General features: G+C 37.9%; 1 non-coding gene and 3 pseudogenes across 2 annotated transcripts; 2 read left to right on the top strand and 2 right to left on the bottom strand.

The window, feature by feature from the left end:
• Positions 1-13,624: 13,624 nt before the first annotated feature.
• LOC120070944 (uncharacterized) lies at positions 13,625-20,854 on the top strand (annotated as a pseudogene). Its single transcript, XR_005480083.2, has 6 exons — positions 13,625-14,052; positions 14,894-14,962; positions 17,090-17,171; positions 19,441-19,768; positions 19,859-20,471; positions 20,559-20,854. The product of XR_005480083.2 is annotated as an uncharacterized LOC120070944 (transcript).
• Positions 20,855-21,105: 251 nt separating this feature from the next.
• Positions 21,106-22,001, top strand: LOC150038117 (uncharacterized; annotated as a pseudogene).
• A 14,529-nt stretch (positions 22,002-36,530) lies between these two features.
• On the bottom strand, positions 36,531-36,628 carry LOC120072375 (small nucleolar RNA R71; annotated as a pseudogene).
• Positions 36,629-66,716: 30,088 nt separating this feature from the next.
• On the bottom strand, positions 66,717-66,823 carry LOC120072384 (small nucleolar RNA R71). Its single transcript, XR_005480446.1, has one exon. It is a non-coding gene; the product is annotated as a small nucleolar RNA R71 (small nucleolar RNA).
• Positions 66,824-72,089: the final 5,266 nt, after the last annotated feature.

Raw genomic sequence — 72,089 nt, 5'->3', positions numbered from 1 at the left:
CTATTATGGTTATTATTCTGTAGCTACAATCTCTCTGCGATGACCGCATTCGCTTGATAGCCACAACTTTTATGCGATGGACACATGCAGTTGATGGCCGCAACATCCATGCGTCGAATGTATGTGTTCACCTCTATGATGGAGAGATTCCCCACATGCGATCGTCTTTGCGATAGCCTGGCTTCCGCGTATGCGACCGCTTCCTGCGTTAGCTACAAAGATAGACAATTGAATGCATAAAAACGCATAAAAGTGAGTTAGCTGAGATTCTTAATGCCGATCGACGCAAGCTCATTTTCTCATGAATTCTTAATATAATCGCCACATCTTCTACTTAACAACCCTCATAGTTCTAAATAAAAGGCCTATAATAACGTGCATTTCTGCCCGTCATCAATAGACATAATAAACTTCAGTCTCTATCAATGATAGACTTTTATTAGTTTCTATCATTTATAGACACTGATAGACTTCTATCAGCATCTATCAGTGATAGACTTGTATCAGTTTCTATCACTGACAGTGTCAATGATAGACTTCTCTTAGTGTCTCTTCTATTTAAGAATATTAAATTTTGCTATTTTGTATAAATAGTTTCCCTTATTTTTCTATTTTTGAAAATCTTCTTTTTTTCAATAAACCTTCTTGTTTAAGGGGATTTTTTTAGATCAAAAGGGGAAAAAAGTTTGTTGGTTATTTATTTATTTTTTTTTTATAAAACCTCCCGCTCCCATGAAAGTCTTTTTTTTCTCATTATATTTGATTTAAATTATCTATAATAATCATTTGATATATGTGCCTTAAATTCTAACTAATACAATACGGAAGTAAATAAAATTATAAGATATTCTATTTCACTAGTTTAAGAAAGTTTTAAAATATTTGTAAATGTATGTCGCTTTTTACATATTTGTAAATGTATGTCATGTGAAACAAATATAAGAAAATTTATATTATTGAATGAGAAAGAGAGGAAGAATGAAACAACCACTAGATCACAATAGAAATTTGAAAAAGGAAAAATGAAATATAACAAATTAAACAAAAGTGCATAAATATTCAGAGTTGAAATAACGACATTACCGATATACGGAGAAAAATAAATTAATGAATTTAGTTGCCAGTTGACTTTCTAATAAAATAAATCTCCATTTAAATAAAATCGAACCAAAAATAATTTTAATGGTTAGGAATAAGAAAAATTGATACAAAAGAAAGAATTAACAAAAAAAAAAAAAATTACGGTTGAAACATTAACATTAGATAAATTAAAGAGGCTCCTTGGATGTTTTCTCCTTTCAAAATTACCAAAATACCCTTCATTTTCTTTTCTCTTGCTTTTGGCAAATTACCATTTCTGGAACTAAATTTAAAACTCACGAATATGGAGAAGTTACCCTTTTTCTTTTCTTTTCTTGTTTTTAATTTTATTTGGAACTGAATTTTATTCTTATCATAAAATGCAAGTCAAATAATACTACCAAATGGTCCGTTTCTATTTTCTCATTTTGTAGGTCGACAACGTCGTTCTTTTGGCAAGTGATTTTCTCGTGTTCGTAAATGGAAGTATCAAATTGAATTCTGGAATACGAGACGTTACATGAAATATTGAAACTATTGTAACCGTTCATTTTCTTTCTCAAATTTAGTGTATTTTGTGTCTTGTCTGTGAATGATTTCATTTAGACATTGTCTAATCACAATTTATATGTGTTTACCAAAGTTTAATGCTATAAATTTGAAATTTGGGCCAACATGAAGACATATCAACTAGTTAAGACATATCTAGATTCGAATGTGAGAGGTTTGAATTCTCAAAAAAAAAAAAAAAAAAAAGTACATGGTGACTTCTTTACATCTCTTATGAAGGGGAGCATTTCATTGTCATATAGTGTGATAGTAGCTTTTGAGATTAAAACTATCCCCAAAGATTTAGAGTTTTCTTAGGGTACAACAAGTAGATATGGAGATGTGAACCTATGGCCTTGAAGGATGAAACATATATATCAATTCATGTTGAAATATGCTCCCCTTTTGCCTTAAAATTTAGAATTTTATTTCAATGTGTTTTTTTATACGACAATTAGAAATATAAAGATTTGAACGTACAACTTTAAAGAAAAATGTAAATTCTAACTAAAGGTGAGTTGCTCACTCACTAATATGATTTATTCTTACAAAACTACGACTAAGTTATGTTTATTGTTGAGTTATGTTCACTCTGATTTATTCTTATATAAATGTTTTTATTCTTTTCTTAACCAATAACATCTTAGTTTAAGTTATATAATCTTTAATAAATTTTTACTGGAAAGGAAAATGCGTCTACATGTAAATTCATTTGAAATTATAGTGAAAACGTCGTGTTTTTGGCAAGCGAGTTTTTCGTGTTCGAAAATGCAAGAATCATTGAATTCTGTAAGACGAGACGTTACATGAAATACTGGAACTGGTATAACCTTTCATTTTCTTTCTCGAATTTAGAGTAGTATTTGTCTTGTCTGTGAATAGTTTCATTTAAACATTGTCTAGTCACAATTTGTATGTGCTACCAAAGTTTGAGAATATACATTTGAAATTTAGACCAACTTGAAGATATATCAATTAGCTTAGACTTTATAATCTCAATATGGTAGGTTTGAATTTTCAAAAAAAAAAAAAAAAAAAGAAAAGAAAAAAAAAGAAAAATACATGGTAACTTCCTTATATCTCTTGTGAAGAGGAACATTTCATCGTGGGATAGTAGCTTTTGAAATTGAAGCTATGCCCAAAGATTCATGGCTTTCTTAGGGTACAATAAGTAGATACGGAGATTTGAACCTATGACCTTGAAAGATGAAGCATATATAAATTAATGTTGAAATATGCTCATTTTTTTTTGCCTTAAAAATTATAATTTCGTTTCAATATATTTTTTCTTTATACAAAAAATAGAAATATGAAGGTTTGAACCTTCAACTTTAAAGAAAGAAGTATATTCTAATGAAAGGTGAGTTGCTCACTCATTAATATGATTTATTCTTACAAAACTACAACTGAGTTATGTTCTTACAGAAATATTATTGATTTATATTTACTATTCTAACTAAACATTGAATTGCTCACTTATTAATATGATTTATACTTTCAAAACTCATTAAGTTATGTTCTTACAAAATTATCGTTGAGTTATGTTCATTTCGATTTATTCATACATAAATGTTTTTATTTTCTTTTCTTGTCCAATAACATATTAGTTTAAGATATACCATCTTTAATAATTCTTATCGAAAAGGAAAATGTATATACATGTTAATTCATTTGAAATTATAGTGAAAACGTCATTTTTTGTGCAAATTAGTTTGTCGTGTTCGTAAATGGAAGAATCAAATTGAATTTTGTAAGATGAGACATTAATGCATTAATGAAACTGTTGTAACCATTCATTTTCTTTCTCGAATTTAGTGTATTGCTTGTCTTGCCTGTGAATAATTTTATTTAAACAATGTCTAATCACAATTTGTATGTGCTTATCAAAGTTTGGGAATATAAATTTGCAAATTGGGTCAACTTGAGGATATATCAACTAGCTAAGACATTATAATCTCAATCCAAATGTGAGCGGTTTGAATTTTTTTAAAAAAAGAGTACATGATGACTTCCTTACATCTCTTGTGAAGGGGATCATTTCATTGTTATATAGTTCAATAGTAGTTTTTGAGATTGAAACTATTCCTAAAGATTTAGGGTTTTCTTAGGGTACAACAAGTAGACACGAAGATTTGAATCTATGGCCTCGAAGGATGAAACATATATCAATTAATGTAGAAATATCTTCACTTTGGACCTCAAAATTTAGAATTTCATTTCAATATTTTTTTTATATGACAAGTAGAGATATGAAGAATTTGAACCTTAAACTTTAAAAAACGAAGTATATTCCAACTAAACATTGAGTTGCTCACTCATTAATACGATTTATTCTTTCAAAACTCATCGAGTTATGTTCTTACAAAATTATCGTTGAGTTATGTTCACTTCGATTTATTCTTACATAAATGTTTTTATTTTCTTTTCTTGTCCAATAACATATTAGTTTAAATTATACAATATTTAGTAAATTCTTATTGAAAAGGAAAATGTATATACATGTTAATTCATTTGAAATTACAGTGAAAACGTCGTTTTTTACAAGTTAGTTTTTCGTGTTCATAAATGGAAGAATCAAATTGAATTTTGTAAGATGAGACATTACATGCATTACTGAAACTGTTGCAACTGTTCATTTTCTTTCTCGTGTTTAGTGTATTGCACGTTTTGTCTATGAATAATTTCATTTAAACATTGTATAATCACAATTTATATGTGCTTACCAAAGTTTGGGAATATAAATTTGCAAATTGGGTCAACTTGAGAATATATCAACTAGCTAAGACATTATAATCTCAATCCGAATGTGAGTGGTTTGATTTTTTTTTTTCAAAAAGAGTACATGATGAGTTCTTTACATCTCTTGTGAAGGGGATCATTTCATAGTTATATAATGCAATATTAGCTTTTGAGATTGAAACTATTCATAAAGATTTAGGGTTTTCTTAGGTACAACAAGTAGACACGAAGATTTGAACCTATGGCTTCGAAGGATAAAGCATGTATCAATTAATGTTGAAATACGTTCATTTTGGGCCTTAAAATTTAGAATTTCATGGCAAGTGAGTTTGTCTTGTTCTTAAATGGAAGCATCAAATTGAATTCTTTAAGATGAGACGGTACATGAAATACTAAAATTGTTGTAACCATTCATTTTGTTTCTCGAATTTAGTGTATTGCGTGTCTTATATGTGAACAATTTCATGTAAACATGATCTAATCAAAATTTGTATGTGCTTGCCAAAGTTTGAGAACATTCATTTGAAATTTAGACCAACTTAGGATATATCAACTAGTTAAGACATTATAATCTCGATTCAAATGTGAGAGGTTTGATTTTTTTTTTTAAAAAAAGTACATGGTGACTTCCTTACATCTCCTGTGAAGGGTAACATTTCATTGTTATATAGTGTGATAGTAGCTTTCGAGACTGAAACTATCCCCAAAGATTTAGGGTTTTCTTAGGGTACAACAAGTAGATGCGGAGTTTGAACTTATGGCCTTGAAGGATGAAGCACATATCAGTTGATGCTGAAATATGCTAACTTTTGGCCTTAAAATTTACAATTTCATTTCAATATGTTTTTTTATACGATAAGTAAAAATATGAAGATTTGAATCTTCGACTTTAAATCACTCATTAATATGATTTATGCTTACAAAACTACCGTTGAATTAGTTGCTATATAACTATCATTTAGTTTCATTTACTCTGATTTATTCTTATATGACTGTTTTTATTTTCTTTTCTTGTCCAATAACATATTAATTTAAGTTATACAATTTGTAACAACCCAAAGTTTGAGGTAATTTTTAATTTAATTATTTTAAATTATTTAGGTGTTATTTTAAGTTTTGAGGCTAAAATTCAATTTACTTCAATTTAGAGAAGATTTGAAATTTTGGATATACTTGAGGTGGATCAAGTGATTTGGAGATAATTCAATTTAAATTGTATGAGTGTTATTTTGTTAATAACTGTTGAAACCGAATTTGGAAATGTTGAAATTTATTTGAAGGAAATTTGATAAATGAATGCGGAGTTTGAGATTTAATTAATTTGCTAAATTAATTCCAATTTAATTTGAATTAATTAGGATGCAATTGGTTTGTGTTTGAAATTAGATTATTATTAAAAGATAATTTAATTTTATTAAGTGGAATTTTGAGGAAAAAATAAGAGTGTTATTTTCAACCAAAATTTAGTTTCTTCAAGTTCCAAATATCACAAACATCACAAAGTAATAACTAACAACTATTACAAAACCTTAGAAGTTCTTTCTTAGATTTCATTAAAGGCAACAACAACCATTAACATTGAAACTGAAGGACTAGATGTATATCAATTTGAGATAAAGAATCAATAGATCCAAAACCAATGAGGCTTTTCATCGTATCACACACTAAAGATTTATTTCAAAACCTATCTAACACTTTAAAGGTATCACACACAAAGTTTAGTCTGCATATTTGATCTCTTTGTGAGATGGAAAATGATATGTAATACACGAAACTACAACTGCAATAGAATTTTGAAGCGTATGGCTCCAGAAAAGAAACGAGTTAATCAAAATGTTTTATTTACTAGGGTTAGAGCCAAAGATTAAACAAAAGAAAAAAGAGTGTCATTTAGCTCCATGTGATTATAATGTTAAATAAATAAGGAAATCTCATGTAATCTAAGCATATGAAATTCAAATGAGCTTGAATGAGTTTAAAATGACTTACGAGTATTGTTTTTTTGTGAAAAATCTTTCCTATAAACACTTCTAAGAAAAAGTACCAATTAAGATTCTCCAAAAATACCTTAACATGCGTTGAGTAGTCTAGAATTCTACTTACCTAAAAAGCGCTTCTAAAATAATCGAAAGGCTCCTGAAATAATAAAACCAAAGTCCTAATGTTAAAAATTAGTTTGAAACCTAATTCAGAGACTCAAGAAGTATTCGGAATGGGTAATCTTACCCAAAAAAACCTTAGACCTCAATTCATACACTCTGAACCAAGTCTAAATTATAACTAAAGCATATTCATAAGTGTTACAGAAAGACTCGAAATCAAGAAAGAATAATGCAACTGGTAGTTGAACGGTTGTCGTCTTCTTTCTGTTAGATGTTGTAACCACCAGAGCTCATCATCGTTGACCGAATCGCATGCACATATATAAATGAAATCAATCAAGAGATTAATGTAAGAGTGAATTTTAATTGAGAGAGAAAGGCATTTCGTTCTGTAATACTTTGAAGAGTAATAAAAGAGAACCTCCCAATTTGCACAGTGGATGTAGGCCTTTGGCTGAACTACTTAAACTCCTGTGTTTTTTCATCTTTCTCTATGATCGTTTAGATTTTGCTAAGGTATTGTTTACACGATCGTATAGTCCCTATCGCATCGTGTACACGATAATTTAGCTCCGCGCATAATAGTCTATACGAACGTTTAGCTCTTCAGCTGTCGTCTGAACGATCGTCTAGCTTCAGTCAATTGTCGTCTACATGATCCTTTAACGTTTTTTCCTATCGTTTACTTAATTGACCTATTGTTTAGTTATTGGTGCATCGTCTACACGATTGTGCAGACTTTTGGTAAACGACAGAAGGATTTTCGAGCATGTACATTCTATTTCCCCTGACTCTTGAATTGTTATCAACCGTTAAAACTTAGTGTATTGTGATTATTAACTTGAAAATCAAGTTATCTGGGACAACAAGTGGTATCAGAGCTCAGTGAACAGTTCAGGACAAAAGATTTGAATTCTTTATTTAGAGTAATCAATCTTGAAGACAAAGAATGGTAACTACCAGATATGAGATTGAGAAATTCGACGGTAATACATATTTTGAATTGTGGAAAGCAAAGATTAAAGCAGTCTTGGGGTAGTAGAAGGCACTTTTGGCCATTATAGACCTTGGGAAGTACCCTGAAACACTTTCTGAGGCAGACAAAGACTATTGAATCAAATGCATATAGAACCATCGTTCTCAATGTCACAGACAACGTTTTGAGGCAAATTGTGGATCAGCCTACTGCCTATGCCTTGTGGAATAAGTTGAATAAGATTTATCTCAACAAAGATCTACCCAACAAAGCTTTCTTGAGGGAAAGATTCTTCACGTATAAGATGGATCTAGCAAAGTCCCTCACAGATGATCTTAATGAGTTCAAGAGGTTGTCTTCTGAGCTTAGATCGATTGGAGATAACATTGGAGAAGAGAATGAAGCATTCATATTATTGAATTCTCTACCAGAAACATTCAAAGATGTAAAGACTGCATTGAAGTACGGTAGAGAAAGAATCACCATAAATGCTATTATATCAGCTGTAAGAGTCAGAGAGCTTGAATTGCAAATGACCAAGAAGGATCAACCAGGAGGTGAAGGCTTGTTCTCTAAAGGGAAGAACAATAACAATGGGAAGGGCAAACAGAACAATGGAGACAAGTCCAAAATAAATTGCCATTTTTGTCACAAGATGGGGCACATGAAAAAAATAAATTGCTATTTTGGTCACAAGATGGGGCACATGAAAAAGGATTGTTATGCCTTGAAGAGAAAATTAAACCAGCAGAATAAGGGGGTAAACAGACTGAGGTTGCTATAGGTGAGAATTCCCTAGTCTATTCAGATGCTTTAGCTGCTACTGAAGAAGGTGGAGACCAGAATACTATGGAGACTCAAGATTGGGTGTTAGATACTGGTTGCTCAGTCTACATGATACCATCCAACAGATGGTTTTGCACTTATAAGAAGTGGGATGGTGGGCTGATCTATATGGGAAATAATAATACATGCAGAGTTGTGGGAATAGGGTATGTGTCCTTGAAGATGCAGGATGGTTCAGTCAAATTGATAAGGAACGTGAGGCATGTTCCAACTTTGAAGAGGAATCTCCTTTCATTGGGGATGTTTGATGACATAGGATGTGAATATAGGGGTGTGGGAGGCACCTTTGAAATTATTAAGGATTTCAAAGTGGTCTTGGTGGCAACCAAGGTAAACCGTCTATATGTTATCAAAGATGTGAAAATGGCACACTCGGCTTTGTTAGCAATGGATGAGGAACCTAATGAAGATAAGTTGTAGCACAAAAGACTCTCTCATGTCAGTGTGAGGGGGCTGCAAGTGTTATCTAAACTAAAGGAAATAAAACACGAGGATTTCCTTGAGCAGCGGAAGGGATTGTCCCAAATTTCATTCGAATTGAACATAAACAATTATAATCTAAACACAAAAACTAACAGGTCATGCACAACTAGAAATTACAGCATGCTAAACGATGATACAAGGGATAGGGGATGCATACCTTTGAAGAATCATTCTTCAAGAATCCCTCGATTATTCCAAACGCGTCCACAGCAACTCTCGAATGCAACGAACAGACTGCTACCAACAACATGAACACAACGAACGACCAACAGCTCCTCGAACGACCCAATCAAGTCTAACTCAATTCACGAATAGAGCTGGACACCACCACAATGGTTACCTTGGTATTTCCAGTGTGAGAATTCAAGAGTTGTGGGCTCTGTATGATCTTGGCTTGAGGAAGAGACTGGAGGTCTACGATCAAGTAGAAGATCGAGCAAGTGAGAGATAAGAAGTTGGTCTATCGTATAGACGATGTGCTCGATCGTTTAGTAATCGGCAGCCTATCGCATAGACTATGCCACTCGATCGTGTAGCAACGATCAGCTGAAAGACTACCGTATAGTCAAAGGTAAGTGATCGCTTAGCTGATCTTGTTGTCTCTCAATGCTATCGTTTAGTGAAACTCTTTCACTTGATAACTTGTCTCCGTGAGAACCTTCCGAATTAAGTAATTTCCAAATTTAGGAAAACAATTTTCCTTTTTATCGCACAGTTACATAAAACTTCCAATAATCTCCCATCAATCGGATATTAGAGAAAAAGAAATTAATTATCATATGATTAATACATTATAAATAAATATGATAACTAACTTACCATATTATATTTATAACCAGTTTTAATATTTCATCTCATGAAACATACAAACCATAATTCTTTTTCTATTTCATGGTACTTAATGTAAGTCCTATTTACATTAATTCCTCCACTTGATGTATCTCATACATCACACCAATTATATCATATATAATTGAATTTTCTCTTGTTAATTTGAACACTTTAAATCAACCCCAAAACCTGATTCTCAAATTGAATCCATTGAGTTACCAAGGGAACCTTATGGACCTGGAACTTGAAGCTCCAATGGTATGTGAATAACTGACTAAACTCTTTAGTCACGAGATCCATCATCTGTTAACTTTCGGGCTCTCCACTAAAGACTGATAGCTGCACTCTTCTCACTACAAATATATTTTTATGTCCATATCAACAAATCAACAGTGCGATAACCCTTCATAGATCGCTCGTAAGTATAGTTGGGCCAATTTACCATTTTGCCCTTGTAATTATATCTAACTCCTTAAGTACCACCGATTCCTCTAATGAATAATAAGTCATAGTCCTACTATGACTGGGTCCTCTCTTCCAAAGAGAGGGTATGGCCACTATGTTCAAGACCCGGAATCAACTCTTAAAGGAGCAATCTATCTATATACCTCTACTCCGGGGAAGGAGTGAATTTCGTCTTGTGTAACTGAGTTCCCAACTCCCCAATAAGAAAAATCCCCAAAAAGGCGGACTTATTGAGTTAACAATATGGTCATTCTCACCCATACTAATCAAGGGATTGTCCTTATAAGCAGGAGTTCCCAAAATACTCAGGATTAAGGTCATGTCACCTACGGTCATTTTAGTGAGATGTAAGTCTCAATTATCAACGACGTTATATAAAGAGATAAATCATCTAATAGTCTGATCTTATACAAACTATTTGTATAGGATACCCCGCTTGCATGTCTCCACATGAATGGTCAGGATCAGACCATCTGTAGTAGTTCACAACACTTGTAAGCCTCTACAAAGCGGGCCGTATCCATAGTGTCACCAGGATAAGGCATCCCTCTTTTATCTTTATACTACAGACCTTTTATGTTATTACTTAAGGCATGATTCACTTGTGTATCACATATACATGCTTAAGTTTACATAAAATAAAATAAAATAACTCTTATTTTATTAATAATAATGTGTACAATGTTTACAAACTACAAGACTCTGGGAGAATTAGGATACCAATCCCAACATAAACAAGGTATACTACCAAGGGGTGTTGGAGACAACCTTAGATTTTGTGAACATTGTATATTGGGCAAAGCAACTAGACAACAATTCTCCAAAGGACAGCACACTTCAAAGGAAATCCTTGAATATGTGCACTCTGACTTGTGAGGGCCAGCTCACTCTCCATCTCTTAGTGGAGCAAGGTATTTTCTTTCATTTGTAGATGACTATTCAAGAAAGAGTTGGGTTTATTTCTTAAAATCTAAAGATGAAGTATTTAGTAGATTTAAAGAATGGAAGACCTTGATTGAGAAGCATACCTCTAAAAAAATTAAACATTTGAGAACTGATAACAGTTTAGAGTTTTGTGGAGAGGAATTTAATTTGTATTGCATGGAGCAAGACATAGTAAGGCATAGAACTATGAGGTTCACACCTCAACAAAATGGAATGGCCAAAAGATTAAATAGAACAGTACTTGAAATAGTAAGATGTCAGTTGTCCAATGCCTCATTACCTGAAAAATATTGGGTTGAAGTTGTCTCATACACCATATACACACTTAATAGATGCCCTCATCAATCTATAGAGCTATAGACTCTTGAAGAGAGGTGGACAGGGCAACGACCAAAGCTGGAACACCTAAAGTGCATGTTCTTAGGTTTTACAACGGGAGTAAAAGGCTTTAAATTGCGGCATCCAGTTGAAAAGGGGTGTGTGAACAACCAAGATGTGATCTTTAGAGAAAATAAAATGTTCATGATGTCAGAACAACCATCTTCAACATGAACCAAGATTAGTAGCACTAGATTTGAGGTGGAGCCTCAAAATGATAATAGAGCTTCTACTTCCTCACAAAACCAAGAGTTAGAAGGTGATGAGGCAGCTGAACCTAGTGATCATGTGTCAAGTGATCAAGTTGAGACACATAGGGACTTGCACAACTACTCATTGGCAAGAAACAGACCGAGAAGAACTATAGTACCACCAGCAAGGTACCAAGAGTCTGACTTTGCAAGTGTAGCATTGAGTGCTACCATTTCTTTGAGTAATAATGAACATTCCAACTTTGAAGAAGAAACAAATAGCCTGGATGCTAGGCAATGGATTGAGGCTATGAATGATGAGATGAAGTCCCTCAATCAAAATGACACTTGGAGATTAGTACCTATGCCTAAAGGTACAAACCTATCTCATGAAAATGGATCTACAAATTTAAAGAAGAGATTTCAGGTGTGCAAAAGTCTAGGTTCAAGGCTAGGCTTCTTGCTAAGGGGTTCACTCAAAAGGAAGGCATTGACTATAATGAGGTGTTCTCTCCAGTTGTGAAGTATACTTCCATCCGACTACTTCTTTCCTTTGTTGTACAAAAAGATTTGGAATTAGACCAGCTAGATGTAAAGACAACCTTCTTACATGGGCTGTTGAATGAGACAATATACATGAGACAACCTCAAAGCTATGTCAAAAGTGGAGAAGAAGACCTTGTGTGTTTGTTGAACAAGTCCATCTATGGCCTAAAACAGTCACCAAGATGCTGGTATGAAAGGTTTGATGAGGTGATCTCCAAGATTGGGTTCAAAAGAAGCTCATTTGATTGGCGTGTATACACAAATACTAGTAGTTTCAAGGAACTGCTCTATCTACTTCTCTATGTAGATGACATGCTACTGGTCGGGAGATTAAAAAAAAATTGAAGCAAGTGAAATGCTTCTTAAGAGAGAATTTGACATGAAAGACCTAGGGAGTCAAGGAGGATCCCAAGCATTGAAATAGAAAGAGATTAAAAATAGGGCAGATTGCTTATTAGTCAATCTGAATATTGTTCAAAGATTTTACAGAGGTTCAAGATGGAGAAGGCAAAGCCAGTTGGTACTCCTTTTGCCCCTCACTTTAAGCTTTCAGCTGCTAATAGTCCAAAGAGCACTGATGAAAAGCATCTGAACCATATGAAGGTTGTCCCTTATTCCCAAGCAGTGGGATCTCTTATGTATCTTATGACTTCTACTTGACCAGACCTGTCCTATGCAACAAGTATGGTCAGTAGGTATATGGGAAATCCTGGTAGAAGACATTGGGAGGCTGTCAAGTGGATACTAAGGTATCTATGTTCATCCAAGGAGGCAAAAGTCTTATATAGACAGAATGAGCTATCCAGTGATAAAGTTTATGGTTATGTAGATGCAGACTATGTAGGAGACTTGGACAGAAGACGTTCCCTATCAGGTTATGTTTTCCTATGGGGGAACAATTTTTAATCAGTTGGAAAGCTACATTGTAGCCTATTATGACCCTTTCCACAACAGAGGCTGAGTTCATTGCTTTGTCCGAGGCTGTGAAGGAAGGTTTGTGGCTGAAAGGTTTACTAAACGATTTCGACATAACACAAACTAAAGTCAGAATCTATTGTGATAATCAGAGCACAATATACCTATCTAAGAATCAGCAGTTTCACAGCAGAACCAAGCATATTGGTATCAAATATCATTTCATCAGACAAAAGATTGAGAAAGGGAAAGTCGAGGTAGTGAAGATTCATACCTCGGATAACGCAGTTCATATGCTAACCAAACTGTTCCATTAAATAAGCTTGGCATATGCTTGGCCTTCTTGAGTTCGAATTACCTGAAAAAGGTTAGCTCAAGTCAACTCAGTGAAGCAAAGAGAGAAAGAACTCTGGATGCTTACAAAGGTGGAGATTGTTTTTAGAAACACTATAATAAATGTATCTTTTAATAGCATATCTTATAAACATGCTATTAAAAAAAAAAGGGTGGAAAATAGACGCGCGCACAACGTATATGTAAGCGGATTTTTTTTTTTTTTTAAATTTTTTTTTTTTTAATTTTAGGTTTTACACCGAAACACAATTCCCAGCTGCGCGCCACACGTTTCCCCTTTTTCGTTCCCTCTCGTTCCCTCTCGTTTTCGTTCTCTCTTGTTTTCTCCGGCCAATCTATTTTGGTTTTCCCTCTTCGTTCTCCGGCCAGTCTCACAAAAAATTAATTCCCAGCTGCGTCGTTTTCCCTCTTTCGTTTTCTCATTCCTCTGAAGTCAATCGTCTGCATCATCTTCTCAATCCAGCTCCTCTCGGCCCTTTCTCCAAATTTACCACATTTCCATGTCTCCCATCGTCTCCAATGCCTCCGCGTGTTCTCTGAAATTCCAGCACCCTCTTCGTATTCTCTGAAGTTCGAGCATCCTGATTCAAGCATCTCATGTTCAAGCATTCTGATTCTAGAAATATTTCTAGTATTTCGAGAAATCTATGGGGTAAATAGCTAGGTTTCTATTTTCTTTTCTTCATTTACTCTTGGTTGCAATTTTCCTCTTCTGTCCTCCTATTGATGTCGAGTAGAAGGTTATCTAGGTTTGATTGTAAAGAGTTGGTTGATTAAATTTCTTGATTTCTTTTTAACTAGAAATTTCTAGATTTCTTGGTCTCATTGATTTGGGTTTAGATGGATTCGACGTCCTTAAGAACTAAAGTCGTTCTCTCTGGTTTGTCCCTTCTACCCATAAGTTCAAACCAGTTGGGTGGGTGAGACTATATTTGTAGCAAAAGCTCGCTCACTAACTGAGTAACTGTACTCTTGTGCTGGGTAAACTTAATTCTTGCACATGGGTAAACTTACATTGCACAAATTCTTGTTTGATAGGATGTTCCTACAGTTAACACATGGGTAAACTTACATTGGGCAGATTTTTTCACTGCTTCACTGTTTGATTGCTTTAATTAGTTACCTATCACGTCCGTCAATTGAACTTTGTTCATCTTTGTCATGGGCGGGGTAGGTAATTCAATAATATGTTGTCTTCTCAATCTTACCATGGTTCGTTAATCTAGTCATTTATTCTTTATTAGAGTGAAGTTATGGTCCTTTGTTTTCTTTTACTTTTTTTCTCCATCGATTATGTTCTTGGCTTTTGATCAGAAATGAAATTGGTCATGGTCTCTTGGGGTGTCAATTGCTTCTATAATTGGATTGGTTATTGTGGTTAATTTTTACAAGATTTTAAAGTACTCCTTCAATGTTCTAATTGCTTCTAGATGCTCATTGTGTATTATCTCAAATCGTTATCCTCCAACATTCGTTAGATGTGTATTATCTAGGTTTTGAAGATTTTGTGAAGCCCTCACCCAATTCAAACTTCAGCTGCAAATAGGTTTACTCCTCCTAAGGTGAGGGAAAAAAGAGAGGGGTAGTAATGTAATTTCCTCCTATTAATTAATTTTATAATATGGCTTTTCTTTTACCCCCTTTTGCCTTTAATTTTTTTCACAAGTGACATTATTTATTTATTGGTATATGAATCTTGTCGTAATTTAAGTTAGTTCATGCATCAGAGGCTTGAATAACAAATAAGTTTGGTCATTATTGATTTTCAACTCTTCACATATCATGAGATGAGACTGGAAAAAATAACCCAAAAATGGATTGCGTTATGCAAATGTTTAATCATTTTTGTTGTTCAAAGCCAAGAATTATCCTAAAATTTTACAATGTAACATTTGACCTTTTTTTCCTTAAATAAAAGTACACAAGTCTAACTAAAGATTATGGAGCTTGGCCTTATGATTTTGTTTTAAACGATCTTTAAATGTTTCCTTTGATTTGATTTTCTTCTGCATCTTGTCATCTGGGCTTCTTGGTATAACTCAGAGGAGAAAACATGCTATTATTTTATCGATGGTAGAGTAGGCATTTTTTTATGTACTATGTTTCCTTTTCGAAGTTAATGACGATAAGGAAACGAAAATTTGAAAGTTTTATAATTGAAGTGTTGAATAGATTTAGTTTCTCAATGCTCACAATGAAGTACTTTAAGTTGTGAAAAGTGGTTGTATTTTTTTAATGAAGGTTTTATCTCCAAAAGTGTAAGGCCAAAAGGGTCTAATGTAAGAATATTGATGACTTTTAATTGTGTGTTTCAATACGCATAGTAGTTTTTCAAAGCAAAAAAGAAAACTTTTATTTTTTGAGTAAGTATTTTTGTTTGTTAAACTGAGATCATCAACTTAATATTTGGATTTAAAAAACAAGAGGCTTGAAAGCAAAGCAACTTGTAATCATTAACTTCAAGTTTTATCGATATTTTGTATTGTCTTTTTGGCTTACTTTTAGTCTCAATTTATGTCTTATATTTGTATTGGTGTTCTCATATTTTTAACATCCATCCCTCGTAGTATTATACTACCATCTCTTCAATGTATATAGGTTTTTTCTATGTGTACCAATATCTTTTGTACCTTTAATAGTTATAGGCTTAGAAATTATTGGATAATTAAAAGAGTTTTTTCCATGCGTTAATATGTCTCGGTGCGTACTATATTTTGAATAGAATAAGGGATGATGAAATGCTAAAGTAGAGATCTTTCATTACCAAAACTAAAAGAGAAGCATAATTTCATTTATTATTTCATTATTAAATGCTAGAGTGGGTTCTTTTTTTTTTTTTTTGTTTTGTTTTGTTTAGTTTAGCTCATAAATGCATAACTTTTAGTTTAATAACACATATCTTTGTTACGTATTAGTTTAATTACATTTGGCATTCTTATAGCAATAACTTGAAGAAGAATGTTTGAAAAAGATTGGGTTCATTTGAATAGGTAAGAGAATATCAAATTAATATAAAATTAATCATAGATTAATATAGTTACTTATATTAATTGGAAACTCGGATTTTTTTAATAAAGCGACCAATGAATATTTAAGGGGAGCATGGAACTTCGTCAAACAAGTAGAAAACATGTTGGGTTGGTAGGCAAGATTTTGTGTCCATGTAAGACATGTAGGAACATGAATCATCAAACCTTTAATGTTGTTTATGAACATTATCAAAGGTATGGATCCAACTTATAGGATTTGGTACCATCATGGTGAAGGAGTACCTATAGATTGTATGTTTGATGGTCAACCCTTTTGTAGTATTATTGGTGTATATTAGCAAGCAGTGGAAGCAACAAAGATCAATAAACACTCTAATTCATTAATTTTGGTAGTAACTAAAGCATGTTCATACAATAATAAGTGGGTTTCAAGCCTTATCTTTGTAGAACTTCTTGAAATCTTGATTCTCAGCTATAAACTTCTCCAAATCTCACTGTGGACCACTTCAAGATCTTTCTCACTTTTCTTTTGGAGCTTTAGATTGAGTTGTGGAACTCAAAATAAGCTTGAATGAAGGGAATTTGGAAAAAAATTCACTGCAACAACCCACTTGAAGAAGAACTTCAACTCGAATTTTTCAGCAAAAACTCTATAGATGCATGCCTTAATTCCATTCTAATATTCTCTATTTATTGCAGGACTCTCATGCATAGAAGATGACTGCATGACATGCAACTAGTTATTGAAGTCAAACTAGGGTTTGGTGTGAGCTAGTTGAAGGTATTAATGGAAAAATCCATAATTCCATTCTGTGTTGTTTTTCAAACTTTTCAATTTTTATCAAATAATTTCAAAAATCAATTTGATTTCAAAAATTGAAAATATTATTAATTTTGCAAAATTAATTTCATAAATTAATTTTCTAATAAAATTAATAAATAATTATTTAAATAATTTAGTTAATTTTAATTAATTTAATATCAAATATTAAATTAATTTTACACAAATTCACCTTCATATATTTAAATCATATTTAAATATTTATTAATTTTCCTATTTCGTTTAATTCTAATTTAACGTGTAATTATATCTCATATAATTACTAATTCTCTTAATTCTAATTTGAACATTTCAAATTAACTTATCACGTTACTCTAAAGCTAATTCATTTACGAGCTAATAGGGGGACCTCGTGGATCTACAGATCATGAGCTCCAACTTACGAGATTAATTGACTAAACTCATTACAGCGATTAACCCCCATTCGTTAACCATTCACAATTTGTTCGTAATAATGATTGGGTCAAATATTTATTTTACCTCTGAGATTAACTTTTGTTCCTTAAGTACTACTGATCCTCTTATGAATCAATTGATCTGTGATTTAATCAACAAACCGAGTTTCTCTCAGGCTAATGAGAGGATGGGGTCTCTTGTTCAAGACCCAAAGTCAGCATTTAAAGGAACAACCTCTCTACTATCCCTAAAAGTGGGTAGGAGTGAACTCATTCTTACACCCTATGTCTTCAACTATCTACTCGGTCTTACCCCTGAAATGGAGGTTTATTGAGTCGGCGCTGTTGAGCCAACCCTCGCCTATGCAAAACTAAGGATAATCTCGAATAAACAGGAGTTCATAGTTAGCTCAAGATTAAGGTCAAGTTACCTAGGTCATCACTTTGAAATAGTCAGTCTTAAACAATAAATCGTTATAAAGTAAGAATGATTGATTTTATGGTCAGATCTTGTACAAACTCATTTGCACAGAACACTCACAGTTCTCATGTCATAATATGTACGAATTAGGATCACTTTGTTTGTAACACTCTATAACTCTTTGTTACAACTACAGAGTAGGCCGCATCTAATAGTGTTACCAGAATAAGGCACCCAATCTTATTCATATATTATAAGATCATTTTGACTATTTCCTCGAACCTGATCCACTTTTATGTCTCCACATAAAGTTCAAGTACTCATGTAATGGTCATGGGTCTTTTAGGTTTATTGGAGTTCTAATAAGCAATACATATATTCAATAACAACTTATTGAATTTTTCAGAATAAGTTTTATTATTTACAAACCACGAGTTTTAGGACATAAAACCCAACAAGTACTTCTTTCATGAGTGAAAAGAATTGATGAATCATTTGTAAATAGTAACGTCAATCAAAAGATCGTAGACGCAAACATTTCTTTGTATCCTCATTGTACAGAATATACAAAAATGTCAGTTGTGGTATCCTTATATAAGATAAAGACTACTAATGATTGGACCGATAAAAGTTTCACAAGCCTTTTAGAGCTATTGCACGATATGTTACCCCCTGATAATGTTATCCCAAAATCCACTTATGAAGTAAAGAAGTTCTTAAAAGTATTTGATTTAGGATATGAAAAGATCCATGCTTGTGAAAATGATTGTTGCTTGTTTACAAAAGAGAATAAAGATTTAGAGAGTTGTCCAATTCGTGGGCATTCTCAATGGAAGGTGGATAAGCGTACCAAACGGATGAAACATGGTGTTCCAACAAAAGTGTTAAGGTATTTTCCATGGATTCCAAGATTGAAACGAATGTTCCAAATGCATGATGTAGCTTAATTACTAATGTGGTATATGAACCATAAAAGTAGTGATAGGAAGATGTGTCATCCAATCGATTGTGTTTCATGGGACTCAATTGATGCAAAGTGGTCAGAATTTTCAAACGATCCACAAAACTTAAGATTTGGTCTTGAAATTGATGGTTTCAACCCATTTTCAACTTTAGTAGTAGGTATAGTTGTTGGCCAGTTATGCTTGTGACATATAACCTACCTCCTTGGTTATGCATGTCGAAAGAAAATATACTGCTAACCATTATTGATTCCTAGTCCTAAACAGCCTGGCAATGATATTGACATTTATTTGCAACCATTAATTGATGACCTGAAATTTTTATGGAATGGAGTGGAAATTTATGACGTAGTAAGCAAATCAAACTTCAATTTGAGAGTTGTGCTTATGTGGACGATCAATGACTTCCCTACTTATGGATATCTTGCTAGTTGCACAACAAAGGGCAAGATGGCATGTCCAATTTGTGGGGAGCACACACATTCCCAATGGTTGTACTATAGTAAGAAATTAGTGTATACGGGACATAGACGTTTTTTTCCTTCATCTCATGCGTATAGAAGAAAGAAGTCATGGTTTGATGGCAAAGTTAAACAACGACAAGCTTCTAGGATTGCAAATGGAAATGAAATTGATGCCCAACTTAAAGATTTCCAAAATTGTATTGGAAAATTCGAGAAGAAAACACGAAAGAGACAAAAAGAGTTGAATGGAATGTGGAAGAAACGATCAATCTTATTTGACTTACCATATTGGAAGGTACATACATTTTTTTCATTAATGTCCTTAGTTGGCTAGGCTTTGATGTACATTATTTTATGTATTGACAAGTTTTTTACTCTAATGTAGGAACTTGTATTACATCACAACTTGGATGTCATGCATGTTGAGAAAAATGTATGCGAGAGCATAATAGGCACATTGTTGGATATTAATGGAAAATCAAAAGATGGATACAATGCTCGAAAAGATCTGCAAGACATGAATATATGACATGACATACACCCAGAAGAACGCGGGAGTCGAATATACCTTCCTCCAACTCTAAACACTTTGTCCAAATTAGAGAAACAATTGTTCTGCAAGCAATTACATGAGTTGAAATTACCTGATGGTTACAGTTCAAGCATTTCGAACTGTGTGTCAGTGGAGGAATGCAAAGTAATAGGATTAAAATCTCATGACTATCACGTGTTAATGTAATAACTTCTACCAGTTGTCATTAGAGGAATGCTTCTGAAGGGTCCAAGACATTCAATAACATGAATGTGTGCATTCTTTAATAAAATTTGCCAACGTGTAATTGATCGAGAATGTATATTGGAAACTGAAAAGGAGGTAATTGATACATTGTGCTTCCTCCTTCCTTCTTTGACATCATGACTCATTTAATCATTCATTTGGGGTATGAAGTTCGTTTATGTGGATCGGTTCAACTTCATTGGATGTATCCGTTTGAAAGGTATCTTAGCGTATCATATCATATATTATAGGTAGCAATTAGTTATATATCCTAAGTTTCTTATAATTGTTATGAGATTATCCTTAGGTACATGAAGACTTTGAAAGGGTATGTTAGAAATCAATCACGTCCAGAAGGGTGTATTGCAAAGCGTTATTTAGTTGAAGAATGCATTCTTTTTTATAAGAATTGTTTTAAAGATTCAATTGGCCTTGATGCCAAACAACGTCGGAATGAAGAATTTAACAATGGTGTCATACTCGAAGGTCGTTCTATATCTAAAGGATATGAAATTACATTATCTGATGACGTGCTCAACCTAGCACATCAATATGTCTTGTTTAACACAACTGCAGTGGAACCATATATAGAGTGAGTAGTGTATCAATTGGAGACTATTCATTTTCTTTTGAAGAAGGTATTAGAATTTTAATTAGTGATTTATCAAATATTTTAGAATGCATAGGAAGAAATTGATGCTATTGAATAAAGGACTTGCAAATGATGATAATCTCCTATTGAAGACTCACTCAGAACAATTTCCACTGTGGTTGAAAGAGAAGGTAATGTTATTCTTGCTTATGGTAATGATCACAATCATGAATTCATTTAACGTTAGAGTTTTTTTTTTTAAATGGAACATATTTCATTAGATGTTGGTAACACAAAAGCCTCAAATATATTGAAATGGCTTACAAATGGACCTTGCAAGATTGTAATGTCATATTCAAGAGACATTATAAACGGTCAGCTATTCCATATAAAAAGCGTAGAAAGGTCCACTCAAAACAGTGGTGTTTCAATTGATGCAAGTACAGTATATGGATCAAGTGTTGAAGATGGATCTTCAAAAATTGATGTGGTTACATATTATGGAGTCCTGATCGAAATAATTTTGTTAGATTACTATGTCTATCGACTTCCATTGTTTAAGTGTGATTGGGCTAAAATCCACAACGGTGTTAAAGTTGATGATGGATTTACACTTGTTCATTTATATCAAAACCAAAGTCAATTCGAATGTGAGCCATACATTCTTGCATCACAAGCTAAACAAGTTTTTATGCAACAGAAAATGACAATACTCCTTGGTATGTTTTATTGAAAGCACCTCGTAGAGGATTTCATGAATTGGACAAATATGATGAGAATGTTGACACAAACTTTGTGGGTGAAGGATCTTTCATAGCACTTGACCATATTGATGAAGAGTTTGAATGTCGTAACAATGCACGATGCGATTGCGAATGAATCTTATTATGATAACTTAGAACTTAGAACTTACGATCATTTTGGGCATTTGCACTAACATAGAATTAGTGGTCATTTTGAGAATTGAAACCAACATAGAATTAGTGGCCATTTTGTGGATTGACAATAACATAGAATTAGTGGCCATTCTGTAAATTTGCACTTATAGTGCATATGCCTAGGGACACTTAGTATAATGTTGGTTGGTCTTTTTGTGAATATAGTGATTGATTATCACTTTGTAAATATGGATAATATATTGCTAAGTTATATACATTGTGAACCATTTCAATTTGTAATGCTCTACAAATATTTTACATGTATATTCAATATATAAATATAAATGTTCTCTTTATTCTCAATCTAACCATTGCTATGCAATCTAGTGTTTTTTTTTCCTGTGAACCATTTGGATCTAAGAGTTTGCCACATTATAATACAATAAAGTCAAATGGGCCTGTAAGTTGTCTTTAAATGTTCATTTAGATAAAAAAAAAATATTATATATATAATATCATCTCAATGTTTTATGTCTTAGGATTTGGATAAGCAAAATATTGGACCAACCGTTGGTAAGAAATCAAGAAAACCTCGTACTGCAACACAAACATTTGAATGACGACAATCTAATCGCACCTTGGTGAAAACATCATGGAGATTCGCAAAGTCATTCAGTATGGACTTAACTCAACCGGGTAGCTCAGACGAGGAGGTCGAGGAAGAGGATCCTCATTCAACAAAGAGCATAAAAAGAAATATAATAGATGATACAGGTAATGTCATGAAGCCTGGTATAAAGAGAGAGGTTAGGGAAACATCTCATTTTTCTGAACCATTTGACCACAACAATAGGGATTCTTCACCTGTTACTACTCCAATTCTATCCCCACATGTCAATCAAATTGTTCATCCCCAACCTAAAAGGCCAAAAACAAAAGCCAGATAACATTTCTTCAATACATGATTGGAATGACTTCATCAAAGATAAAACAAGTGCAAAATTTAAGGTATGTGATATAATTATTGAGTAAATTTATTTATTTGATTCAAGGTATGAAAACAGGTTTAGTCTTTGTACCTTTGTTGAATACTTAGTTTGAGTATGATTTCAGGCAAAAAGCAAGAAATTTAAGGAGATGAAAAAAAAAAAAACTTCCACACACGTGTAGTCGTAGAGGCTATGCTCGACTAGCCGAAGATTTGGTAAAAATTTACGTAATACTAATACCATTATTATAATTAGCACTAGAGATAATATATAATTAAATATTTTTTTCCATGTAGAAAAATTCTTCTTCTTCAACTCCAATTACACATGTAAATGTTTGGACAAAAGCATATGTGAAGAAAGATTGAAAACCCATTAACTCCCAAGTGGTTTGAAACTCTGGTTAGATTATTTTTTTTGTATTTTTTCTTAATTTTTTATTGGTCTTAAGTTGTATTTGCTACAAATTGAGTTATATCTGCAGTTTTTATATGTTGTGAATTCATGTTCGTCAATGCTTTATTGAGTTGGTTTTGTTTAAGTGATCTCTTGTTGGTGTTTTGAGTAGTGATTTAGTTCAAGTACGCGTTTCTAAATGTTGTGAATTTGTGTTCGTCATAAGGCATCCCCCCTCCCCCTCTTTCTCTCTTAAATGAACCATTCTTGGCATTTGAATGATTTCATGCATTTTTTTTCTTAGAAGCGTATCGAACAAAATCGTGTAGGAACATCTCGTTCAAGGATGATGCAATTAGTAGAGTTTTCGACCCCAATCATGGCCATGTACGAGGATTAGGATTTGGTGTAACTAGATCGAAGTTGTCTACATTAACTCAGAAAGATAAGACTATTGCATCTTTTGAAAGAAAATGTAACAACCTAACAACAGATTTAGATGAACTGAAAAGCGTGGTAGCTTCCTTAATAAGGGACAAGGTACAATTGTCCTAACTGATCTCTTTATCTATTGAAATTGTGTTTTATATAACACTTTGAATATGTTGTTTCTATAAGAAAAAATGAAGAAACAAAATTTTGATAATCCTGTTGTATCAGTATTGGAAGATAATCCAACTCCAGTCTTAAATTACCCACAGGTAAATTCATTATGACTTTTTCTATTAATTTAGTATTCAAAATTATTATTGTTTGGAAATTTTCTAACCATATTATTGGTGAAAAAGAGTGTTACTACCAACACTCCTCGTAAGTGTTTGCTCCTAGATTGGATTGGTTCAGGAGAAGTCGTTGTTGAAGGTAGATGGTCTTCCAATGATCCATCAATCCTTGTCCATCTCATACCTCTTCGCCCGAATGCAGTTCGTGTGTGGGTTGATAGGTAAAAATACCACATTCCTTCTTATGGAGGCCTACATCTGACATTATTGTTATTGACGATGTTGTGGGCATTATTGTTGCATGGCCAATGGATAAAGTCAAACTATGTAAGAAAATTTGGCTATTACTTTGTGAATTAAGTGTTTATTTAGTTCATTAGCTAATTTATTGTTATAGATACATCATGATGATTTATGAAAGCTATTTTTTTGATTGAATGACAAATATCGGAGCTTGTGTGGGAGAATTTTGGTATCACTATAATCTGAACATCTCTTTTAATTGTATCAACATTTTGGGATTATATATGTACTCATTTTATTTGGATTAAGAATTTACAAATTGTTTCATTAGATCAAAACTTCGTTTGAACATACTTTCGATGACTACATCAAACTTTTTTTTTTTTTTTTTTTTTTTTATGAATATAGTGTTTTATTTCTTTTTGTATGCTATAAATTTGAAGATTTTGGTTATAATTATGATTGTAGATTTGGATGAAATGTGAATTACATCTTTCTTGGTTTAGACAATAATATGGGCAAGCGACTTCTATAAATATATATTTATAATTAATCCTACAATAATTCATAGCTTTTCCATTATGATGAAAAAATGCTAATAAAAATAAGAAACTTTCAATAACATGTATTAAAATCGCCATAAAATGTCTTTTGTAGCATTTTTTTTTATTGCTATGAAAACTTTTAATGGTACTTTTCCCAATACAATGAACGATTAAATAACATTGAGTTAAAGCTATCATATATCAACCTTTCTGTAGCGATATTAATAGCTGTACAAAAACATTATGGAAAGTCGAGGAGTTTTTATAACATCGGCTACGACAACATTTTGAAAACACTATGGAAACATTTTAATAGCATTTTTACAACGTTAAAAAAAAACGTAAATGAATTATTTTTATAGCGTTAGAAAAACGCTATTAAAATGTTTGAATAAAGTTTTTTTAGCGTTGTCAAAACGCTATTGAAAGCTTTTGATAGCGATTTTATCGCGCTATAGATAATGCTATTGAAACCTTTCAATAGCATTTTTCTTTACGTTATGAAAATTTTTTATAGCATCATATATGCGCTATTAAAACGGAGTTTTTATAGCGTTTTTTATAGCGTGCAAAAAATGCTATGGAAAGCCATGGACTTTCAGTAACATGGGCTACGACCACGTTTCTAAAATGCTATGAAAAGTCTACCATAGCGTTTTTTTAACGCTATTTCAAGTTATATTTTTGGTAGTGAAAGACTCGACAAGAAAGAACAATGCAGCTAGCAGTTGAACGGTTGTCGTCTTCTTTCTGTTAGATGTTGTAACCACCAGAGCTCATCATCGTTGACCGGATCTCCTACACATATATAAACAAAATCAATCAAGAGATTAATGTAAGAGTGAATTGTAATTGAGAGAGCAAGACATTTCGTTTGTAATACTTTGAAGAGTAATAAAAGAAATCCTCCCAATCTGCATAATAGACGTAGGCCTTTGACCGAACCACTTAAACTCTTGTGTCTTTTCTTCTTCTTCTACGATTGTTTAGATTTTGCTAAGGTATCGTTTACACGATTGTGTATTCCCTATTGCATCGTGTACACGAATGTTTAGCTCCGCATGCAATCATCTATACAATCGTTTAGCTCTCCAGCTGTCGTCTAAATGATCGTCTAACTTCAGTCAACTGTCGTCTACACGATCGTTTAACGCTTCCTCCTATCATTTACTTAATTGGCCTATCGTTTAGTTATTGGTGCATCGTCTACACGATCGTGCAAACTTTTGGTAAACGACAGAAGGATTTTCGAGCATCTATATTCCATCTACTCTGACTCTTAAATTGTTATCAATCGTTAAAACTGAGTGTATTATGTGATTATTAACGTGAAGATCAAGTCATTTGGGACAATGATGCATTATTTTATCTGAAATAATGGTAGGGATTGCGTTGATGGAAAATGTGTTGAGCATGCAAGTTTTCTTAGTAAGATCCAAGTATAAATCCTACTGAATTTCCTGGTATGCCCAGGGTCGTACTCAAGGACTAATGAAGACAATATGCAGTGATAATTTTTAGATCACTTTGCGGTAACAAATGAATCAAAGAGTTGGTTGGTTTGTTGTTTACAGTATAAAAAGTATGCGAAGGATTTGAGAGAAGAGTAATTATGCGGCAGATATACTGAGTATACGGAGAAACGGGTTGAGAAGGTCTTTAACTAGCATTTTCCGAGAATGCGTTCAAGCTATGCGATCATGCTACACTCATGCAAATCACAACTCATTTTCCAATGCAAATGTGATGACTCCTAATTTTAGGATGCATGCGATGAATGTGATAATGTCTATAGAGCTTATTCCTAAGTCTCTACTTCTTGCCTATACGATGATGCAAAATGCACACAAGGACAAGGTGACCGCATACAATCATAACCTATCTTTAGGGTGCATGCGATGCGTTAATAGGAAACAAAACTTATTCCTAAGCTTCTATCTCTTGATTATGCGTTCTAATCTAACTCTCCCGAGCCTAGATTCTAACCTGACTTTTCCAAGCCTAGATTCTATCCTTAGATTAACCTCCCGAGTATCTCTAATCGACGAATGACGCATATATAATACAAGATAATCGCATAGAATGAAGATCTCAGGTTATGCTAGCTAAGTGCTTCTCAACCCATTCGACAGATTTAGCTACTCATGTGCAATGTACAGAGAGTGAATAGATATAAAGATGCAATTTCCATTTATATAAATAAGTTTAGAGTACAAAATGACAATGGAAATAAGGGTAGAGAGCCCGGTAGCAATTCCTTGCTTCCCAAGGCTTTTACACTGTTATCTCTATTCTGCTCAAAAGATGTTCTTGCTTCCACAAGAGTTGGCCCTCTCTCTGGTTTTAACGCTTCTGGCACTCTTTCAAGTTCACTGGAACGATCTCTCGGTATAATCTCCCTTCACTTGCTTCCGCCTTCTAAGTAAAAGAAAACTATGAGCAAGACTACTTCTATCTAAAGTGAAAATTATCTAACTAAACGAACTCCATCACTGAAGGTGGCCTTCGGTATTTATAGAGCTTCGGGGTGAAAGGCTTCTTCTCTCTTATGATTACACTGATGGGATGACATTAATTCTCTGTCTGATGCGCTGAATATTTGTCATCGAAAAGTTGAGTGTACTTGCTACAGAGGTCGTTAATGGCTCGTCAACTTAATTCGGAATCGACCGTCATCAGCTTTCTGTCCCATCGTGATTTATTACGCTTTTCACCCAAATGCACCCACCATGATGCGCCGGCTCTATTCAACAACCTTCTTGAGCAGATATTTGTGAGTGCAAATTATTGTATAGCCTTGCGTCAACGCAATCTCTTAATGCGCTCGGACGTTAATTTCTTTGGATCGCATTTCCACCTTGCGTCAACGCATTTTCTGCACAAAAATACATAAGTTAGCTGTTTTTATGCAATGGACACATGTGAGATCAATGTTGTGAACTTAATGCTTTTGGACGCAATATTGTATATTTTTATCATCGCAATTCTGCATTGTTTTATAACTTTGCGCTGTAATAACGTGCATTTCTGCCTGTTATCACACCCCCAAATTTAAACAATGCTTGTCCTTAAGCATAAGCTAAAGATTTCCTTTAGAAAGTCGACCACCTTATCTTTCCTAGATTTCTCAAGGATGCCTTATTCAAATCCTATACACCAAAATCTCCTTAATTCTCATCCCAGTCTCTTCTTAAAATATTTCTAAAATTTAGGGACCGCAAGTTTATCCTTCAAAAAGTCTTTACTAGATTCCAGGGCATCACATGATTTATTTCATAAAAAAAAAAAAACTTTTTCACTGGGGTATTTTCAAATGATTTTTTTTTATCCTTGCATATTTTAGACATATTTTTATGACCTTGCGCTGATCCAAGTGCATAGCCTTCGTTCGAGCTTGCCCCCATGTGTGTCATGCAGACATACGACTATGAGCAAGGCGGCTCTTTCTCAGTCTAAACTCATGCTCATTTGGCAGTGGAGTTGCGATCATTTATTTATGCATTGATCACGATTCCTACCTTCGTTTTGGCTTGCCCCCACGGGTGTTATGCGGACATCCAACTACGAGTAGGATCCGATCACAATGTTATGATTTTTTTTAAGCTAAAAATAGCAAGGCCGAAAATGAATACTGCACCCCCAAATTTAAAATGCGGCAATGTCCTCATTGCTAAAAGTTTGAAAGAAGTCATGTGATGCACTTAAGAAGTTTCGTAAAGGGTCAGTTTGAAAGAAAGCTAGCAGACCACTAACTTCTAGAAATATTTCATGAGGTGAGTGTCCTAAAATTAAGTTGACTCTAGTATATACGAAAAAATAGAAGCATGCGTTTCATCATTGAAATCATAATTGGCAAAGAGAAATCATGCAGTGACTTACTAAATTAATCAATGTTAAATAATTGCGCCGACTAAAGAGGATGTGGTGATAAAATGATCAAAGTTAAAATGCGATGCAATAGTGAAAAATTTGGAATAAATAGAGTCGAGGAAAGATTCAACCCCCAAATTTTCACTGTTGCCTGCATTATTTGTGAATGCATCATTCTTTGCGGCGAACTGTTCTCTTTTGATTGCGGTGATGGATTAAAGTAATTGCGTCGTTCGTGTAGCGCCTCCGCAATCATTCACCTCGATCGTTGCAAAGAAAACATTGATAGGGTCAAATAATAAGAAAAAAAAAGTTAACAAACTTTTTCTCTTTTTTAAGATAAATAAACGATAGTCGAAATAACATAAGTGTAGTAAGAGTTCATGAGTCATTGGTAAGAAAAGGATATTCCAAAAGACTTGCACCCCTGATGATTTTCTGTTGCATGCCAACGCAGGGGCCATCCGATTTTTCTTCATTATGGATTTCTCAGGTCTACAGAGGTCTTTTCCCGATGAAAATCACCCCCGCAATATGTAACGACCCAGATTTGTACGCATACAGGAAATTAAATATCAAATAATAAGCAGGACGAAATTTTATTTGAAGGGGTGAAAATTTAAAAAAAAAAAAAATTGAAATTGGAAATTTATTCATTATCTTGGATAATGAATAAGGGAGCGAGCGGGAGCGAGAAAGTGGGAGAGAGCGAGAGCCACACCAGCGAGAAAACTGGAGAAAACGAGATTCTGAGTAGAGAGCTACGCGATCGAAGGAAGAATTGGAGAGCGAGAAACCCAGCGAGCGATGCTAGCGAGATTGAGGCTGGCGAGAGTAGAAAGAGCGAGATCCCTGGAGAGAGCGAGATTGAAGGAAAATTGGAGAGTGCGAGAGTAAAGAGAGTTATTCTTAGCGAGACAGTAGGAAAGAGCGGGAGTGAGCGAGAGAGCGAGCGGGAGCGGGGGCACGAGTGGAAGCGAGAGGGAGTGAGAGAGCGAGAGCGGGAGCGGGAGCAGGAGCGAGAGCGAGAAAGCTGGAGAGAGCGAGACGGAAGAGAAAATTTGAGAGCGAGAGTGGAGAGAGCGGGATTTCCAGCAAGAAAGCTGGACAGAGTAAATTCCTAGCGAGAAAACGGGAGAGAGCGAGATTTTAAGAGCAGAGTGAGTGAGATTTGGACAGAAGCGCGAATTATGCGTTGAATTTGGCCACAATCTTATATATTATACATGGAAAAACCCTAAAATTGAATACAAACAAAGAATGATGACGTAAGGGCAAACATTAGCCAAAATTAGGTTTCTTATTGAGAGGAATCCATAAACCATAAGTAATTTTAAAGAAGCCACCTGTACGATGATTTGTCACACTGAGAAGAGCTGAAAACTACTATAAATAGGACCCTTTGCCGAAGATTTAGCCCATTCTCAAACAAATCTCAGTAACAGAGTATCGTGTGAAAAAGTAAGTGTGAGTGAGGAAGTTCTGTGAAGAAGAGAAAAGCTCGGGTAAAGTGCTGCCCAAATTTCTTCTTTTGATTTAAAAAGGGAAAACTCTGCTGATAAAATCATAAAGAATAATAAGGAATAATTAGATCACAGTCAAGGTAAGTAGTTTATCTCACCCTCTCTTTAAATGTTCTATGGTAGTGTACCTTTATTATATTGCATGGTTATGTTAATTGTTATATTGCATTACATGTTTACAACACGTTTCTCTACAAGGGACCCCATGCATTATGTTTGTTCACGATTATGTTAAAACCAAGTTTTAATTAGGTGTAAGTTATGCTTCCAGTCTAATCTTATGGTTATGCTAATGGTTGATGTTGGATGCGATTCTGGCCCTACTGACTGCATGACCCGCTAATCATCAGATGGGTTAGTTTCTGCTTAAGTCCCCATCTTCCTATCAGGGCGGAAAGATTTATGTTGGAAGCATAACGTTTATGCTAATGGTTGATGTTGGATGCGACTCTGGCCCTACTGACTGCATGACCCGCTAATCATCAGATGGGTTAGTTTCCGCTTAAGTCCCCATCTTCCTATCAGGGCAGAAAGATTTATGTTGGAAACATAACGTTTATGCTAATGGTTGATGTTGGATGCGACTCTGGCCCTACTGACTGCATGACCCGCTAATCATCAGATGGGTTAGTTTCCGTTTAAGTCCTCATCTTCCTATCAGGGCGGAAATATTTATGTTGGAAGCATAATGTTTATGCTAATGGTTGATGTTGGATGCGACTCTGGCCCTACTGACTGCATGACCCGCTAATCATCAGATGGGTTAGTTTCGCTTAGGTCCTCATCTTCTTATCAGGGTGGAGAGATTTATGTTGGAAGCATAACCGACCACCACATGTTATTATACATTTTCGGTCCCAATCATATGTTTTCATGACATGTTGCTTGTGATTGTGCATTTGGTCACTACCCTACGTGCGAACTACTTACTGGGTATATTATGTACTCATCCTATATTTTTATAGATTTTTTAGGTAAGAACACAGCGTAGAGGGCAGAGTTGGACGTCGCTCAAATGGCCAACCATCAAACTCACTATTATAGACACATGCATTTTGTACCACCACGCTAATGTTTTATGGATCCTGGTGTTTTGATAAATAAATTTCTATATAGTTTTTCTATCTAATTAATAAAATTTAGATATGTTCTTTGAAATTTCAACCAAAACTCATCTCATGATAGAAAAGTCTAAGTATGCATGTCGTAGCAGTCGGATCATAAGGTTTAAGGATCCGGGCGTTATACAATATGTCTTGACTTTTTGCCCGTTAATCTTGAATGTACGAGTCCCTTCCTCATTAATCAGTTCAATTGCACCATGCGGGAATATTTCTTTGATTATAAAGGGCCTGGACCAGCATGACTTTAAGTTGTCGGGAAAGAGTTGTAGCCACGAATTGAAAAGTAAGACCTTTTGTCCGATGTGGAGATTTTTCTCGCATAGCCGGTTGTCATGCCAACTTTTTGCTTGTTCTTTGTAAATTTGGGCATTTTCATAAGCTTTCATTCTCCACTCATCAAGCTCGACCAATTGGAGTTTTTTTGATTCCCCTGCTGCGTGTAAGTCGAAGTTAAGCTTTTTCACCACCCACAGCGCTTTGTGCTCCAACTCTAGTGGTAAATGACATGCTTTACCAAATACCAACGCATACGGAGATATGCCTATAGGTGTCTTATAGGTGGTCCTGTATGCCCACAACGCATCGTCCAGCTTTGTTGCCCAATCTTTTCGCAAAGGCTTTACCACCTTCTCCAGTATCAGCTTGATTTCCCGGTTGGACACTTCAGCCTGACCATTCGTCTGTGGATGGTATGCGGTGGCCATTTTATGGAGGATATTATATTTGAGCAGCAAGTTGTTGACTATGTGATTGACAAAGTGGGAGTCTTCATCACTTATTATGGCACGTGGAGTGCTAAAACGAGTGAAAATATTTTTCTTCAGGAATTTGGAGACTACCGCCGGATCGCTTGCGGCGCATGCTACTGCTTCTACCCATTTGGAAACGTAGTCGACAACTAACAAAATATATTTGTGACCATTCGATGGGGGAATGGTCCCATGAAGTCAATGCCCCAGACATTGAACAATTCCAGTTCTAAAATGATGTTCATGGGCATCGCATGCTTCCATGAAATATTACCCGTGCGTTGGCACCGGTCACACTTCATCACGTAGTCTCTTGCATCCTTGAATAGTGTTAGCCAATAATACCCACTTTGTAATACTTTCGTTCCTGTGCATTGACCTCCAAAGTGCCCTCCATAAGGCGAGTCATGACATTGTGATAATGTGTGTTGATGAGCAGCATCTGGTACACACAGGTGCAGAATCTGGTCTGACTCCCTCTTATAAAGATTTGGCTCATCCCAATAATATGATTTACATTCATGTTTGAGTCGCCTTTTTTGGTGGTCAGTATAATCTTCAGGAAATTGCTCGCAAACCAGATAATTTACCACGTCTGCGTACCATGACAATTCTTCAATCTAAAATAGCTGCTCGTCTGGGAACGTTGCACTTATCTCTGATTGATTGTGGTCAACTTCTGGATTTTCAAATTTGGATAAATGATCCGCAACTTGGTTCTCCGTCCCCTTGCGATCAATGATTTCCATATCGAATTCTTAGGGAGAAGAATGATAACGGGCAGAAATGCACGTTATTGATGCGTTATTTTATGATGTGGATTTATGGATGAATTGCGATGTTGAAATTGCATTGAGCACTCAAGTTTTCTCAGCGAAATCCAAGTGTAAACTCCACTGAGTTTTCTGGTAAGTCCAGGGTCGAACTCAGGGACTTTGGAAAATAGGTTGCGGTAGTAATTTTTAGGAAAATTTTGCGGTAATCAAATAAATAAATAGTTGTTGAGGTTGTTATTTGCGGTAATGAAAAATTAACAAATGCGGTGGAGGTTGAAAAAAGTTGAATAAACGAAAGATGCGATGAGTATGCAGTGAACGGGTTGAGAAAAGTTTCGGCTAACACTTCCTAGGATGCGTTCATGCTATGCAATCATGCAACATGCATACAACAGTAAACCACCTCTCGGTGCAAATTCCACTACTTCTAAGGCTAGAACGCATGCGATATATGCGATAAGTCTATAGAACCTACACATAAGCCTCTATTCTTATTTATGCGATGACAAAATGACACACACACAAATAAGGTGACCACATAAGATCATTCCCATCTCTAGGATGCATGCGATGCAGGTTGACAAACAGAGCTTATCTCTAAGTCCCTATCTCTTGTTTATGTAGTTCTAATTTTGCTCTCTCGAGTCTAGATTCTAACCTAACTCTCTCGAGTCTTAGGTTCTTTCTTCAGACTCTCTCTCGAGTAGCTCTAAAGGGGTATTTGGCACAACATAACACAAGATAATTTCAAGCAATGAACTTCCTAGGTCATGTTAGCTTAGTTCTTCTCAACCCATTCGACTAGTTTAGCTACTCATGCATGCTAAGAGAGTGAACATATGTAGAATAAGAACTTCCATTGTACAAATATAAAGATGAAGTACAAAATAACAATGCAAGGATAGAATAAAGAGCCTGGTAGCAATCTCTTGTTGCCTAGGCTTTTACACTGTTTTTCTACTCGTGTTCAAAAGATAATCTCGCTCGTGCGAGAGTCGTCCCGCTCTCTACTTTTACGCCTCAAGGTTCTCTCTCGAGTTTCCCTGAGCGATCTCCGGCGTCTTTACTCTTCTCTTGCTCCACCTTAAAATAAAATGGAAAAATTATGGACAAAGACGTGCGTTCCGAACTTCTGAATTTTCGAACTGGTGAACCCCTTTTCTGAAGGATGCCTTTGGTATTTATAGAGCTTCGGGGTGAAGGCGGCTTCTCTCTTATGATTGCTCAGATGGGATGGCTTTAATTCCCTGATTGATGCGCCGAATATTTATCTCCGAAAAGCTGAATGTTCACCCAGATGCCCGACCAAGTTGCGGCAATCCTACTTGAGAAAATGTTTGCAAACACAATTACCACAAAGCCTTGCAATAATGTTGTGCTTGACCAATGATTTCCGATGATCGCAATTTTCGCCTTGCATCAATGCATATTCTGCATAAAAATACAAAAATCAACTGTTCCTATGCGATGAACGCATGCGGCCGAAATATAATAAACTTAATGTTTTTTGGACGCAATCTAACACATTTTATCAATGCAAGCCAACATTGTTTAAGAACTTAGCACTATGATAACGTGCATTTCTGCCCGTTATCAGTTATCATAGTACTAAGTTCTTAAACAATGTTGGCTTGCGTCGATAAAATATGTTAGATTGTGTCAAAAAAGCATCAAATTCATAATATTGCAGTCACATGCGTTCATCGCATAGAAACAGTTGATTTTTGTATTTTTATTCAGAATATACGTTGACATAAGGCAAAAAGAGCAATCATAAGAAATCATTGGTCGAGCATAACATTACCGCAAGGCTTTGCGATGATTGTGTTTGCAAAATTCCACTCAAGAAGGACTGCCGCATAGAGTCGGCACAACTTGGTGTGCGCATCTGGGTGAAAGGAATAATTAAGCACGATGGGACAGAAAGCTGATGATGGTCGAATCCGAATTAAGCTGACAACCACTAAGGATAGCAAGTACATTCAGCTTTTCGATGACAAATATTCGGCGCATCAGTCAGGGAATTAAAGCCATCCCATCTGTGAAATCATAAGAGAGAAGCCGCCTTTCACTCCAGAAGCTCTATAAATACCGAAGGCATCCTTCAGAAAAGGGGTTCACTAGTTCGAAGGTTCCACCAGTTAACAAGTTCTGTTCATAGTTTAGCCTTATTCTTAGATTTTCTTTTATTTTATGGCGGACGTGAGAGAATGAGGTTGTGCCGACAGATCATTCCGGTAAGCTTGGGAGAGTGTCGGAAGCTTCAAGATCAAAGAGAGGGCCAACTCCTGCGGAAGTAGGAATTTCTTTTGATCCGAATAGAGATTGTCAGTGTAAAAGCCTCGGTCAGCAAGGGATTGCTACTAGGCTCTCTACCTTATCTTCCATTGTTGTTGTGTATTCAACTCATTTATAGAAATGGAATTTACTTGTCTATATCTGTTCACTCTTTGTTATTTACGCATGAGTAGCTAAATCTGTTGAATGGGTTGGGAAGCACTTAGCTAGCTTAACTGGGGATCTTCATTCTATTCGATTATCTTGTATTATGTATGCTTCATTCGTCCATTAGAGATACTCGGGAGGGTAGTCTAAGGACAAAATCTAGGCTTGGGAAGGTCAGATCAGAATCTAGGCTCGAGAGAGTCAGATTAGAACGCATAATCAAGAGATAGAATGTTAGAAATAAGCACTGTTTGAGATAGGATATGATTGTGTGTGGTCACCTTGCCTTTTTGCATCTTGCATCATTGCATAGGAAAAGAGTAGAGACTTAGGAATAAGCTTTATGGACACTTTTGCATTCAACACATGCGTCCTAGACTTAGGAGCATCATATTTGCGTAGGAAAATGACTTGCTGTGCATGGTTGTAGTATGATCGCATAGTCTGACGCATTCCCAAGTAACGCTAGCTAAAGACCTTCTCAACCCATTCATCTGCATACTCAGTGCATCTATCACACAATCAGACTTTTCTCAAATGCGCCGCATTTGTTTATTTTTCATTACTGCAATCAACAAATAAACAAACAACTATTTGAGTTACTGCTTAACGCAAAGTTTTCTAAAAAATTACCACCGCAACCTGTTTTCACAAGTTCCTGAGTTCGACCCTAGACTTACCAGGAACTCAGTGGGGTTTACACTTGGATTCCACTGAGAAAACTTGAGTGCTCAACGCATTTTCATCATCGAATTTCATCATCGCAATTTCATCCATAATTCCACATTATAAAACCACGCATCAAGTTTTTGGCGCTGTTGCTGGGGACTTCGTCAAAATAGTGTGCTAACAGTAATTTTTCTGAATTCTTTGTAGACTCTCAATCTCTGGAAAATTACGACCCAGAGATTGAGAGGACGTTCAGACGAAGATTAAAAGACCACCAAAAACAACAGTCAGATAAAGAAGAGATGGCGGAGTAGCCTTGAAATGGAGCAACAAATGAAAACAACGTCATGGCGAATCCAATCTTATTGGCTAACGATCGCAATAGACCCATTACGTACTATGCATCGCCAAACCTCTATGATTTCTCTCCAGGAATCATGAGGCCTGCCCTGGATGGAAGTCGATTGAAAATGAAACCGGTGATGCTGCAGATGATCTAGACTACAGGACAATTCGGAGGCCGGCGTGGTGAGGACCCACACACCCACCTCCATGGCTTTATCAAAATCTGCAATACTTTTGTGTTCTCAAACATCTCTGTCGAAGAAGTTTGACTAACTTTGTTCCCATTTTCTCTTTTTGATCAGGCAAGAAAATGGGCATATTCCCTCGAGCCGGGAGAGATCACTTCATGGGAACAGGTCGTAGTTAAGTTCATGAAGAAATATTTTCCACCTATTGAGAATTCTAGATGAAGGAAACTCATAACTAATTTTGAACAAGACATGGACGAATCGCTCAGTGATGCCTGGGTGAGGTTTAAGAGGTTGGTCAGGGACTGTCCACACAATGGATTACCATACTGCCTTCAGATGGAAATATTTTTTCATGGTTTAAATACCACTTCGCAGACTGCTGCCAATGCGGCAGCCACTGGTGGTCTGCTTGACAAAACATATGACGAGGCTAAGAACATCATGGATCGCATCTCTAAAAACCACGAGGATTGGAGAGAGAGTGATCATTATTGCGATCTTTTCTTCATCATTTTGTTCCTCTTTCAATCTTTGTAGAGTTGCTGGTGGTTGGACTTCTTCTGTCTCAAGATCTAGAGGCTTAAGAGTGGACGCAACTTCAGGGTCTATTTTCTTGGGCTTTTCTGAGCTATAGGTCAACGGGTCTTCGGTTGTCACTACATTCAAGTTTGTCGCAATGAGCTCCACCCTTACTTCCGCAGTCGTGTTGTCACTTAGCAAGGAGACTGCTAAGCATTGTTCCTTCTCGGTACCCCCAACATTGCAAGGGAGCTCAGTTGAGCTCGACAACACTCCTTGCGGTCTATTTTTCAGCTCGCCCGTAATTTGTCCCATTTGGATTTCGAGATTTCTAATGGATATGGCTTGAATCTGAAGCACTGATTCATTTTTCTCAATGTATTGCTTCAACTAGCTTTCTAAGGATGAAGATTATGGTGTTTGTGAGCTACTAGCTTGGCTATGCGTTGGACCGTTGTTTTGCGGGAAAAATCTGGGTGGCCTTTCTTTTTGTGCCACAGGTTGAAAGCTTTGTTGTTGATTTTTCCACGCAAAATTTGGGTGGTTTCGCCACCTGGGGTTATATGTATCAGAATAGGGACTATTTCTCATGAAGCATACCAACTGCGGGTTTGTTGGGCATTCTTCCATCGAGTGAGCATCTCCGCAAATGACACAACTTGCGATTGTTTGAGTAATTTCACTGACCTGCCCTTTCTTCGCTCTCGTATTAGTAATTACGATGCCTTGTATCAAACTCATCATCACAGTCATTTGATTTTGCAGGGATGCGATGGCCTCGTTGTTTGCGTCATTATCTTTTATTCTTAATCTCTGATCACTTTCCCTCGAATCCCTGCGATTTTTGGAAATGAGATTAACTATACTCTTTGCCTCCTCATATGTTTTGTCGAGCAGACCATCAGCAGTTGCCGCATTGGCAGCGGTCTACGAAGAGGGATTTAGTACTTGTAAAAGATCTCCACCTGCGGGCAGTTTAGTAAGCCATTATGTGGACAGTCTCTTACCAGCCGCTTGAACCTCCCCCAGGCATCGCTGAGCGATTCGTCATCTTCCTGTTCAAATTTTTTTATTAATTTCCTTCTCCTAGCATTCTCGGTTGGTGGGAAAAACATCTTCAAAAACTTTTCCACCACCTGTTCCCACGAAGTTATCTCCCCCGGTTCTAGAGAATATGCCCATTTTATTGCTTGATCGCATAAGGAAAATGGGAACAGAGTGAGTTGAACTTCCTCGGTGGAGATATTCGGAAACACAAAAGGGTTGCAGATTTCTATGAAGCTCTGGAGGTGTTCGTGCAGATCTTCGCCACGCCTTCCTCCAAACTGCCCAGCAGCTTGGATCATCTACAACATTATCGGCTTCATTTCAAACCTCGATCCATCTAACGCTAGCCTCATGATTCCTAGAGAGAAATCATAGAGGTTAGGTGACGCATAGTCCCGGATGGGTTTATTGTGGTCATTCGCCAGAAGGATGGGGTTGGCCATAATATTGTTCGCGTTAGCGGCCCTTGCTTCCAGTTGCTCCGCCATTCTTGGTGTTCTCTCTTGTTTTTGGCAGTTGTCTCTTAGTCTGCATCTGAATTTCCTCTCAATCTTTGGGTCATAATTCACCAGAGATTGAGAGTCTACAAAGAAATCAGAAAAATTACCGTTAGCACACTATTTTGCCGAAGTCCCTGGCAACGGCGCCAAAAACTTGATGCTTGATTTTATGAAGTGAATTATGGATGATATGCGATGGTGAAATTGTGTTGTTCACTCAAATTTCCTCAGCGGAATCCAAGTGTAAATTCCACTGAGTTTCCTGGTAAGTCTAGGGTCGAACTTAGGGACTTGTGAAAATAGGTTGCGTTGGTAATTTTTATGAAAATTTCGTGGTAACCAGATAAATAAATAAATTGTTGGGATTGTTGTTTGCGTTAATAAAAAATAAATAAATCCGGTGGATTTGAGAAAAGTCAGTTGTGGGATAGATGCACTGAGTATGCGGTGAACAGGTTGAGAAGGTCTTTAGCTATCGTTACCTGGGAATGCGTCAGACTATGCGATCATGCTACAACCATGAATAACAAGTCATTTTCCAATGCAAATGCGATGCTCCTAAGTCTAGGACACATGTGTTGAATGCAAAAGTGTCCATAGAGCTTATTCTTAAGTCTCTACTCTTGTCCTATGCGATGGTACAAGATGCATAAAGGCAAGGTGACCGCTCACAATCATATCCTTTCTCTAGGATGCATGCGATGCGTTAATAGCAAACAATGCTTATTCCTAAGCTCTTACCTCTTGATTATACATTCTAATCTGACTCTCCTGAGCCTAGATTCTAACCTAACCTTCCCAAGCCTAGATTTTGTCCTTAGATTACCCTCCCGAGTATCTTTAATGGACGAATGAAGCATACATAATACAAGATAATACCATAGAATGAAGATTCCCAGTCAAGCTAGCTAAGTGCTTCTCAACCCATTCAACAAATTTATCTACTCATGCGTAAATAACAGAGAGTGAACAGATATAGAGAAGGAATTCCATTTTTATAAATGAGTTTGAGTACAAAATAACAATGGAAGATAAAGGTAGAGAGCCTGGTAGCAATTCCTTGCTGACCGAGGCTTTTACACTGTCAATTTCTATTCGGTTCCAAAGATGTTCCTGCTTCAGCAGGCGTCGGCCCTCTCTTTGTTTTAGCAACTTCCAGTGCTCTCCCAAGCTTATCGGAATGATCTGTCGGCACAACCTTCTTCTCTCGCGTCCTCCTTGAAGTAACAGAAAATCTAAGAACCAGGCTAAACTCGTAAGATGGTGAACTCGTGAACTCATTAACCCCTTTTCTGAAGGATGCCTTTAGTATTTATAGAACATCCAGGGTGAATGGTGGCTTCTTTCTCATTATTGCACAGATGGGACGACTTTAATCCTGATTGATATGCCGAATATTTGTCACCGAAAAGCTGAATGTACTTGTGATCGTTATCAATTGTCAACTTAATTCAGATTCGACTGTCATCAGCTTTCTGTCCTATCGCAATTAATTCGCCTTTCACCCAGATGCGCCCACCATGTTGCACCGACCAAGTTGCGACAATCCTTCTCGATCAAATGTTTACGAACACAATCACTGCAAAGCGTTGCGGTGATGCTGCGCTCAACCAATGATTTCCTATGATCGCAATTTCCGCCTTGCGTCATCGCATATTCTACACAAAAATACAAAAATCAACTATTCTAATGCGATGAACACATGCGACTGCAATACTATGAATCTAATGCTTTTTGGATGCAATTTAACATGTTTTATCAACGCAACCCAACATTGTTTAAGAACTTAGCACTATGATAATGTGCATTTCTGCCCGTTATCACATACCATCCGTAGGCGAATGGTCAGGCCGAGGTGTCCAATCGGGAGATTAAGCTGATAATTGAGAAGGTGGTAAGGCCTTCGCGAAAAGATTGGGCACCGAAGCTCGACGATGCGTTATGGGCATACCGGACTGCATTTAAAACACCCATAGGTATGTCCCCATATGCGTTGGTATTTGGTAAGGTGTGTGATTTTCCTCTGGAGTTGGAATATAAGGCGCGGGGGCGGTAAAGAAGCTAAACTTTAACTTGAGAAAAGCAGAAGAAGAAAGAAAACTTCAACTGGTCGAGCTGGAGGAATGGAGGATCAATGCATATGAGAACGCGAAGATTTACAAGCAGCGCAAAAAGTGCTGGCACGAAAAACACATATGCAGCAAGAACCTCCAAGTCGGGCAGAGGGTCTTACTATTCAACTCATGACTACGGCTTTTCCTTGGAAAATTAAAATCGTGCTGGTCCGAACCCTTCATCATTAAAGAAATATTCATGGTGCAGTGGAGCTGATCACTGGATGGAAGCCGTACATTTAAGGTTAATGGATAACGAGTGAAGGCATATTGCGGGGGTGATTTTCAGCCAGAAAAGACCTCTGTGGATCTAAAAAACCCGGAATACAGAAAAATGGAGTGGCCCCTACATTGGCAAGCAACATCATCTGGGGCACAAGCCTTCTGGAGTATCCTTTGTTTGGTTCTTGAACTCTCATTTCTTCTACACTTTAATCATCATTTATCTATCTGCATTTTACTTATTACTACCTCATTCTATAAAAAGAAAAAAAAAATTATTTGTTGTTTTGTTTAAAATTATTTGACCCTTTCACTGTGTTTTTTTTAACGATCAAGGCACAGGATTGCGGAGGTGTTACATGAAGAACCAACTTATCTTACTCCATCACCGCAATCCAAAGAAGATAGATCACCGCAAAGAAGGATGCATCAATACATAATGTGGGCGACAATGCAAATTTGGGGGGTTGTATTCTTCCTTCACTTTATTTCAAATTTTGCACTATCGCATCGCATCTTAGTCTTAAAAGTTTTATCATCACATCCTCTTTGATTACTGCAATCATTTAATATTGATAAATTTAGTAAGTTACCGCATGCTGTCCCTTTGCCAATTATGATTTCAATGATGAAAAACATACTTCTATTCCTTTCGTATATACTAGAGTCAACTTAACTTTAATATAGTCACCTCATGAAATATTTCTAGAAGTTAGGGGTTTGCTAGCTTTCTCTTAAACTCTCTTTATGAAGCTTTCTAAGAACATCGCATGACTTATTTCAATCTTCTGGCAATGAGGACATTGCCGCATTTTAAATTTGGGGGTGAGGTATTTATTTTCGACCTTGTTATTTTGAAAAAAGAAAGAAGAAAAGAGGAAAATTTTGAGAATAACAACTCCACTGTCAACGCAATAGGGAAACCCATGTTGATAAGAGTTAGTTGTGAAGGGCACTTACCCGTAGTTGGGTGTTTGCAAGACACACGTGGGGGCAAGCCAAAACGAAAGTAAGTCTCCAGGATCAACGCATGAATAAATGACCGCAACTCTGCTGCCAAGAAGGTATGAGTTTAGTCTAAGAAAGAGCGGGTTGCTCGTAGTTGGATGTCCACATGACACATGTGGGGGTAGGCCAAAACGAAGGCAAGCCACTTGGATCAGCACAAGGTCAGAAAAAATAATAATGTCAAGAAATATGCAAGGATAAAATCATTTGACACCTATAACTGCATATGACATAATTTTTAATCTAAGCTTGATGACATAAAATGCGATGATGCCATAAACTTGTTGACATGTATGAATATGAATGAATAAAATTAATCTTCTTATGTCATACAACACATGGATGATTGCGATGATATGTGATACTACTTCTAGATATGTGTTATTAATGAATATTCTTGTAGTATGTTGTGCGTTGTCACAAGTTTCCTTGCGCTGGAACCATGTATAATTCCATCGCAAGTTTCTCTGTGTGATCCGAGGTCGAACACAGGGAATGTTTTAGGTTGATTGCTTTATATTTTTGATATATGCAACCGGGGGTTTTTCAATTTTTAAAAGTGTGGTGTGTACATGCGATAAAGAAAATTGTTCAGTAAAATAAAGATAAGCGATAAAAATGGGATAATAAAGTAAATTGCAATAAAATAAACCTAAGCTATGATGATACAAGATACAGGTTACATGATACAAGATATCGAGGTTGAGACTGACTGTGAAGAATATACAAAGATCGTGTTATGCGGTGGCAAGGCTTATGTGCGAAGTAGAAAAGGAAAGGATAATGAATATAAACAATGCAAGTTCCTTAATTGCGTTAAAGATATAAGTATGGTTCCGCTTTCCCTTGGCGTACACCTCTCGGTGATCGGCCACATTTCCCACATCTCTATGGTGAAACAGGGACGAACGTAGTGAACGCAAGGTGGCTTACCTCTCTGGAAGTACTTCTTGCTTTAGTTAACACATTATTCTAGCCTTCTCTCGACAGATCAGAATGGCATCTTCACTTCTGCTCTCACAGGTGAAGATGCCGTCTAGCATGCTTTAGCTAAACATCTTTATTTCTATAGCACAACTTAAGTTACTTGTTTAATTCATATTAATTACCAAGGGATTAGGAAAACATCGTGGAGAAAGCGATTAATGGAGGAATCGAAATAGACAGAAATGTGGAAATGAGAATGATCATGACAATGAATTATAAAATCAAGCGTCTGATACATGGTTGTGAATGATTTAGACTAAGAAGATGAAATACAATTGATGAATAAGAGTTAGAAACAAATACAAAAGAGTGCCAATGTCTTGACACCGATCTGGATGGAGAGATTGCTTGCCGGTGTAGATGGAGTGAACGGAAGGATGAGCTTCCCTCTCCGGCTTGCTTAACCGGTAGAGTTGATCTAGATACAGAGCTTCACGGCAGGGATTTGGAATGATTCGCCCTAAGACTCACCTCTCAGCCTTGTCTCTTTTCTTCTCGGATCTTCTCCGATCAGCACTCAAATCAGCCTCTCTCTTAATAGCCTCGTATCAATTATCCCCCGTATCAAGTATATCTTTCAGTGAATTCTTTGAGGGTATTTATAGATGAAAGCTTTGACTCTGGACTTGTGGTCCCCACTTTATTGTTATGGAAATTCCAAAAATGGTGGAATAAATATTCCTTCTGTTATGCAATCAGTCCGTTGAAAATGCACAATGGTTAGTTGTACATGTGTCAAAATCCTCCGTGATTGCGTTGCTTATTTGCATCTTTCGATCGTGTGCTCCCATGCGGTTGAAGTTCAGCTCTGGATCGATTGTCGTATGTGCTGTCATTGCGTTGATTATCTATTCATTCCTGAATGATGGGCACAATGCGATGTAGATGCGTTAATCTTTTTCTCTTGAACCATGAACGCATACGGTGACTAGATTTCCTGCAAAACAGACTTTAAATATTCTTTTCTACCATCGTAATGGTGTTAGTAGGGGTATTGACGAAAATTTGTAATTATTGCATTTCTTAGACAATTTTCATACAAATGACACAACTTTCCTCTCTTTTAGCCGCAATATCTAAATAAAGAAGTATAAATAACTTGTATTTCTACAAATTATCAACACCCCGATGGAAAAGTTTTCTTTTTGAAATAAATCATGCGATGTTCCGGAATTTAGTAAAGTCCTTTTGAAGGTTAAGCTTGCGGTCCCTAGGTCTTAGAAATATTTTAAGAGGAGACTTGAATAAAACTTAAGGAAACTTTGGTATATAGGATTTGAACGAAGTATCCTTGAGAAATCTAGGAAAAGAACATTGCGGTCGACTTACTAAAGGAAATCTTTAGCTTATGCTTGAGGACAAGCATTGTTTAAATTTGGGGATGTGATAACGGGCAGAAATGCACGTTATCATAGTGCTAAGTTCTTAAACAATGCTGGCTTGCGCTGATAAAATATGTTAGATTGCATCCAAAAAGCATCAAATTCATAATATTGCGGTCACATGTGCTCATCGCATAGAAACAGTTGATTTTTTTTTATTTTTATGCAGAATATGCGTTGACGCAAGGCAAAAAGAGCGATCATAAGAAATCATTGGTCGAGCGCAGCATTACCGCAAGGCTTTGTGGTGATTGTATTCGCAAACATCCGCTCAAGAAGGATTGCCGCATAGAGTCGGCGCAACTTGGTGGGCGCCTATGGGTGAAAGGCATAATTAATCACGATGGGATAGAAAGTTGATGACGGTCGAATCCGAATTAAGTTGACAGTCGTTAACGATAACAAGTACATTCAGCTTTTCAGTGACAAATATTCGGCGCATCAGTCAAGGAATTAAAACCATCCCATCTGTGCAATCATAAGAGAGAAGCCGCCTCTCACCCTGGAAGCCCTATAAATACCGAAGGCATCCTTCAGAAAAGGGGTTCACCAGTTTGAAGGTTCCACCGGTTAACAAGATCTGTTTATAGTTTAGCCTTGTTCTTAGATTTTCTTTTATTTTAAGGCGGATGCAAGAGAATGAGGTTGTGTCGATAGATCGTTCCAGTAAGCTTGGGAGAGCACCAGAAGCTTCAAGATTAGAGAGAGGGCCGAGTCCTGCGGAAGCAGGAATATCTTTTGAACCGAATAGAGATTGCCAGTGTAAAAGCCTCAATCAGCAAGGGATTGCTACTAGACTCTCTACCTTTATCTTCCATTTTTGTTGTGTATTCAACTCATTTATAGAAATAGAATTTACTTCTCTATATATGTTCACTCTTTGTTATTTATGCACGAGTAGCTAAATCTGTTGAATGGGTTAAGAAGCACTTAGTTAACTTAACTGGGGATCTTCATTCTATGCGATTATCTTGTATTATGTATGCTTCATTCGTCCATTAGAGATACTCGGGAGGGTAGTCTAAGGACAGGATATAGGCTTGGGAAGGTCAGATCAGAATCTAGGCTCGGGAAAGTCAGATTAGAATGTATAATCAAGAGATAGGAGTTTAGGAATAAGCACTGTTTGTTATTAACGCATCGCATGCATCCTAGAGATAGAATATGATTGTGTGCGGTCACCTTGCCTTTGTGCATCTTGCATCATCATATAGGAAAAGAGTAGAGACTTAGGAATACGCTCTATGGACACTTTTGCATTCAACACATCTGTCCTAGACTTAGGAGCATCTCATTTGCTTTGGAAAATGACTTGTTGTGCATGGTTGTAGCATGATCGCATAGTCTGACGCATTCCTAAGTAACGCTAGCTAAAGACCTTCTCAACTCGTTCATCCGCATACTCAATGCATCTATCACATAATCAGACTTTTCTAAAATCCGCCGCATTTGTTTATTTTTCATTACCGCAATCAACAAACAAACAAACAACTATTTGAGTTACCGATTACTGCAAAGTTTTCTAAAAAATTACCACCGCAACCTATTTTCACAAGTCCCTGAGTTCGACCCTGGACTTACTAGAAACTCAGTGGGGTTTACACTTGGATTCCACTGAGAAAACTTGAGTGCTCAACACATTTTCATCATCGAATTTCATCATCGCAATTTCATCCATAATTCCACATCATAAAACCACGCATCAGAGAACCCATCTAATCAACCTCGGCTTCGCATCCTTCTTTTTCATCAAATATTTTATACCCGACTGGTCAGTGTGGATGAGTACTTTTGTTCCCAGTAAATATGCTTTGAATTTCTCCAATTCAAATATTACCGCAAGTAACTATTTTTCTGTGGTGGTGTAGTTTGTTTGAGCCGGATTCAGGGTTTTACTCGCATATGCGATGGGATGTAGTATTGTTTTTCTCTTCTGCGCCAGCACTACTCCCATCGCATAACCGCTTACGTCGCACATTAATTCAAAGGGCAGTGTCCAGTCTGGTGTGATTAACACAGGCACAGTCGTTAATGCGTTCTTCAAAATCATGAATGCGTCGAGGCATTGGTCATCAAAGTCAAAATTTCTATCTACCTCCATCAACGCACTCAGTGGTCGTGCAATCTTTGAAAAGTCCTTGACAAAACGTCTATAAAATCCAGCATGTCCCAAGAAGCTCCTAATAGCCTTTACACTCGTTGGAGGTGGGAGCTTTTCAATCGCTTAAATATTTACCTTGTCCACCTCCAACCCGTCCCTAGAGACCTTGTGCCCAAGCACAATGTCTTCCTTTACCATGAAATGGCATTTCTCCCAATTAAGCACAAGGTTCGTCTTCTCACATCTTTTCAATATCTTCTCTAAGTTGTTAAGACAGACTTCGTATGTTTATCCATACACAGAGAAGTTGTCCATGAATATTTCTACAGAGTCTTCATGATATTCTGAAAAGATGGCCATCATACACATTTGGAAAGTGCTTGGCGCATTGCAAAGGTCGAACGGCATGCTTCGAAACGAAAATGTTCCATACGGGTAGGTGAATGTGGTTTTTTCTTGATCTTCAGGAGCGATCATGATCTGGTTATAACTGACATACCCATCCAAGAAGCAGTAAAAGTCATTTCCAGCTAGTACGATCCAGCATTTGGTCAATAAAAGGTAAAGGGAAATTATCCTTCTTTGTTGCCGCATTTAGTTTGCGATAGTCCATGCAAATCCGCCATCTGGTCATGGTCCTTTACGGTATCAGCTCGTTATTTGCATTAGGGACTACCGTCATCCCTTCTTTCTTTGGCACGCATTGCAAGGGGCTGACCCACGTGCTATCTACTATTGGATAGATGATGCCTGCATCTAACCACTTGATTATCTCCTTCTTTATGACCTCCTTCATCGCAAGTCTGCATTGATGTTCAATCGATCCTTTGTGATTCTATTAGAGACGAATCTTATGCATACAGTATGTGGGGCTAATTCTTCTAATGTCTGCGAGTGTACAACCAATTGCTTTTACATACTTTCTTAGAATGCTCAGCATCGCATTTTCTTGGTGTTCATTAAGTGTAGAGGAAATGATTACAGGTAGCTTTTCATTCTGCCCCAGAAACACATACTTCAGGTGGTTAGGAAGGGTCTTCAGCTATATTGTTGGTGGTTGCTCTAAGGACGGTTTTTTTGTTTTTCTTTTTTCATTCACTGTCAGATTGTCTTCTTTGGATGTGATCATCTTCTCTTCCTTGTTTGTTTTTTCTATGATCGCATTGCATGCTACAATGGATGCGATCGCATCCTCATCTTTGTTTTCATCTTTAGGCTTCTCTTCGTCATTCAAAATTTGTTCATCATCGGATTCATTAAGGTCTTCTTCATTAGGATATTTCATGGCTCGGATAATGTCAAACCTGAGCTTCTGACCATTCATGCTTAAGGTGATCTCTCCTTTGTGCACATCAATCTGGGCACGACCGGTCGATAAAAATGGTCGCCCCAGGATAATGGGCACATCTTTGTCTGCTTCGTAGTCCAGGATGATGAAGTAGACTGGTAATATAGATTTGTCGATTGTAACCAGTACATCCTTCACCTTCCCCTCTGGATGCACAAGAGATCTATCCGCTAATTGGAGAGTCGCCATTGTGGGTGTAAGTTGCCCCACAGTCAGCTGCTTGAAAATTGATGGGGGCATCAAGTTAATGCTGGGTCTGAGATCGCACAGCGCTTGCCCTATGTATAATCCTCCAATGGAGCAAGGTATAGTGAAACTCCTAGGGTCGCGCATTTTTGGTGGGATTATAGATTTTGAACTCTACGTCAAAGCCACTGTGGCGAACTTACCAGTGCCTCTCTTCTTTGTCACCATATCCTTTAGAAACTTTGCATATGGGGGCATCTTCTCAATTGCTTCAATGAACGGAATATTAATATGCAATTATTTTAACATATTCATGAAGCATTGATACTGTACCTCATCATTTTTCTTCTTTCTGAGTCTTTGTGAGAATGGTGGTAGCTATATTCTTACAGTCCCCTGTTCTTTTGGCTCTGAGGTGGACACAATCTCAGTTTCCATCGCCTCTTTTTCCTCTGTTTCTTCTCGAGTCACCGCAATCTCTGGTTCCAACATAATTGGAGCAGTCCGGCTAGGCTTCTTCTTCTCCCCTGCCACAGTCTTTCCCCTCCACAATGTCACGACTTGACATTGCTCTTTACCCGTACCCCTTGGGTTACGTGGGAGTTCCGTTGAGCTCGACAGGGTCCCTTGCGGTATGTTCTTGAGTTCGCCCACAATCTGGCCTATCTGAAGTTCTAAGTTACGGATAGACGTTGATAACTTGTAGAAATACAGGTTATTTAAACTGCTTTATTTAGATATTGCGGCCAAAATAAAGGAAAGTTGCGTCAATTGTATAGAAATTGGCTAAGAAATGCAAGAATTATAAATTGTCGTCAATACACCCACTGACACCATTGCGATGGTAGAAAAGAATATTTCAAGTCTGTTTTGCAGGAAATCAAGTCACCGCATGCGTTCATGGCTCAAGATAAAAAGAACAACGCATCTACAACACATCGCATTGCACCCCTCATTCAGAAATGAATAGACGAACAACGCAATGATGGCGCATGCGACAATCGATCAAGAGCTAAGCGATCAACGTAATCTCAACCGCATGCGATAATCAAAAACAACATCGCATGTGGGCAAACGATCGAAGATGTGAAGAGCAACGCAAATGCGGAGATTCTGACGTGTGTACAGTTGACCGTTGTGCATTTCTGACGGGATTAATTGCGTAATAGAAGGAATATTCACTCCACCATTTCAGAAACTACCTTAACAATAAAGTGAGGACCATAATGCAGAGAGTCAAAGCTTAGCCTATAAATAGCTCCGGCCATTCCACTGAAAAAAAATATGCTTGAATACAGAGAAAAGTGTATATACTGATATGAGAAAGAGATTGGTTGAGCAATTAATCAGAGTAGAACTGGGAAGAAATAAGAGACAAGGCCGAGAGGTGAGTCTCTGGGCAAGAATCCTTCTGATCCCCACCGTTGAAGCTCTGTACGAAGGTCACTTCTATCGGACGAGCAAGCCTGAGAGGGAAGCTCTTCTCTTCATCCACTCCACACGCCGGCAAGCAAAACCACCATCCAGATCTGTGTCAAGATGTTGACACTCTTCTGTATTTGTTTCTATCTCTTCATCATCAATTGTATTCATCTTCTTAGTCTATCATTCACACCATGTATCAGACGCTTAATTCTATAATTAAATGTTATGATCATTTTCATCTCCATCTCTTTGCCTATTTCCGTTAATCCATATTTCCCTTTCTCCATGATGTTTTCTTAATCCCTTGGATAATTAGAAATAATTGAGCAAGTAAATTAATTGGGTTAAGGAAATAATTATGTTTAGTCAAAGCATGCTAGACGGCATCTTCACCTGTGAGAGCAGAAGTGAAGATGCCATTCCGCCTATCGAGAGAGGGTTGGAAGAATGCGTTCACTAAAGCGAGAAGTACTTCCAGATATGGAAGCAACCTTGCGTTCACCACGTTCCATCCCTGTTTCACCATAGAGATATGAGAATGCGGCCGATCACCAAGAGATGTACGCCAAGGGAAAGCGGAACCTTAGTTGTATCTTTAACGCAATTAACAAACTTGCGATGTTTGTACTAATTATTCTTTCTCCTTCTGATTCATCCATTAAGCCTTGCCATCGCATACCATGATCCTTTGTATAAACTTCACAGTCAGTCTCGAACTCAACATCATGTATATCATGTATCTTGTATCTTGCATCACGTTAGCTTAGGTTTATTGCACTTTATTTTATTAACGCAACTTTAGTTTATCTGCACAATTTTACTTTACCGCAATTTAATTTCCTGTAGAAACACAATCTTTATTAATTGTAAAAACCGGTTGCATATATAACAAATGTAACACATTGAAGACAACAATCCCTGTGTTTGACCTCAGATTACTCTGAGAAACTTGCGTTGGAATTATACTTGGTTTTAGCATAAGGAAACTTGTGACAATGCATAGCATACTACAAGCATTGCATTAATAATGCATACATCTAGAAGTAGTATCGCCTAAAGTGTAAATAAGCATAACACAACATCCACATTCCATCTCCATCTTTCCAAGACATCAAGTTTATGGCAACATGAGCTTGTATGATTCACATTTATATTTGTCCATATGCTTAAAGATATAAATTTAGCGTTACAGACGTCACTTGGTTTTGAAGCAGAGTTTCATTCTTTTCAATATATTGCTTCAACAATCTTTCCAAAGAGGAAGATTGCGGTGCCTGCGAACTGCTAGCTTGATTACTCGTTTGACTGTTAGTTCGTGGGAAAATCCAGGTGGCCCTTCTTTTTGTGCCACTGATTGAAAATTTTTCTTTTGATTTTTCCACGCAAAGTTGGGGTGGTTTCTCCACCTAGGGTTGTACGTGTTAGAGAATGGATTGTTCTTCACAAAATAAATTGATTATGGGTTTTGTGGGCATTCCTCCATTGCGTGTCCTTCACCACAAGTAGCACACCTTGTGGTCATCTAGTTGATTGCGTTCACTTGACCACTGTAGATAAGGGGGGGAGATGTTAAATTGAAATATTATCTTGGAATACTACTGGTGTACCCTCACGCTCCCTTCCAAGTCTTGGAGGCTAAGGCTAGGGAGGGGGTGTGACACTCTGCCTGGCACAAGCCAAATTAAGCAAGACATGAGTTGACTTAAATATGGAACGCAACCGAAGTTGGATGCCTGCATGACACACGTGGGGGTAAGCCAAAACGAAGAGCGTAACCAAGTTCAACACCGCATTTGAATAAGTAAACGCATAAGCTTGAATTATTTTAAATGAACGTATTCTCATAAGCTGAACGCAAAGTTGCGGAGAATGAATAAAAAGCTTTTGAGCAAGGGCTTGCCAAATTTCAACTTAGAAAAAATCTCTTTGAAGAAGCAACCAAAGTAGAGGAGAGCATTGCAACCATGGTTAGAGGTACGAGTTAATTATATTATGAAAAGTTGGTCATTGTAAAGGAACGCCAAAAGGTGAGTTAAGAATTTCTTGAATGTAACGCATGCTTGAGGACAAGCATGATTCTAAGTTTGGGGGGTTGATAACTGGCAGAAAAGCCAGTTATTATAAGACTTTTATTTAGAATTATGAGGGCTAACAGGTAGAAAACGCAGTGATAATACTTAGAATTTATGAAAAATTGAGTTTTGTGTCGATAAGCCCCTAAAACCTCACTGACCCAATATTATGCGTTATTCCATGCCAAAGTGTCTATTTTTGTAGCTATCGCAAGAATCAAACGCATGCGTTTGTAATAAGCAATCACAGACAAACGCATGCGCTGAAGCCAGGCGATCGCAACAGACAAATGCATGCGCTGAAGCCAGGCGACCGCAAAAGACGAACGCATACGGCAACCCCATGCGTCCAACGCATGGAAGTTGTAGTAATCGCATGCGTCCAATGCATGGAGAATGCGGTGAACAAATAGAGATTACAGCCACGGATTGACAGCCATAATAAAAGATCGCAAGATGGGTAGAACGCGTTTATAACTTCATCTAAATTCAGCTTGGACGTATACCTTGGGAGTATCAACAAGATAAGGCGATGTGACAATGCCCATACCGCAACAAAAGCAGCAGTGAGCCATACCTTCATTATTACAGCTGTCGGCGTCCAAATTCTATAAATAGCCCTTGAAACCTTCATTTTGAGACATCCGAGCTTCTGCCTCAAGGAAGAAGTTTGTGATCACAAATGAGAGCTTGAAAGAGATTTCTAGTGAGAATTCTTCATCTCCACAACCCAGACCGAGTGACGATCAGAGCATTCGCCGAAGATAGAGCTCGAGAGAGACATCTCCACCATTCAACCATGGCACCACCGACAGCCTTGATGCAGAGTCCTTCATCTCCCTTCTAATCTCTGCATTGTATTACATTTCAGCTTGAGATATTAAGATATTTTATGATCAATGCATAATTCCTTCATTACTGTCTTCTTCATTATCTTCATCTCTATCATAGTTTATCTTCAGCATTTATTTATCAAAGTCAATCGCATGCTTAATCGTGTTTCCTAGAGATAGGACTCATGTAGCAACCCACCAAGAGGTATGCATTGTGCGAGTATAGTGAGTTAATCCTCTTTGCTTGGTGAAAGGCTGTGGCAACGCCTGTCTATGGGATGCTGCATTGCTTATCTATAAGTTAAGTAGCCACGTCTAACTGCCTGAGAAGGTAAGGGATGGAACGCACTAAGCAAGGTTCGTATTGTTCCTAGAGATAGGCACAATCTTATGCTCGATGCAACCATGCACTATAGAGATATAGTCATGCGGCTGACCACCTAGAGGTGTGATGCGTTAGTGCAACAAGCTGAGATTACTAGGGCGATTTAAGATAGTAAACATTACTATGCATTATTGGTTGTTGTGTCTCTACTTATTCTCATTGTAAGTCTTCTATTGCTAAATCTATTTAGTTAGGAGTAGGAGAAGTGTGTAAAACATTTAAACCTTCTTCGCTTTATTTTTATTCTTATTCATCGCCTCAAACGCATCACCTCACAAATATTATTAAGTGACAAGTCCCCGTGTTCGACCTCGGATTACCCGAGAAACTTGCGTTTGTGTTATACTTGACACAAGCGTAAGAAAACTTGTGATAGGAACGCATGATCATTGCATGCTAAGATTAATGCATCATCATTCCGCGCATGACCTCAGATGCATGGGAGCAAATGCATCAGTTATGTTTAACGCATGATTTCATGTTCAAACCCATCCGTCCTTAAATAAAAATAAAATAAAATAAAACAAAACAAAATGCGTCCCTAAATTATCCCAAAACGTTCCTAGAAAGTTCACACCGTGAGATTCATACTAAGCTTCATGTCACCCTGGAAGTGACATCCATTCGAAAAGTGTTCATATGGGTCAAGATCAAGATGAATGAGGGAAGTAGTTCATAGTAAGTGGGTGAAGGATATGTGTCAACGTGTCCTACAATCTCTTCCATTGATTTGGACTAAGAGATTCCTATGTTGCGCCTACTGATTAGCTTTATGTGGCCCTTGCTAGTCATTTAACAACGATTATCCCTTCAGAGGGTTGTAACATGGGATTCAGAACAACTCAATCTCAAGAAATGGATATAATTTCTTAGGTCGTTTCCCAACTTTGACTCTGCAACTCGGTAGCATCGTTGGGGCCATTGATAGGCATAAAATTTGATCTTATCTTATGTCACACAACGCATGGATGATTATAACGCAAAATGATGCGATGATTCTAAATAAGCACATGGACAGTGATGAATGATGGAAATGGAATGTGGATGATGTGTTATGCTTATTCAGACTTTATGTGATACTACTTCTAGATGTATGCGTTATTAATGAAATGCTTGTAGTATGCTACGTGTTGTCACAAGTTTCCTTGCGCTGAAACCAAGTATAATTCCAATGCAAGTTTCTTGGAGTGATCCGAGGTCGAACATAGGGATTGCTTAGTTAATGCGTTATGTTCGTGATATATGCGACCGGAGGTTTTTCAATTAATAAAAGATTGGTTTATACAGGTATTTAAAGTTGCAGTAAAGTAAAATTGTGTGGTAAAGTAAAGTTGCGATAATAAAATAAAGTGCGATAAAAGTAAACCTAAGCTATTATGATACAAGATACAGGATAATGATACATGATACTAAGTTTGAGACTGACTGTGAAGATTATACAAAGGGTCGTGTTATGCGGTGGCAAGTCTTTATGCATGAAACAGAAATAGAAAAGATAACTAGTATAAACATCGCAAGTTATTAATTGTGTTAAAGGCAATAATGCTCAAACTTTGCATTGATTGATCGCTCCGAATGCTCCACCTAGGCACATTACTTAACATCGCAATTTTCTTTCTATCCTTGAAAATTTATAACAAAGCCCTACTTTATTCTTCTATACTACAAATTTCTACTCAGAATTGCTTTTCTAGTTTTAAAAAGAATGTTTACCTCTTCTTGTCAAACAACTTGATGCGTCTGGATGCGGTGGTCAAACTTTGCGTCATTTATTAGAGACTGTTGATCATGGTTACACCCTTCATTTTGGTTTGTTCCCACGGGTGTCATGCGAACATCCAACTACGGTTGTGTGCCAATCTCAACTTTAACTCATGAATTTCAGAGGAGTTATCTCTTGTTTCTTTTATTCTTCTTTTGCATTTTTCTCTTTTCATATTGCATTGTTTTTGGAAACCCACCTTCGTTTTGGCTTGTTCCCACGGTGTCATGCGAACATCCAACTATGAGCAGGCTCATTTCACAACTTAACTCTTATCAGGTTGGGATTTTTTTTGAGGTTTCCCTTGTGCTTACATTGGAGTTTATATGATTTTTTTTTTAAAAAAAATAATGAGCGCATTTTTCTTAATGATTGCATACCCTTGATCTCATCTACTCAGACCTTCCCCACCCCCAAATTTAGAGATGCGCAAGGTCCTCATTGCGTTGTTTGGACAGAATAGACAAACACTTAGACAAAATTTCAAAAAGAAGGTTTGGGCAGAATTTTGAAGGATAAAAGGTAAAGCATTGCTACGCTACAAATTAACTAAGTGTTAGTTAGAAAATACAAGGTGTGGGAAATGTTTCTAAGTGTATGCATATAACTCATCATGGCAGTGCAATGAATAACGCAAAATAAAAGATCAAGAATATCGCAAATAATGATGAAGGATGATAAAGAAGAGGCATAGGCATATAGAGAGAATTGCTACTCAGTTGTATTGAAAATTAAGTATACAAGTAATTACAAATATTGCAATGCAAAACTTTTGCCGTACAAAGAATCAAAGAGTTTAATTAAACAATGAATGAAATATAGCAGAATGGCCACAATAAAAATTAAATTGTAAAAAATTACTGAGGAGCAGGAGGTTCTAGAGGAAGGTTCAGATGTGGTACTTGAGGAGCTTCTTCAAAAATCAGATGCTTCCTGAGATGCGGAGGTACCATGGGTCCATGAAGATATGCTATCAGAAAATTGAAGTATTCATGGTTGCACTCCACTAGCTGTCTTTGGTACAGGTGGATCGTATAAGTGTTGCACTGAATATTGATCAACACCTACCTTGTCATGGCAGCACTGCATTGTAAATCGTCAACTTGCTCGATTATCGCATCAATTCTCTAGCTGAAGAAGGTTTGTTGCTGAGAGAAGAGCTTTTGCTATTGGGAGAAGAGTTGTTGTTGTTGGGCAAGAAGGGACTGCATATTTGCTAATTCAGCAGCTAAGAAAGCAACGGTGGGTTGTGCCTGCGATGCCTCACCATCGATGTTTTGTGGTTGGGCAGAAGTGCCTTCACCCAAATCATGTGGGTCATCAACACGCAGTGGTGGAAGGGAAAGTTGCGGTGATGATGCTGAAGGTGATGATAAGGCTGCTGGGTATGCGGTTGGAGAATCTGGGGGAAGAAGAAGATTGGTAAAGTGCTCGAGAAGGGAAGAAGAAGGTTGTGTGGGAGGGCTTGAAGGGCAAATTATTAAGGGTAATGGGTCCAAGGGTTTTGGTTCTTGCATTATTGAGTCTTGGATTTTCTCCTTTCCCTTTTCGTCTCTGCGCTGTTTCTTCCACTTGGGCTCTTGCGGCGCATTCAAATCAATGTTGGGCCTCTTCAAAGGGAGCTCAGGGTAGTGTGGGGAATCTTTGACGAGCAACCTCAAAATCTTGATGTTTATTAGGCCGTGAACTTTTGCCATTGGCTCTTCATCAATGCCCTCACTTAATGATAGGCATAAACTTGAAACCATCCATGGGAAGAAGTAATGCCCTCTTATGTGCCCCATAAAACCTCGAATTTGTCTTGCAATCAACTGGCCCACATCGATTGTAATGTCGCGCACAATGCAATATGCGACCATGACTTGATCCATCGAAATTGTTTTGTCATGGGAAGTTGGGATCAGCCGTCGTTTGACCAAATAGACCTAAAGTCATGCCTCAGGAAGTAGTGTCTTGGACGCCAGGGTCTAGATGCCTTTTAAAGAAACCATCCACTTAGTGCCCGGTTGCATTAATATTCGCAATGCATCTTCCATCTGCTCTTCAATGGGATTATCAATGATTTTGTTGCCCGGTGCATCCGGGTTATCCTTCATCTGGTACAGTTCATTGATGTCCTTTGCGCTGAAAGACACCATTTCCCCTTTTATGGTCACTACATCCTTGGTGCCATGTAGCCGTCCATGGTAGAAGTCGCGCATTACCTCTGGAATGACAATGGCTGGGCACTGGCAAAATATGTCCCATCCATGTTCTACAATCATGCTCGTAATTAGGTCTGGTAGTGGCATTGGCACAGGGAAAAAGCCCATCTCCATCAGCAAGTCATAGTTCTCCTTCTTTCTTGATGGATGCACCTTTGCCAACGCGGGCTTGTTGCTCTCTGCGACTACTTTGCCCTTTTTCTTGGTCAACGCAAGGTGGGATTGTTGCCTTTGTTTTCTTTCTCGCTCCTTGCATTGTTCCTCTTTTTCCCGTACAGCAAGTTCTTTTCCCTTCTTCTTTCTTAAGCGCTGCACGTCTGCTTGGCGCTTCTTTTCCTTCTCGTCCTTCTTCTTTTTCTCTTCTTCTGCTTTCTTCTTCCTTTCTTCTTCTGCCTCTTCTCTCTCTTCTATTTCAAACTGCTCGGAGGCCAGCAAAAGACTCTGTTCCTCTTCAAGCCTTCTTATTTCTTTGACTCTTGATATTTCATTATTGCGGTGTACCTTCTCATCTTGTAATCTTCTGCTTCGACTACCTTCTGCGATGATGAGTTTTGCTCGCATCATTTTCTCCTACTTCTCTTCCTCCTCTTTTCTTCTCCTCTCCTGCTCTTCTAATCCTTCAATTAAAATTGGAGGGTCCATGGTTGACCCTTGTGGTGCATTCTCCTTGTGACGCCGCATCAAGGGGGTAACATCTCCTTATTCTCCATCGTCAGTCGCAAACGTTTGTACTGTTTCAGGTTGCACTGGTTCTCTAAGTTGTACTGATTCCCCCTTGTCCTCCCTTATGGAGGTGGATTCTCCGTCCAGCTCTGGGCTTGCAGCCCTCTTTCTCCTCTCTTCTTCCTTCTTCAGGCGCCTTTCCTCCCGCCTGTATTCTTTCTTCTCACTCCTTTCTTGCTTCTTCAGCCTGGCCTCCCCATCTTCTTCATCCTTCTTCTCTTTTATCTTCTTCTCTGCTTTGTTTAGATGGGATGGCTCATCTCCTCCAGCCTTCTTTTCCTTGCTCTTCTTCTTCTTCTCCTCTTCAACCCCTTCGAGCTGCTTCTCCGCTGCCGCTTCCTCCAAAGCGACTTTGATGTGTCCTTCATAGGATTCTACTTGCGTAGCTTCCTTAGGATCCACGATGACCAGAGCGCTTCTCCTTGACTTCTCTTCCGTCACCTCCTCCGTAGGTAGTGGTTGGTTCATAACCCTAGCCTCAGACAGTCCTTCTCCTTTCTCCAATTTGCTGAGAATGCTCCCAAACAGCTCCTTATCGTTTTGTCTCTTCTTCTCACTTTTAGAGGAGAATGTTGGTGTTGGGATTGGGGTGCTTTCAGAACTCTTCCCCCTCTTAAATTGAAGTGACCTAGCTACTAAGGGGTTTCACCGGGGTCTTCTGACGACTCAAGGGATAGTCTGTGGTTGAGCAGCGACACGACGACTGGCTGCAAGGAATACCGCCTCTCGCATGGTAAGCTGGGTTGTCGAAGGTGATGAAGGTGAAGAAAATGGCTGGGAAGTCTGATTTTCCATGGATGTCGGAGTAAAAGAAACTAGAAATCGTTACGGTTCTAGGAAGAAAGAAAGGTTTGGTATGCAGAGGCGATTTAGGGTTTCTTTTTACAAGATGAAGCTAGTAAACGATCTGAGACAAAGAGACCCGCTTTTATAGGTTGGGCCTTGATGGGCCCAACGCGGATTCTGTGGTGGCAGGCCTCGAGCTACTAAAAAAGCCTACTGCTAGCACTTCTCACATTTATGAAGTTGCAAAGTCGTACGTCCTTTCAACTGCAGATTCATCATGTCCTTGGAAGCTAGAGCGATTAGACTTCTCAATTTGCAAAAATAATTTTCTTTAGTGTTTTATTCAAATGGGCGCAAGGTGAAGAATTAACGCAATGAATTCATCAACGCAAATGCATCTTTGCAGAGGACGGGCAACAACGCATGTATTCCTACAACACACCCCTTAACTCAACACATTTCTGGAGGACGGGCGCACAGTATTTCTACTAGCGCAACACTACCTCAACATAGTGCATTTTTGCTAAGGACGGGCAAAGAACACATACGAGCGCAACACACCCCTCAACGCAATGCATTTGAATTGGATGAATGCAAAGTGTATCTTGTTGGTACAAGACGCACCCATTAATGCAATGCATACCAGATGTTGATTGTTTTATTATTAAAATTTTATTTTTATTTATTATTATTATTATTATTTTCATCAACGCAAGTCACACGGACATTGTAGTAATAATTTTCTTCTTATTAATCAACCACTCAACAGGTTTAAGAATAATGCATTTATGACAGAAAAGTTAAAGAACTTAATGAGAGTACAGAAATAAATGCAAAGGGAATTAAATGAATCATAAATTCATAAAGCATTGAAAAACAAATTGAATGAAGTAGTAAATGACAAAGTTCATAGATCAATAAAGAGAAGAATCTAAAAGAAATCATGTAAACATAGAATTGAGATATGGACTGGAAGATAGTTTTCTTTGATGAATGCAATCCACACCTCCACAGGTGGTCCAGCTTGCCTGCCCAATGTCTTTAGGGACACTACTCCTTTCCATGGGATCCAGGGGCTTCAGAATTACTTGGCAACGTTCCAGGTGTTCTATTACATAACTTGGATGCCAGTTGCCCCCCTTGAATCTCCAAATTTCTAATTGAAGACACCTGCGCCTGCATCACCGCATCGTTTTTATCCATGTATTGCTTGAGTAGGGCCTCCAATGAATTACTATAAGTGTTTAAAGATGAGGGTTGTTGATTGTGTGATTGCCTTTGTTGACCCTGATTCTGATTGTGGTGAAAAAGTGGAGGGTTTCCTCGATTCCCTGAATTGCTATTCTGATGGTTACTTGGCCCACCTTAGTTTTGATTCCCTCCCCAACCGAAGTTAGGGTGACTCTTTGAACCAGGATTATACATGCTGCTGAAGGGGTTATTTTGGATTGCACATACTTGCTGCATGTTCAATGGGCACATTTCCGCTGCATGGCCTCCTCCACAATAAACGCAACTAACTGCGGCCACTTGTGCTGGCGCATTGGGTTGCGCTGTTGTTTGGGAGAGGGCACCTTGATTAAGCACCAACGACTGGAGGATAGAAGTCATTGTGGCCATCTGGGCGGCTAAAGTGGTCACTGTCTCCGCAGGGACAATGGCAGTTTCATTTCTTCTTCTTTCAAAGCCTCTTCCTCCATATCCATCGTCTACCCAATCATCCATATTCAGCAAGATACGGTCAAGGATGACCTTGGCCTCAGCATATGTCTTATCCATAAAACCTCTTGCCTTGGAGGTATCAACAATAGCCTGCGTTGATCTGTTCAGACCATTATAAAATGTCTCCATCAGGATGCAATCGGGTATCCCGATATGCGAACAATTTTTCACCAGTCTTCTGAATCGTACTCATGCGGTGCTAAGGGTCTCGTTATCTATCTGTTCAAAGTTCAACACGTCCTTCCATCGCCTTGCGTTGACAACTGGAGGGAAAAACTTCTTTATGAACCACTCAACCAGTTGATCCCATGAAGTAATCTCACTTGGCTCCAGTGAATGAGCCCACCTCTTGACCTCATCCCTCAAGGTGTAAGGGAAGAGATATAATCTGATACCTTCAGGAGTAATGCCAGGTATAGAGAAGTTTCCGCACATCTCGACAAAACTGGTCAGGTGGGCATGTAGGTCCTCACCTTGCAGACCCCCAAACTGCCCCGCATTCTGGATCATTTAGAACATGATCGGTTTGATCTCGAATATGTCGTTCTCCTCAACGATCGGCCTTGAAATTTAGGGCGAAAAATCATATAGATTGGGCGCCGCATAGTTTCTCATCAGAATGTTGCGATCAGCGGCAAGGAAAACTGGATCTTGCACTGGCCGTCCCATCCCTTGATTTTTTGCGAGAGCCACATTGTCATTATTATTATCTGCCATGTTGGCCTTCTTTTGCCTCGCTTGGTTCTAGTGTGCCCTTGCGCGAAATGTATGCTCGATCTTTAGGTCAGCCTCAAATTCTGGGTCAGTCCCAGTACTCATAAACTGTCAAACTGCTCTCCGCGATGAACATCCAGTACAAAGAGATCTGTCCTGCAAAATATCACAAACATACTCAACAATAACCATTACCAATCCCCGGCAACGGGCCCATAAACTTGATAGGCATAAAATTTGATCTTATTTATGTCACACAACGCATGGATGATTATAACGCAAAATGATGCGATGATTCTAAATAAGCACATGGACAGTGATGAATGATGGAAATGGAATGTGGATGATGTGTTATGCTTATTCAGACTTTATGCGATACTACTTCTAGATGTATGCGTTATTAATGAAATGCTTGTAGTATGCTATGCGTTGTCACAAGTTTCCTTGCACTGAAACCAAGTATAATTCCAACGCAAGTTTCTCGGAGCGATCTGAGGTCGAACACAGGGATTGCTTAGTTAATGCGTTATGTTCATGATATATGCGACCGGGGTTTTTCAATTAATAAAATATTGGTTTATACAGGTATTTAAAGTTGCAGTAAAATAAAATTGTGCGGTAAAGTAAAGTTGCGATAATAAAATAAAGTGCGATAAAAGTAAACCTAAACTATTATGATACAAGATACAGGATACTGATACATGATACTGAGTTTGAGACTAACTGTGAAGATTATACAAAGGGTCATGTTATGCGGTGACAAGTCTTTATGCATGAAACAGAAATAGAAAAGATAACTAGTATAAACATCGTAAGTTATTAATTGCGTTAAAGACATAACTACGGTTCCGCTTCCCCTTGGCGTACATCTCTCGGTGATCGACCGCGTTCCCACATCTCTGTGGTGAAATAGGGATGAACGTAATGAACGCAAGGTTGCTTCCATCTCTGGAAGTACTTCTCACTTTAGTCAACACATTCTTCCAACCTTCTCTCGATAGAAGGAATGGCATCTTCACTTCTGCTCTCACAGGTGAAGATGTCGTCTAGCATGCTTAAGCTAAACATATTTATTTCCTTAACCCAGATTAATTTACTTGTTGGATTCATGCTAATTACCAAGGGATTAAGAAAACATTGTGGAGAAAGCGAATTACGGATGAACAGAAATTGACAAAAAGATGGAGATGGAAATGATCATGACATTCAATACTAATATTTAGCGTCTGATACATGATGTGAATGATAGACTAAGATGATGAATGCAATTGATGATGAAGAGATAGAAACAAATATAGAAAAGTGCAAACGTCTTGACACAGATATGGACTGTGGAATTGCTTGCCGGCGAATGGAGTGGACGAAGGGAAGAGCTTCCCTCTCAGGCTTTCTCTTCTAGTAGAAGTGACCTTGGTACAGAGCTTCAACGGTAGGGATTGAAAGGATTTGCTCTGAGACTCACCTCTCGGCCTTGTCTCTTAAATCCTCCCGGATCTTCTCCGATCAGGCTCTTCAAACCAGTCTCTCTCTCAATATACAAATATCGAAATATGCCCGTATCAAGTATATTTTCTCAATGAAATGGCCGGAGCTATTTATAGACTTAGCTTTGACTCTCTACAGTGTGGACCCCACTTTATTTTATGGCAATTCCGGAAATGGTGGAGTGAATATTCCTTCTGTTACGCGATCAATCTCGTCAGAAATGCACAACGGTCAGCTATACACGTGTCAGGATCCTCCGCAATTGCATTGCTCTTTTGCATCTTCGATCGTGTGCCCGCATGCGGTGTTGTTTTTTATTACCGCATGCGGTTGAAGTTGCGGTAATCGCTTAGCTCTTGATCGATTGTCACATGCGCCGTCATTGCGTTGATCGTCTATTCATTTCTGAATGATTGGCGCAATGTGACGTAGATGCGTTATTCTTTTTATCTTGAGCCATGATTGCATGCGGTGACTTGATTTCCTGCAAAACAGACTTGAAATATTCTTTTCTACCATCGCCATGGTGTTAGTGGGTGTATTGGTGACAATTTATAATTCTTGCATTTCTTAGCTAATTTCTCTACAATTGACGCAACTTTCCTTTCTTTTGGCCACAATATCTAAATAAAACAGTATAAATAACTTGTATTTCTATAAGTTATCAGCCGCTAACCTCTAAGATCTAAAAATGGAGGGTTACACTTACAGAATTACTAAGTGTTAGTAAGTTTTTGACCGAAAAACGTAGCTAAATGACTATCGAAATATGAGTTATTCTGGAGATAGTATTTAGTCAAGAATGTCTTGCTTTAGTGAAGGAGTATTTGATTGCCCCTCGGTAACACTTATTCTGACTCACTATAGTATCATTGCAAATAAAATAATGAAATTTGGGTACATTATTGAATTTCATTCTCTTAATCTCTTCATTCACAAAGACGTTGGCGTTTATTTGTATTTTTTTCTAACTCTATTTCATCCATTGTATTTCATTCTCTTAATCATTCACAAATCTTGTATCAGACGTTAAATAGTGTTATTGAATGTCTCGATCATTTTCATTTCCACTTTTCTGTCTATTTTCGCTCTTCCATTAATCAATTTATCCAGAAGTTTTCTTAATACCTTGGTAATTAATATGGATTAAACGAGTAACTTAATTTGTGCTAAAGAAATAAATGCGTTTAGCTAAGGCATGCTAGACGACATCTTCACCTGTGAGAGCAGAAGTGAAGATGTCATTCTGATCTGTCGAGAGAAGGTTAGAAGAATGCGTGAACTAAAGCAAGTAGTACTTCTAGAGATGGAAGCAACCTTGCATTCATTACGTTCGTCCCTGTTTCACCACAGAGATGTGGGAACGCGGCCGATCACCGAGAGGTGTACGCCAAGGAAAAAGCGGAACCATACTTATATCTTGAACGCAATTAAGGAACTTGCGATGTTTGTATTAATTATATTCTCTCTTTCTGCTTCACACAGAAGACTTGTCACCGCATTACACGATCTTTGTATAATCTTCACAGCTAGCCTTGACCTTAGTATCTTGTATCACGAAACCTGTATCTTGTATCATCTTAGCTTATATTTACTTTAACGCAATTTATGTTATTATCACATTTTTACTGCTTTACTTTACTTTATCACATGTCTAATTACTTGTACACAAATTCTTTTATATATTGAAAAACCCCTAGTCACATATATCACAAACATAACGCAATAACCTCAAACAACTCCTGTGTTTGACCTCGGATCACACCGAGAAACTTGCGGTGAAATTATACTTGGTTTCAACGCAAGGAAACTTATGAAAACGTACAGCATACTACAAAAACATTCATTAATAACGAAAATCTAAAAGTAGTATCACATATCATCACATAAAATCTATGTCATCAAGCTTATGGCATGGACTTGCATCATGCTAAAAATATGCGTTACAAGTTTATGGTACCATTGTCGGGATGCGGGGGCACCAATGGACCATGAAGGTATGCTGTGAGAAAGTTAATGTATTCATGGTTGCGCTCCGCAAGTTGTCTTTGGTGGCGGTTGATCGTGTGAGTGTGCGATGTACGTTGATCAACGCTTCCCTTGATGTGGCAACGATGGTGAAATTTCATTGAGCACTCAAGTGTAAACTCCACTGAGTTTCCTAGTAAGTCCAGGGTCGAACTCAGGGACTTGTGAAAACAGGTTGCGTTGATAATTTTTAGGAAAACTTTGCAGTAACCAAATAAATAAATAGTTGTTGAGGTTGTTGTTTGCGATGATAAAAAAAGTAAAAAATGCGGCGAAGTTTGAAAAGAGTTGAATAAACGGAAGATGCGATGAGTATACAGTGAACGGGTTGAGAAAAGTTTCGGCTAACACTTCCTAGGATGCATTCATGGTATGCGATCATGCAACATGCATACAACAGTAAACCATCTCTCAGTGCGAATGCCACGATTTCTAAGACTAGAACGCAAGCGATATATGCGATAAATCTATAGGACCTACACATAAGCCTCTATTCTTATTAATGCGATAACAAAATGACACACACAAATTAGGCGACCACATAATATCATTCCTATCTCTAGGATGCATGCGATGTAAGTTGACAAACAGAGCTTATCTCTAAGTCCCTATCTCTTGTTTATGCAGTTCTAATCTTGCTCTCTCGAGTCCAGATTCTAATCTAGCTCTCTCGAGTCATTAGGTTCTTTCTTTAGACTCTCTCTCGAGTAGCTCTAAAGGGGTATTTGGCACGGCATAAAACAAGACAATCACAAGCAATGAACTTCCTAGGTCATGTTAGCTTAGTACTTCTCAACCCATTCGACTAGTTTAGCATCTCATCTGTGCTAAGAGAGTGAACAGGTGTAGAATAAGAACTTCCATTGTATAAATATAAAGATGAGTACAAAATAAAAATGCAAGTATAGAATAAAGGGCCTGGTAGCAATCTCTTGCTACCCAGGCTTTTACACTGTTTTTCTACTCGTGTTCAAAAGATAATCTCGCTCTCGCGAGAGTCGGCCTGCTCTCTGCTTCTATGCCTCAAGGTTATCTCTCGAGTTGTCCTGAGCGATCTCCTACGTCTTTACTCTTCTTTTGCTCCGCCTTAAAATAAAAGGAAAAACTATGGACAAAGACGAGCTGAGCTCTTAAATTCATAAACTGGTGAACTGATTAACCCCTTTTCTGAAGGATGCCTCTGGTATTTATAGAACTTCCAGGGTGAAAGGCAGCTTCTCACTCATGATTTCGTAGATTGGATGACTTTAATTCCTGATTGATGCGCCGAATATTTGTCACCGAAAAGCTGAATGTACTTGTTCGTTAGCGGCTGTCAACTTAATTCGGATTCGACTGTCATCAGCTTTCTATCCCATCGTGATTAATTATGCCTTTCACCCAGATGCGCCCATCATGTTGCGCTGACCAAGTTGCGACAATCCTTCTTGGGCAAATGTTTGCGAACATAATCACCGCAAAGCCTTGTGGTAATGCTGCGCTCGACCAATGATTCCCTATGATCACAATTTCCGCCTTGCGTCAATGCATATTTGATAATAGGTAGAAATGCACATCATCATTGTGCTAAGTTCTTAAACAATGTTCGATTGCGTTGATAGAATATGTTAAATTGCGTCCATTAAGCATAAATTCTACAATATTTCGGTCGCATGCGTCCAACGCATTAGGGCAGTTGATCTCATATTTTTGTGCAGAATAATGCGTTAACGCAATGCAAAGAATGTAATCATAGGAATACATCGGTCGAGCGCAACTTCACCACAAAACTTTGCGTTGATCGTGCTTGTAAACATCCACCCAAGAAGAATCACCAGAACATGGTGGATGCATCCAGACAAAAGGACAATTGAGATCGATGGGACAGAAAGCTGACGACTATCGGATCCAAATTAAGTTGACAGCCGTTCACCGCATATTCATCGTATCCAAATTAAGTTGACAGTCGAATCCAAATTAAGTTGACACCCTTCTCAGCCCATTCACTGCATATTCATCGTATTTCCCATTGCCAACTCTTTTCGAACTCTGCCGCATTTATTATTATTTTCATTAACGTAACAACAACTCAACACTTATTTATTTAATCGGTTACCACAAATTTTCATAAAATTCTCTAATGCAACTATTTTCACAAGTCCCTGTGTTCGACCTTGGACTTACCAGGAAACTCAGAGGAATTTACACTTAGATTCCGCTGGGGAAACTTGAGTGCACAACACTATCCATCAACACATATCAACCACATTTTCCACATTTCATAAATTTAAGCATCAAGTTTTTAACGGTAATTTTTGTGAATTCTTTGCAGAACTCTCAATCTTTGGCGAACTACAACCCGAAGATTGAGAGAACATTTTCAACGAGACTAAGAGACCGCCAACAGTAACCACAATCCGATAAAGAAGAAATGGCGGAGCAGCCTAGGAATGAAGCACCAAACAACAACAATGTCATGGCAAATCCAAGTCTGTTGGCAAACGAACGCAATAGGACCATTAGAGCTATGCATCGCCAAACCTCTATGATTTCTCTCTGGGAATCATGAGACCTGCCTTGACGGAAGTAGATTTGAAATGAAACTGGTGATGCTACAGATGATCCAGGCTGCAGGTCAATTCAGAGGAAGACATGGCGAGGATCTGCATGCCCACATCCGAAGTTTTATTGAAATCTGCAATACTTTTGTGTTCCCAAACATCTCTACTGAGGAGGTTCAACTAACACTGTTTCCATTTTCTCTCTGTGATCAGGCTAGGAAATGGACCTACTCGCTCAAACCAGAAGAGATCACTTCTTGAGAGCAGGTGGTGGAGAAGTTTATGAAGAAGTATTTCTCACCTACAGAGAATGCCAGACGAAGAAAGCTTATTACTAATTTTGAACAAGATATGGATGAATCGCTCAGTGATGCCTGGGTGAGGTTTAAAAGGTTGGTCCGAGATTGTTCGCATAATGGGCTGCCATACTACCTTCAAATGAAATTTTCTACCACGGTTTGAATCCTGCTTCGCAGACCGCTGCCAATATGGCAGCAGTTGGTGGTCTGCTCGACAAGACTTATGATAAAGCGAAGAATATCCTTGATCGCATCTCTAAGAATCATGAAGACTGGAGGGAGAGCAACCAGAGATTAAGACTCAAAGATTCTGACACAAATAACGGTGTTATTGTTTCATTGCAATACGAAATGACCACAATGATGAATTTGATTCAAGGAATGACGATCAGTAGCCCAACACCGCAATAAGTTAAAACACCGCAAGGTGCGCAAATTGCAGTGATGGACATGCGATGGAGGATTGTCCACAAAACCCACAGTCTGTTTATTTTGTAAAGGACAACCCCTTTTCCAACACCTACAACCCCGGTGGAAAAACCACCCAAACTTTTCTTGGAAGAATCAACAACAAAATTTTCAATCTGTGGCACAAAAAGAAGGGCCACCAGGATTCTTTCAACGGAACAACGGTCAATAGAGCAACCAAGCAAGTAGCTCACAACAACCACCGCAATCTTCTTCCCTAGAGAGCCTATTGAATAAATATATAGAGAAAAATGAGACGGTGCTTCAAAGTCAGGCTACGTCCATCCGCAATCTTGAATTGCAAATGGGCCAGATTACAAATGGGCCAGATTACAAATGAGCTCAAAAGTAGACCGCAAGGGGCGCTGCCAAGTTCAACCGAGCTTCCACGTAACCCAAGGGGTTCAGGTAAGGAGCAATGTCAGGTTGTGACATTGTGCAGTGGAAAGACTGTGGAGGGAGAAAAGAATGAGCAAAACAGATCAACCTCCATAGCAGCTAAACCTACGATTGCGGCAATGCAAGAAGAAGAAAAAGAAAATGAAGCAATAGAACCTGAGGTTGCGTCAACCTCAAAGTCAAATGAAATAGGAACCATGAAAGTCCAGTTACCACCTTTCCCTTAGAGGCTAAAGAAGAAGAAAAATGAAGAGGTACAGTACCAACACTTCCTATCTATGTTAAAGCAATTACATGTTAATATTCCTTTCAGTGAAGCGATTGAGGAAATGCCTGCCTATGCCAAGTTTCTGAAGGACATGGTAACCAAGAAAAGAGGCATTGGAAAATTTGCCATGGTGGCACTAACGCGAAGTTCCAAATCTATTATCCTACGGGAGATGAGCAATCCTAGGAGTTTCACTATTCCTTGCTCCATAGGAGGACTCTATATTGGGCAAGCCCTATGTGACTTGGGGGCCAGCATAAATTTGATGCCATTGTCAATCTTTTGACAACTAAATGTGGGGCAACTTGTGCCTACATCCGTGATTCTCCAACTGGCCGACAGGTCTCTGGTTCACCCAGAGGGTAAGGTGAAGGACGTGCTGATCATGATTGATAAATTTATTTTGCCAGCTGACTTCATCATCCTGGATTATGAGGCCGATAAAGATGTGCCCATCATTTTGGGGTGACCTTTCCTATCAACGAGTCGTGCTCAAATTTATCTGCATAAGGACGAGATCACTTTGTGCATAAATGGACAGAAGCTCAAATTTAATATAATTCGTGCCATGAAATTTCCTGATGAGGAAGACCTGCCAGATTCGGAAGATGACTTGAATTTGATTGAAGAAGAAAAGTCTGATGAAAAGTATGAAGAAGAGGATGCCGACGCATTTGTAGCTGCCTACAATGCGATTGTAGCAAAAATGAACAAGGAAGAAGGATAGATCGCAACACAAGAAGAAGAGCCGAAGGAAGAAAGAAAAATAATGCAACCTTCCCTCATGAAGCTACAAACCCTTGAACTAAAAACCCTACCAATGCATCTAAAGTACGCATTTCTGGGGCAGAATGAGAAGCTGCCAGTAATAATTTCCTCTATGCTCAATGCAGATCAAGAGAATGCGTTGATGAGCCTTCTCAAAAAGCATGTGCGAGCAATCGGCTGGACGCTCGCTGATATCAGAGGAATTAGCCCCGCGTACTACATGCACCACATTTGTCTTGAGGACGACCACAAAGCAACTATTGAAAATCAATGCAGACTTAACCCTGCGGTAAAGAAAGTCGTCAAAAAGGAAATTAGTAAATGGCTGGATGCAGGCATTATCTATCCCATTGCAGATACCACGTGGGTCAGCCCCGTGTAATGTGTACCGAAGAAGGACGGAATGACAGTAGTCCCCAATGAGAACAATGAATTAATACCGCAAAGAACCATCACTGGATGGCACATATGTATGGACTACTGCAAATTGAATGCGGCCACAAAGAATGATCACTTCCCTCTGCGATTCATCGATCAAATGCTGGACAGATTGGTAGGGAATGATTTTTACTGTTTCTTGGATGGATACGACGTGTACAACCAGATCATGATAGCTCTTGAAGACCAAGACAAGACCACATTCATCTGCCCATATGGGACATTCACTTTCCGCCGTATGCCGTTCGGCCTCTGCAATGCGCCAAGCACGTTCCAGAGGTGCATGATGGAAATATCATTAGATTATCTCGAGACTCAGTAGAAATATTTATGGATGACTTCTTCGTTTATGGGAACACTTATGAAGTCTGCCTGGCCAATTTGGAGAAAATTCTGAAAAGATGTGAAGCGACGAACCTGGTGCTGAACTGGGAAAAATGTCACTTCATGATGACAGAGGGTATAGTGTTGGGACATAAGGTCTCTCGAGAAGGGTTGAAGGTGGACAAAGCAAAGATTGGCGCAGTTGAAAAGCTTCCACCTCCAACCAACGTGAAGGCAATACAAAGCTTCCTGGGGCATGCTGGATTCTACAGGCGATTCATTAAAGACTTTTCTAAGATAGCAAGATCATTGAGTGCATTACTAGAGGCAGATAGAAAGTTTTGACAACAATTACCTCAACGCATTTCAAATTTTAAAGGATGTGCTGATTACCGCACCCATCTTAATTGCGCCGGATTGGACACTGCTGTTCGAATCATATGCGACACAAGCGGGTATGCGATGGGAGCTGCGTTAGCGCAAAAGAAGAAAACAATTTTGCACCCCATCGCATATGCGAGTAAAAATTTGAACCCTGCTCAACTTAATTACACCACCACTGAAAAAGAGCTCCTGGCTGTGATTTTTGCATTGGAAAAATTTCGGGCATACTTATTGGGAACCAAGGTACTCATTCATACTGATCACTCGACAATCAAATATTTGATGACAAAAAAGGATGCAAAGCCGAGATTGATCAGATGGGTTCTCCTCCTTCAAGAATTTGATATCGAGATAATTGATCGAAAGGGGATAGAGAATCAAGTTGTAGATCACTTGTCCACACTGAAAAATCCTGAGGTTGACCGCAATGAATCTGAAGTGAGTGTCGTGTTCCCGGACGAGCAGGTGTTTCGCATAGAAGAACTGCCATGGTATGCTGACATCGTTAATTATTTGGTATGTGAACAATTTCTTGAAGATTACACCTACCATCAACGAAAGAAGCTCAAGAATGAATGCAGACACTACTATTGGGATGAGCCAAATTTGTATAAACGAGATCCAGACCAAATCATTCGATTATGCATACCAGACGCTACTCAACAACGCATATTGTCACAATGCCATGATTCACCTTATGGAGAGCACTTTGGAGGACAACGTACTGCAGCCAATGTTTTACAAAGTGGATTCTTCTAGCCATACGCATATTGTCACAGTGCCACGATTCACCTTATTTAAGGATGCTGCTGACTACACAATGAAATGCAATCAGTGTCAGCGCATTAGCAACATTTCATGGAAGAACGCAATGTCGATGAATACTATCTTGGAGCTGGAACTATTCGACGTATGGGGGATTGATTTCATGGGACCATTCCCTCCTTCAAACGGTAAGCACTATATTTTATTAGCCGTTGACTATGTCTCCAAGTGGGTAGAGGCAGTTGCATGCACCGCAATTGATGTGGTAGTAGTCTCCTAGTTCCTGAAGAAAAATATTTTCACGCGTTTTGGCACTCCCCGTGCTATCATAAGTGATGAAGAATCACACTTTGTCAACCATAATATAAAGGAACTGCTGCGCAAGTATAATATCCTCCACAAAGTGGCCACTGCATACCACCCACAAACAAATGACCAAGCTGAAGTGTCCAATCGGGAAATTAAATTGATACTTGAGAAGGTAGTCAAACCTTCGCGAAAGGATTAGGCAATGAAGCTTGATGATGCATTATGGGCATACCAGACTGCATTTAAAACACCTATAGAATTGTCCCCCTATGCGTTGGTATTCGGCAAAGCGTGTCACTTGCCCTTGGAGCTGGAATATAAAGCATTGTGGGCGATAAAGAAACTAAATTTTGATTTAAAGAAAGCAGGGGAAGCACAGAAAAAGAAATTGGTCGATCTAGAAGAATGGAGGAACAACGCATATGAAAATGCAAAAATTTATAAGGAGCGCACCAAGCGCTGGCATGATCAACGCATATGCAGTAAGAACCTCTAAGTCAGGTAGAAAGTCTTGCTTTTCAATTCATGTTTGTGACTCTTCCCGGGAAAGCTAAAGTCTCGTTGGTTCAGACCATTCATAATTCTACAAGTACTTCCGCATGGCACAGTTGAATTATCAAATGACGACGTTGCCAACATATTCAAAGTCAATGGGCAGCGAGTAAAGGCATACCATGGAGAAGAATGGCATCGCCAAGTCGACTCTATGGAACTAAGAAACTTTGAATAAAGAAGGAAGTAAGTGGTCCCTTCGTTGTTAAATGATCGCAAATTCTCAGGGACGCAAGTTTTGGAAAACTTCAACTCTTTTCTCCACTACTCAGAATCTTCACTATCTTTTCAGCTATCTTTTCATTTTTCAGTTCTATTAAAAAAAAAAAGCCTTTTCTTTTGGTTAAAATAATTTGACCCTCTCTTTGTTTTCCTTACAACGATCGAGGCGTTGGATTGTGGGAACGTACGCAAAGCAACACTTATCTTATTCCATCGCCGCAACCCAATGAGGAATGATCGCCGCAAGGTGGATGCGTCAATACAATGCGGGCGACAACGCTAAATTTGGGGGTGTACCTTTCCTTATCTTTACTTCAAATTTTGCCCTACCATTGCATATTATTTTTCAAAGTTTTATCACCGTATCCTCTTTGATTACAGCAATCATATCACCAGTAGACAACTTTAGTAGTTTACCACTTGTTGTTCTTCGCCAAGTATGATTTCAATGATGAAAAATATGCTTCTATCTCTTTTGTATATGCTAGAGCC

This window comes from Benincasa hispida, chromosome 2, assembly GCF_027475165.1.
Source record: "Benincasa hispida cultivar pf3 chromosome 2, pf3_genome.v1.1, whole genome shotgun sequence".
NCBI classification, from domain to species: Eukaryota; Viridiplantae; Streptophyta; class Magnoliopsida; order Cucurbitales; family Cucurbitaceae; genus Benincasa; species Benincasa hispida.
Note: the sequence above shows the minus strand (reverse complement) of the source record. Positions and strands in the feature narration are given on the sequence as shown.